Source organism: Fringilla coelebs, assembly GCF_963513975.1.
Source record: "Fringilla coelebs genome assembly, chromosome: 4".
In the NCBI taxonomy this organism is placed as follows: domain Eukaryota; kingdom Metazoa; phylum Chordata; class Aves; order Passeriformes; family Fringillidae; genus Fringilla; species Fringilla coelebs.
Genome location: NC_140032.1, coordinates 18,314,804 through 18,386,892, shown reverse-complemented (window position 1 = coordinate 18,386,892; position 72,089 = coordinate 18,314,804). Strand labels below are relative to the sequence as shown.

At 39.4% G+C, this 72,089-nt stretch overlaps 1 protein-coding gene across 1 annotated transcript; it reads left to right on the top strand.

Moving 5' to 3' along the window:
- Positions 1-13,550: 13,550 nt before the first annotated feature.
- DHX15 (DEAH-box helicase 15) lies at positions 13,551-62,567 on the top strand. The gene is made up of 14 exons (XM_084205283.1): positions 13,551-13,717; positions 19,316-19,664; positions 24,123-24,316; positions 25,435-25,594; positions 25,966-26,184; positions 35,926-36,093; positions 39,901-39,987; positions 41,923-42,072; positions 42,234-42,342; positions 43,445-43,636; positions 46,695-46,817; positions 48,944-49,134; positions 55,518-55,687; positions 56,937-62,567. The coding sequence occupies exons 1-14, from the start codon at positions 13,650-13,652 to the stop codon at positions 57,052-57,054; spliced, it is 2,298 nt and encodes a 765-aa protein (XP_084061409.1). The 5' UTR covers positions 13,551-13,649; the 3' UTR covers positions 57,055-62,567.
- Positions 62,568-72,089: the final 9,522 nt, after the last annotated feature.

Sequence of the window (72,089 nt, the reverse complement as noted above, 5' to 3'; positions counted from 1 at the left end):
AGAGGTGATGTTTAGGCTCATGGACACAGCCCTATCCTGTTCAAACCATCAGGAGCTACTGCTCCATGTCCTCCATCTGCCTTTTAGTCCTTCACCCCAAGTGTCCAGCTAGCCACACCTTGTGGCACTGCAGAATCAGTTTCTTCCCAGTCCCATTTTCCCTTCTTGTTTGCCACCTTTGGAGACAATAGTGCTTCTGCTGGCCAAATGCACAAACCTGTATCAGTACCCTATTGACACATGCCAGTAAAATGCTATAAAAAGGGCATGAACTCTTTCTTTTACTTGATAAAGTGATAAAAGTCAAAGCATTGTTATGTGCATTACTAGTTTCCTGCATGACTGTCTTGATCTAGCTTTTAAAGGGGAGTTTACTGAGCACTGAAATGTCATCTTTCTCTACACAAAAAACTTAAGCCAGCTTTCCAATAAGAGCAAACAGGCTGACCCTGCAAAGATATTGACATCCTTCCCCACTCTAAGCTGAAGTGAATGCTATTCACTGTAAGAATGCTATTTGGCCACCACTTGCTTTGTCATAGCACTAGCAAGAGTAGGTTGCAGACACTAACTTGAGACAGTAAGAGCAAACGTGGAAATTACCGTCAGAGACTGTTTGAGAGAAAACTGACTGCAAGCGATTCGGGGAAATCTGAAAAAGGGTTGCATGAAATGAGATTACCCTTCAGCATGTGGCATGCCTAAAGTGAAAAAAAAAAATATTATTTTTGTACAATTTCCCCCTGCATTTGAAGAATTATTTTAGCAATTAAAAAATACTCCTTTACCATGTAGATACTTAACATTTGGTAAACAGGTTTTCTTCTAAACTGCCTAATTAAATTTGTCTTGGGTATAATGCAAGCATAATAAATTTCAGCTCTAAAGGTCACGTTTTGGAAACTTTATAAGCCACTTAACATCAGACGCTTGGAAGGAGAATGCTTTCTCAGCCTTTATGACTGCCTTGCAGTGCTGTAATAGCACTGGGACAGCAGTATTGCTGTAATTAAACACCCCTGGCAGCAGCCTGGGGAAGCAGAAACACTCTGGTCACCTGAGATGTGGAGCTGAGCAGCACCCTTGGGACACAGATGTTTATACGGGTTAACTGTTGCTTTTTGTAATGTGACAGCATCAGCTCCCACACACAGCTCAGCCAATAAGCTTGTATTGATATAATGCCTGAATTTATACATTTTATTGGTCCAAATTTTTGATTTGTGGAGGATGGAATTCTTAAAGCTGTCTGCTAAGGGATTTAGGAGACCTAGTCATCTGAGACTTCCCCTCCTTAAGCTGCTGTAGTTACACTCCAAGGGCAGAGGCAGCAGGGCGGGAGGTGCCATGGTCAGAACAGGAGCTGCAATACACCTGGGGCAGATGGGTGACAGAGGCATACAGGGGGTTCCCATGGGATATAAGCAGCCTCCTAGACAGGATGGAAGAGTTGGCAGACCAGGAACATCCAAAATTGTCCCAAATGAATCCTCTTGAGCCCGTCTGTCAGGATGTCACCATCACAGGCACTTTGCGTTAGAGAAATCTGCTACTCAGCTGCTCCTCTCTGTCTTATTAGCTACAGGTTTTTAAGCACAAATTTGAGAACAGGTACATATCCATATGCAGTATGAGCTTCTGTGCTCTCTAAGAATTCCTTAGTGACTAAAGGACGGGACAAACTTTGGGAACTGCTCACTCTGATAACTGACATTCTATTCTATGGCAATAAACTTGCACACGGTCACAAAATCATTATAATTAAAAATATAGCAACAACATTGTTTCTACAGTGTAAAAAAATAGTTGATGGATAAATTGCATACCTTTGTCAAACAGCCATAATTTTGGCTGAAAGCAGTTTCGTCTTTATGCAAAACTAGAAAAAACTACCCAGCCTGCACAGCAAATTATGAAAGTAAAATGTACGAGAATAGTATGCTCTCTGGAGTGACAATGTAGAAACACATTTAGGAAAGTGGCTTTCATATTTTCTTCCTGCATGTTCATTCTACATATCTCTATCCCACAGCAGCTTCAATCTACTAGTAGTATTTTCTTCTGTGGTGTCTCCTTGACCCACACAGAAGGTTTTCGCTGTTGCAAGCAGAAGTTTTTAAAATCTGAGCTTAAAAGTGAAGCTAAGAGGTTTAGCTGAGAGCTACAACAGTCATACTCTCTGGATTGGGCATAGATGACATTTTACAATTCATACTGACCACTGAGTAATACTTGTACTGACTTGCTTCATTGCATTTCATGGTTTGTGTTATATTCTGAGTCTAAATAGCTACAAAGAGTGCTACTATACTATTGTACTAAGTCTGTTTCTAAGTGTTTTAAAAATTAGGGTTTGTTGGATTGTTTACAGTTTACCTGTGCATGTAATGTATTGAACATAAGTTGCAAACTTCAATACAGTATTTCTACATGCTACTGAAATGCAGAAAATTTCCTCATGCCCTCCCCTCACTATATATTCACACTTCTTATGTCTGCCAGATGGTGTGGAGCAAATTATTCTAGAACTCAGACCATGTGAATTTTAAGCAGCTGAATATAGCAGTCTGCACAGCACTTTGCCTTCTTTTATCACTGACTAGTGCTGGCCTGTTTGATCATACCCTAGAACAAGCAAATATCATTAATCAGCTTTCTTTTTTTTTTCCCTTGGCTATTTTTTCCTTTCTGTTCACTTATAGAGAATTTCTTTGTAAAGCCTTGTTTTTAGAAGGACAGAAATTTTTCAGTCTGCTCAGTGCTTTTTTTTTTAAAATAAATTTAGCTCTAAGGAACCACGCTGGCATGATAAAACTGATCAAGAATGCATTTCCTGTAAAAGTGAAACTTGGCCTGATGTAAGTTATCCACTAGTACTCCTCAGCAATTTACATCTCTAGAGTTGAAAGGGTAATGTGATTTAAAATCCATGTACTTTACATTACTAGAACTCTTACTGAAACTGCCATTGAAGATTCTGAATTATGCAATTCAAATATAGTTACTTCACCACAAATGTCAGTGACACCAGCCAAGCAATAATTCGATGATGCTGCTTAATTTACTTTGCTGTGACTGAACCGATCTTGAAGCACTCCTGACTTTTTGTTTTATTTTTAGCTCACAGAGTCATAAAAATATTGGTCAGAAGGGACCTTTGGAGATCATCTGGTTTAACCTCCTTTGTGACTTGGGACTCTTGCCAGTGCTAGATTAGGTTAGCTGTGGCTTTATCCATGTAAGTCTTGAAAAGCCCCGAGGATGGATTTTGCTGTCTCCCTGGGGAAATAATGGTATGAACCTGCTCCAGTGCTGTAGTGTCCTCATAGCCAAGTCCAGTCCTCCCTAGCTGAGATCCTTATTACACTGTCTGTTAATATAGAGGAGAGTTTTGCTTCATCACCTTTGTGACTTCCCTTCAAGTGTTGTAGGCTGCTAATAGATTACTGCTTAGCTCACCCTTGGCAGAGTGAACAAGCCCACCTCCCTCATTCCTGACGGCTGACCCCTCCTTCTTGATGCCACAGCTGTCTTGTGACCCTCAGTTGATTCCTCTCTACTTTTGTCCACTTGCCCTTCAGAGTTGGACACAGACTGCAGATATGCCCTGGCCAGTGTTCCTCACTGACAGTGTCTGAATGAATCACACTTTTCACTTTTCACAGCTGGCTTAGGAAAACTGGTACTATTTAATAGTGTTACCTAAGGAGTTCCTGCAGTAGTTTCCCTGTATTAGGACTTTGAAACATAAAAACTTTTAGTTCTTAGAGAACTATTGTGGAATGCATAACTTTTAGTACTGTGATGGTTTTGCTTCTTGACTGTACTTGGGCTGCTTACACTTTCAGGAAGACCATTCCTGTAAGAAGTTTATCTCGTAACATGAATATATTGTCCACAGTTCTCCTCCAAGCTAAGAAAATAAGGTAACAAAGTCAATTTGCAGGCCAAGGCCCTACCAGTTGAGCATTTTTAAAATAACTATTGAGCAAATATAAAGTCCGGTTTTTGTTTTCCTTAATAACTTCTTTGATGGGGATGGGAAAGAGCTGAAGGTTTCGGTAGTTTGGGTGGTTTTTTTTTGTAAGAAGGGCAGTTTGTAATGTTGGTTGCAAGACCTAAATTTAATTATGTGGCAATTTTTAAAATATATTTCTCTCACTGAAGGCATATCCAGAAATACAGAATGCATGCTGGGAGGGAGCCTTAATCTCAAACGTACAAAACCAGTGTAATAAGTGATAAAGAAACCCCTACTTATCTCCTTTTCATAATTAGAAGTGCTTGTAATATTCCAGCACAGACCTGGTTTATGGAGCTGCTGACAACAGCAGTAGATCTATTAGAATTGAGATGAAAGGTGATGGAAGAAATAAAAAATACAGTGCAGCAGCTCAGTGTGACACACCACACTGAGAAATGGGCAGGAAGGAAGAAGCACCAAGAGCAGCATTACTGCTAGACTGGGATCTATTGCATCACAGGCATCTCAAAAGAAAATATGATGAAACTCAGAAAGCTGCATTCACTGAACAGCAAGGTCAGAGCTTAGGCTAATACTTTCTGATCTTGCTTCAGTTTAGGGTAATTAAATTTAGGTGGCATTTAAGACTAGGAGTTTTTCTTTTCCTGTTTCTTCTTTCTTTCCTATTCTCATTTGCCTCAATGACAAAGTCAGAGCTGCATTCCACATAGCATCTGGGTTCATCTCCTGGGAGATCTGTGGCACTGTACCTAGAACATATGGCCACTTTGCTCTTTCCCTGACCAAAGTTTCATTTGCAAACTTCTTTCTAAATTTGTTCTATATTCTTCTTTTCCCTCCAATGAAATATTAACTCTGCTCCTCCCTCCTATGTAATTTAGAGCTGGTAGCCTGGTCAAGCCTATGCATTCAGCAGTCAGGAGGACTGCTGAGGACAGGCAAAGCCACCAGCCATATGCATTTTAGAACACTAGGATAACAGAGGAACAATGGGAAAGAAATGGGTCTGAGGTTTGCATTTACACACCAGCTTGCTGGTGAAGACACACAAGCTTCCACATTAAATGCTTAATAGGGGGCCTTAAGCAAAAAAAAGGTGATAGTTTTCCTTTTCCTTAAGTGGTTTGTCTTTCAGTATTCCTTCCTGTGACTCTTTCTCTTTAAATCTTTATCCTGTAGAAAGTCTGAGAAGAGGCTGAAAGGTTGCATTTTTCTTCTTTCTCCTGTTTCTGCTGCTCTTTCTCTTGTCCCTGTCAGCTCTTATGTTCTTCTCTCTCTTTTCCACTACTGTTTTTTCCCTTGGCATTCTCATCTTTTATACACTCTGCTCTTTTTCCTTCCCTGTGGGAGAACACAATGTTGGAACTAAGATAGACCTAGAGAAGTAGTGTTCCTCCAGGGAGCATCCACATGATAGTCATGAGCAGAACTGGATGATTTTGTGAAAGCAAGTGTGCATAGGACAAACTACAACGTCCTGCTGAAATAAATTAGGATTTCGCATTATTGACCCTATGAAATAGCACAATTTTTGGATCAAGTCAGCAGAAGTTTTTGAAAGCAGTGACACCAATCGCAGCCTTAACTATTGTGGAATTAGCACAGGAATGTGATTTATTTTTAAGATATGACAAAGCAGATTATGGACATGTCTCTTAGCTATTTCTTTGTTTTAGCTACTGAGAACATTTTAATTCAAAAGTATTAATCACCATGGCATTAAACCAGGTTGACATTTACTCTCAATCACAATAGAGACAGTAGATGCTGTGGTTACAAATAAAGCTACAGCAGACCACCTGCAGAATCCATACTGGTTGTTGTGCAGTGGTATTCATAAATCACAAAGCAGCAAACCTCTCCTAGGTCCATCCTGGGGATTAGAAGACATTATTACCATCAGCTTCCTAGCAATGTCCCTCTGCTGGACTGTTAATACTTTCCTGCTACCATAATCTTCCAAGAAAGCAATTTATGTAAGTATTCCCCAAGTAATTTCTGTCCAGATTAGAAAGGTTAACTTAAACCAATGCAAAAAGCAGGTCTTTGTTAATGCAGTTTATTTGACAAAAGTAGATCAGAAAGCTTATAAAAACTACACCTATGGGAGAACTTTAGAGATAAAGGATGTGTAGGAGGGATATTAGAGCTTTCTTCTGTATAAATATCTATCAATGGACAGTCTTGTTCTTGTTCTGTTTATTTTAGGGGGTTTTTTGAGTGTCCAAATAGATACATTGTTAAAAGGATGAGTACATACAGTTAAAATTCTCTACAAAGTCCACAGTGTTTTTGCTATGTCTTGGAAGATTTTAAATGTTTTTTTTTTTCTACTTTGCTGTTCCCAGATCAACATGTTTCACTGCATGCTTTTCATAGAATATGAACACTTTTCAGAGGGCATTTGTACTGAAGATTCAGTCCTTACCCCATCACTCTCCCACACAAGGTGCTAAGCAGCACTGCCTTCTTTTAAAGGAAATTAAATTCTCTAGGATTCTCCAGCATAAATTTCCTTCCATTTATTAATTAGTTTCCACTGGCATCTATAAAAAATTAAGCTAATGTCAAATATATGAATATTTCTGCAAAAAATGCTGAATGAGAGGAGCTAATCTGATTCATGTAAATGTATCCAAATCAATGAAGCTGTCACTTTAATGTAGGATCAGTCAACTGGTATGTAAAAATGCATATTAAAAAATTGCTTCTACAAAAAAATTGTAAATACTATTCTTTGGTCCTGATTTTCCAAAGACAAATTCAAGTGAACTTTATTCACTATGAGCACTGTCAGACTGTTATGTCATGGACTTTTTTAGGTGTTCTGGCAGTTGACAGTGTCCTGTGTCCAGTTGCTTGTCTGTGTCCCCATGCTCCTCCATCTGTTGTCCTTGTTGGGAAACCAAACAGGCTAAGAAACTTATGTTGTTGTTGCTAGGTTGTTTTTTTAGCCATATCAGGTTTCACAGCCTGATGCACTGCATGATTACCCAAACAACTATGCCATAGTGAGGGAGAGGGTACTGCAGAGCAGTCAGCATCAGGAAGGTCAGGGACTGCTTAGGTCATGCTGCAGCACAATCTTGAAAAGCCTCATTTACTCAGGAAGCTACCTGCTGCATGATAAATCTAACACAAGAATGGTCTGTGTGTTAGATATTGCATGTACAGTTGCATAGACAAAAGGTACTTTAAAGAAAATGTTTAAGTTGCAGAAGAAATCACTTCTATACCTGTGATGCCCTTAATTCTACCTCTCTTCTGATTACAGTAGGATTACAGTAATAGTAAAGTGCTGCTATCATAGTGGAATTTCACATTCATATTGTACATGAAAATACTACACATGATGCTATATGCAACTATACACACAGTGATATTTTACATTCATGGAATGCAAAACCAAGTTTGAGTCTGCATTGCTTTATTTTGGCCATGTAGTCTGAATAGCATCCAAGAAGCATAGATAAGTTCCAGCCATTCTATTTTCTGGAGAATCTCCTACAATACGGAAATGTTCACTGATGATCAAGATGGGACCCAAGAAAATGAAGTCTGGAAGCAAGGTGCTGCATTCAGAACAAATTATCTGCTTTGCAATTCAGGCCCAAAGAGTCTGAGCAAAACTTTGGCAACAGCATGTTCCCCACCATCCTCTTTCCTGGTACTTTCCAGATCTGGGCAGGAAGCAGCACTTACATAATAAATCCAACCTGCATATGTATAGATCAGCTGTCCTGTGTGCCTGTGGCAGGCCCAGTTACAAGACAAGAAAGAGGCCAAACACATAGCTCACCTTTGCAAAGGCAGAATATGTAGAAGACAAGGTCACCACTACTCTAATTACAAAAATAAGCCTAAGGGCATATAAGGCAGTTCTTGTTTCAACCTAGATATGACTGTCATAATTTTAATGAATGCTGCAGGTATAGCATTCTCTGTTTTTTCAGCTGAGAGACCAAGTTGCTCTGTCTACAAAGATCACTCACCAGGGCATTGTGTTGGTTCTTTCATGTTTACAAGAAGCAGCTCTAGCAGCACCTTCTCCTTTGCCTTTGGGAACAGTCTTGCTCATTAGAGACTACATCATTACATTCACAGGGCGAGAGTTTATTAATCCCCACGTTCCTACCAAAATCTCAGTGTCTCCTTTCAGCTTCTTTAGGAGACTTACACTGGCTTGCAGATGATACTAAGGCTGTTACTCCCAGATGGGAGCTGGCAGTAGAGAAATGATGCACAGTAATAAAATAACCTCGCTTCTGCAAGGCTGGGGGTTTATGATAAGAAGCTGTAAAGAGGAAGGTTACACAGCTGCAGAAGTTTAAGTGCACTTTTAGTGTTTTTATCTGCCGCTAAGGATTTTTCTGCAAGTGGACTTTTAATACAGTTGGAAGAAAAAGACTTCATCATATGGGGAAAGAATAAGTAAGGCCATTTGTTAAAAATTGCACCCAGCTGGGTTAAGGTATGACTGTTAATGTTTAGGGTTTGTTACAGACCAGTTCCAGGATATGATGGATTTTTAGTGTGATTAATTTTTTATGGCTATTATTTTGCAATTTAGTCTGGAACTAATTTTGAAAATAAGGAATAGTATTTACCACTTTAGATGTTAGTAGCCATGAGGTACAGGTTGTTAGATCACCTGTCTCGCTGCTCACTAGTTTTTTTGTAATCTTAGCTTGTTGAAACTATGAAAGCTCTATACAGATAGTAGGAACTAAGGATATAAATTTCCTAATAACTTAGCACATGCTCAGAGTGAACAGGTACCACTGGTAGTTCCAGCATGGCTAATCTTCGGCATGAATATGACTGTTTTACATATTGTATTAAAGAGAGAACTGTTTTAAAAATAGTCTTCAGGAGCTAATGCAATAGTGAATAAGAAAGAGATCATTGTACTCAACACAAATGGAATGAAAAATGTGAACTAATGTAGACATTTTCCCTTCTGCTGATGTGAAAAATTTGTAAAGAAAATACAGGAAAGAAGCAGATCTTTGCAAAAGAAGTGCCAACTGAAAAACTTGCATTGGTGTTTCTTTTAATATTCTAGCACAAGATTAAACAACATGCTTGAAATTGTGATCTTTGGCTTTAAACAGTTCTTTTGTTTTGTTTGTCTTGTGAAATAGCTACTACTTCCTAAAAACAACTTATATTTAGGGATCTCACAATATTTCGGACTTGGCATAGATTTTAAGGAATTTAAAAGATAAACTGCCTTCACATGCAAGATATTATCATTTAGTTTCAGATGTTTCCGAATGGAGAAGGCATTAAACAATGCCACTTTAACCATGAAGACCTGGAAGTTATGAGAACAATGTGTGAATTCTGTGTAACTCACATAAATTAGACATATAATTTAATTTACTTGAGGGTGATGGTTTGCTTTTACACTATTTCTTTGATTTCTATTCAAAGCACATAATGAATACCTGCTCTTGCAGGGTTTCTCTGAGGGGATTAAAGGCCTTAACAGGTGACTGAGGGGCTCAGAATAGCAGCTGGCTGTCTACAATATGTTTCCTTCTACAGAATGGGGTTTGTTTTAGAAAGTGATTTTTCACTCTGGTTAATGTTTTAGTAGATACAAAAGCTGCAATCTTTCTCTTCCTCTCTCTCTTTTTCTTCTTCTTTATGAAACTTTACTGAAGTTATTCAGACCTTTCTGACCTGCAGATTCAGTCACAGTGGTGTGTTCTATATGGGATAATATTTAATAACCACTCACAAAATTCAGAAGTGTGTCTGTATGGCTGATAAAGTTTGCTGTCACGGCAATAGTGCTGTTGCCATGCTGTCTTCCTACAGCATACTTCCCAGAGCAATTCAAAGTCCTGATTTATATATACTTGAAGTGTTGCAAAGTTTAGCTTCTGTAATTACAGAGAAGCTGCCTCTTTTCTTCACTGCAGAAATTGAGATCAGTTGATGTATTCATCTTCATATTTTTAATTTGAACGATGTGGAAGTCTGACTTTTTAAACATGCTCTGATTGTGGGTTCTTGTCTCAAGGATTCTTTCCCTGATGATATGACAGAACATGAGGATAATATCCATTTATTCACATGGGCTTGGTGGGGGAGGATAGAATGAGAGCTTGCCACATTTGCATTTAAGACTCCTGGATAATTTTCTCAGGGTATTACCCATTTTTATATACATACATAAAATTTTTAGACAGCGATTGCAATTATAATAAGAATTTAATTTTAATATTTTAATTTATTTGCAGGAAATTTTTTGTATAATGTTTTGTATATCTATTAAAAAATAGGAGTTAAATGTGTTTTTAGAAAGGAAATTATTAAAAAAAAAAAAAAAAGTGGCAGCACAAGTGTGTCCATGGCATTCTAGTTTAGGGTCCTCTACTAGCCATATCATAAAAGAAATAAATACTACACAGGTTTTAGGGCTCTAACTCACAACTTTTAGAAGATTTAACCTTTCTTAGCTGTTTGCCTTAACACTCTGCTCAGTGTGGCTTCCATTGCAACAGAGGCTTGTGGTTTCTCTTCACCATCCCCTGTTAGAGCTTAAGCCAGTGAAGAAGGTGAGTTTTGCCTAAGAAGCTAAACTGGGTAGATCTCATGTGCTTTACAGACTCGGTAATCTCTAGAAGGGGGTGAAGCAATTAGCCTCAGGCAATAATAACCTAAACTGTAACAATGTGACACTAGACTTTTTTGTCAGAAGCCTCACACCACCCAGGTGAGGGTTCCAGGGTCTCTGAATCCCAGCGTGTCTGAGACCCATGCTTATTCTTTAAGAGAGAAGGCAATGCACAATCAGGAAAAAAAATAAGACATGATGTTATTGCCCTAAGCCATTGTTTCAGTTTTAAGTGTTAATGCTCCTTTCAACCCCAATAGCATAATAAATATGCCCGTGCCAAATGTAAAGAAATATTCACTGAAAGTTGGCTAAGAGGATTTTTATACCAGCGATTTTAAAACTAGGGTAAGATGTAGCATTACAGTCCCTAGGTGGGCAAGTTTATATTGGATCCAAATCTACACAGGGACCCTCAGCCAGTGTCATTCAGCCCTAAATGCAGATGTATCATTGGTCAGAGAGCTGGATGGTGCCAAGACCTCGTGGAATGACATGTGTAAGCCAGGCAAATTGGAGCTCCTATGAAGGAGCTGTGGGAATAAACTCGAGGCTGTTTGTCACAAGGACCATATGAGTGTGTGTGTCTCCAACCTGCACCTCCCATCATGCTGCAGTAAGAAACAGAGGGTAGAAGACTGGATAGTCAAATGGAGGTTCATACAAATGTGTTTTGTTTCAGTAACCCAAGATTTTTACTTCTATCGATGGATATAAAAGGCCTTTGGGGGGGGGGTGGGGAATAAAAACCTCTTTCTTAACAAATACCTTTGAAAAGGCAGAAAATATGCTTAAATGTGCCCTATTTTACATTTTCCTTTCATCCTTTAGGCTTTTGACGTAATGCTTATCACTTTGCCATTATGTCAATTTGTGCTTACCAGTCTTATTTTCTCTTGTCTCATATTTAGGCAATGATCCTGCAAACACTTACCTACATGCTTAGTTTTGCTACTCCTTCCTTGTTAATCCCTTTGAAGTTAAAAGGATTATTTGCATTAGCAAAATAAGGCATGTGTGTGCTTTCAGGAGGAAGTTCTTACTTTGTAAACCCTTTGGGGTGGGACCAGATCAGTTATTATGCAGTCAGATAGCTCAAAGCACAGTTGCATGGAGGATGAGTTCAGAGGTTTGTGAAGTTAACAATTGTTAACAGAGTGAACTGGTTTGTGGGATATGCCTGGGGCATAGCACACAAGTAGTTGTTCACCCCAACTAGCACACAATCTTCTTCCCCTCTTTTCTGCTGAGCTGTAGCCTCAGATTTCATACTAGCTGAGACACCTGTTTTTTTCTTACCTCCTAAAGCAGAAAATTCCCTGGTATCGGCCATAGGTAATCTAGAGCACGACCGTAAGTAGATTTATGCTGGTGTGCACAGGAAGGAGAAATAAAGATCTGAAACAGAGCTGCAGCGTTCTCCACGCTCCCACTGTTGCACCCTTGCAGCCTTCTCAGAACCTCCCAGCACTAGCTTCTCATCCCAACTAATGCATGTAATGCTTTTATATTCTTCCCATTCTTCCCATTTTCCAGGCAGGCCTAACCACAATATTTTTTTCCCCTCTTAAATGTGTCCTATTCAAGTACTCTATTTCAATGTACACTTGCTTTTGTTTAAGATAGACATAATTTAAAACTCACTTGGAAAGATATGTAGAAAGTCTTCCCCTAGCTGTATTCAGCCAATGCAGCTCTGTGTAGACTACCACAGCATAACAAGTAAGCTTGGTATTTGGGATAGAGAATTACTCTGTAGTGTTTATCCTCTGGAAACCTCTGGCATAGATATTCTAATGTTTTTTGTAGTATAATTTAAAAAATTGCTTCCAGCTTCACAGGAAAAGTTCAAACTCCAGTTCCAGGAATATTTATTTTGGTTGACAACTCTAGGCAGAAAAATCTTATTTTTATTACACTAACATCTAGAACTCCAGTAGAGCTGTTTGTGCCATATTTCTATGTTATCTAAAACTAGGGAGAGAAATGTTCTTCTATTAAAGAAAATAACCTATGGATTTGTCTACATTAAATACTTTAATAACTATATTAAAATAATTCCAACAAATCTTTGGAACTTGATTCTATGGACAAAGCCCCACTTGCTGAGCTGGCTGTACTTGTGGAACAGGTCACTGCTGCTAGGTGATATCTCCTGGCTATTTTCATGTGTTAGCTGAGCCGTTTGTGTGAATGCACCCTTGCTCCAGGCAGCAGGAGCCAGGGCTCATTCCAGTAGCTGAGCAAAGGCTGTAACCTCGAGCGGAAGGACTGAAGAGGGACAGGGAACGAGCATTTGAGGCTGCACCTCCAGCACTGTGTGAGGTGCTGGAGTGTGATCAGAGAAGGGCAGAGAGCTTGTGAAAGGTCTGGAAACCATGTCTGATGAGGAAGGGCCCAGGGAGCTGGGGCTCTTCTGCCTGGAGGGGCCTCAGGGGGAACCTCATGGCTCCCTGCAGGAGGTTGTAGCCAGGGGGGATCTGGTCCCTTCTGCAGCGCCTGCAGCGAGACGGTCGGAGGAAATCGACTCAAGCTGAGACGAGGGACATTCAGATTAGATATTAGAAAGAAATCTTTCAGTGTGAGGGTGCTCAGGCACTGGGATGAGCTGCGCAGGGAGGTGTTGGAGTCACCATCCCCCGAGGCATTCGAGGTGTTTGGAATTGGCACCGGGTGATGTGACTTAGTGGTTATAGTGGTAGTGCTGGGTGGACGCTTGCACTGGATGATCGCAGGGGTCATTTACACCCCGGTGCTCCGTTGATCCCGTCACGGGGGCTTGCCCGGCACCGCCTCAGCCGCTCCCCTCGCGCTGCCGCGGGAGCGCGCGCAGCGGGCGGGGCCGCCGGGCTCGCGCCCAGGGGAGGCTTCGGCCAACGGGCCCGCGCGCCAGCGCCTCGCGCGGTCCCGGCGCTTCCTTCCGGCCGCCATTTTGTCGGCCGTGCCTCGCCGTGCCGCCGCTCGGGGAGGGAGCGCAGCGCACCCGCCCGCCGCACCCGGACGGTCCGACCGCCAGCCAGACCGACCGCCATCGCCATGTCCAAGCGCCACCGCCTCGATCTGGGCGACGATTACAGCTCCAGCAAGAAACGCACTACCGACGGGTGAGGGGTGGCGCGGGCGGCGCGGCCCGCGGCGGGGCGGATGGGGGGGTCGCGGCGGCTCCCGCGCCATCCGCGCCCCATCCCCGGCTCCGGCTGCACCTCCGGGCCTGGAGCTCGCCGAGGCGCGGGGCGGCCGCCGTGCGAGGCAGGGAGAGGCTGCAGCGACTCCGCCTCGGTCGAGCAGGCCCCGAAGCGTCGCCGCTCCCCGGAGCGCTGGGCCTGGCTCGGAATCGGGCGCCCCGCCGGGAGGACCTCTCGGGGCGGCGGATGGCGGCGGGGCGGGCGGGACGGCCTCCTGCGGCGGCGCCGGGAGGGGGAAGGGAGGAAGGCGCCGGCCCGGCCGCCTGGGCAAAGGGGCTGGGCTGGGCGGCCGTGGCGGGGGTGGCGCGCTGCTGGGCCCGCGCCCCCGCGCCACGCTTTGTTTGCGGTTCTTCGCCTTCATATTTACGTTCACCCTTCCCACTCCTTGTCCTCACTTCCTTTGTATTTGTTTACTTATTCTTTGGCTTGAAAGGTCTGGCAAATGTGGGCCTAGAGGTGAGCACGAGGTTTGTGCAGCCCGTGTTATTAGTGCCTGCACCGGTGGGAGCGTTGTTCCTTTGTTAACGTCTTTCACCCAGTCACCCTCGGTGATGTGCTTGGCTTGAAGTAAGAGTCGATGGTGAGGTGGGTTTTGAGGTAGGGGGCAAGGGAGTGTTTATTTTTTTCTTAGTTTTGCAAAGGTTGGAGTTTTAGGACTGTACTGCACACGCTTCAGCGTATTTTTGTTCAGGTTAATGAAATTGCAGGAGCACAGACAATGCACTGGTGCTGTCCTTAAATTCAGCGCTGTTTTAGCGATTTCTTTACGCACAGTCTTTTCTTCTCTAGTTGCGCAGGAGAGAGAGGAAAGGCAGGCAGCTCTTGAAAGGAAATTTCTGAAGTTTCCAGGAGTACAAAGAAGTGCAGTGTTTATCTGGCCTTCTTTATGGAGCACAGGAGACTTCCGTGAATTAAACGATTGCTTAAGTCCATCAGCGTTGTTTTAGACTATTTATCGAAAAAATATCCTTCCGTTCTCAAAGGTTATGATAACTCTTAAGTCTAATGCAGCAGTTAGTATTCACTGACAAACAGCCTTTGCAAAACTTGCCTTTTTAAGGTAAGCTTATACAGCTTCAGTTTTTAGCCCCTAGAGTTTGAGTCATTTTTCTCAGCTAAACAAAACAAGCGTTTATTATTCAACTCTTACTTCCTGTCTGTAGGATCACCATAATCAGGTTTTCTAAAATATATGCAGCTATTTGTGTTAGTTAATGCATTTTTGTAGGATTTCCCAGAGGTTGAGATAGTTCCTCTGAGTCTGCAGAAATGTTGTACATACACAATTTTTCTGTACGTAGAGGCTTTTGTAAAATTATCAAGTGGTTATGTCAAAACGGGGCGTTAAATAAAAGTGGTACAACTGTTCCAGCTGGTTGTAAAGATAATCACAGGTCAGTATTTCCTTGTTTGTATGTTGGTGGATTTTATAGTTTTGGTGTGGCTTTATTTGTCATTGTTTTTACTTATCATGAAAGTTATTCTGCACTTAGTCCTACCATTTTGTACGTACTGCAGTGAGTTCCCACCGGTGTTAAACTAGAAGACATTGACCTTTATGGCACCTAACAACTGTGGAAATGTTGGTCTTGTGCCCCTTTTTTGTTCCCTCTCCTGCTGGTAAAAGCATTAAATGGTATAGGACTGAGAAAAACTCACTATAAGCATAATTACTAAGCATGACTTTTTCTTAGATGACCTCCAATCTTAATTCATGTAGTGCGAGTCATACTAATGGTTTATTTTAGAGTAGTTTGGTTTGCAGCGAATGCAAGGCCATAAGGAGGATGTGTGGAGTCTTGTTAAAAGCGTGTGTGTACCTGTCTTCCTGTGTGCTGAGAGTGCCTTTCTGCAGTTTAGGTGATTGTGGAACTGGATTAAGCCGGATGAGCTCTTTGCGTGGTTACCACTTCACATTCAGAACTTGCATCCGAGCTGGACTACCTGACAAAATATGAAAGTTACTTCAAGTGAACCTGTATTTTTCAGTTCCTCTTTAATGGAGGCCTTTGTTAGTAGCTCTACTTGGCAGCAGTGCCACACATGAGCTCTACTTGGCCAACATGTTCGTAATTGTTGGTGTAACCTTAAACATCTGCATGACATGTTTTCTTCCAGACTTGAAGTATTGTCTGTGAAGTAAAAAACATTTTGGAAAAAGAGAAATTGCATGGAAGGTTTTTGGTTACAGTGTTTCTGTGAATTCCATACATACTATTTTAAAATATGTTAATTTCTTTTCAAATATATTTGAGTTGTGTAACATCAGAGTTAGTGATCTAGTGGGATGTATAAATCAGACTAATTGAATTTGGTTGACTTCTATATATAACAGAAATTCCTTTAGATGTATTGCCTTTTTTGCATCAAATATTGCTATGTTTAGTAATGGGGAAGAATACTAATGATCTCCTAGATGACCTTAAACTGTGATGATCAGTGGTTTACCTTGAGTCCTTTGTTTCCTTTTTTATATTATTTCAGATCAAAAAAAGCATGCTTATTTAGTGATTGCTATAGTGCTTCTTTTGTGTTCATCTGTGTATGTTCATATTATGTGTGTGAACATAAGGAAGTGAAAGCAAATAGCAGACCAGACTTTTGCACTTAAAAGCAGAGCAAAAAAGTGCAACCCCCTTCTGATAATGAAGGTTGTTATAGGTTTTAGGCGTAAGACAAATGTGATTAAATTATTACTTTAGTGTAAATTTTTGTGTTTAAGTTCTGTTTTCTCTGTGCAATAATGAAAAAGCAGCTAAAATGTGACAGTTTATAAGTAAAGAACTGCCAAGCCACATTTTTAGAAAGTTAAGGAAATAATATGGCAGCATAACTGTTGTTGCTCTTTTTGCGTGTTGACAAAGGGAGTGTGTGTCTGCAAAGCTTCAGTAATAATGGAAGACTGGTAAACAGTTTCAGGGAAAGAAAGTGCTGCTGTATAATTGTGTTAGAGAGCAAGTTTGAAGGCATGTTGTATGTTGTGTTTCTGTGGTAGGATCTGGTTGCCCCACTTCTCTTCTGTTTTTTGAAAAAAGAAATAGACTCAAGTCCTTTTATTAACACACAAATAGTTTTTACTTCTGAAAGGAACATAGAGCTTGATAGGTTTCCCTTCTGTTTGTACAGTATAAAAGCTGTAAGAGTTCAGTGAAGAAACTGAGAAATGGAGGATTAATGGCACTTTCCACGATAAATTGTAATTGTAGTCCATTTAATTTGCTTGTTGTTCATGAGGTATTCTTGTTTGTTTTAAGCCCACACAAGTAGTTACCAACACAGAAAATAAGTGCTACAAGGGAGTGTTTAGGAGGCCAGATCAGAGGTACTGATCCAAGTTAAAATTAATGCAGGTGGGAAGGTTGGTTCTTCACAAGGCTGGTGAAGTGCTTGCTCTGACACGTGGGAAGGGTAGGCAGCAGTGAGGATCTATCTATTCATTTTAGCACCAGGGCTGCTTCATGGGGGCTGAAGTGTATGGGTAGGTACACTTGATGGTCTGTATTACAGAAGCTGCTGACATGATACTGTTTAGGTAAATGGTTGTGGAATAGATTTTGTTGGTGTGGTTTATTTGCACTTTAACTGGATACCAGTGAAGGATACAAATCCTTCAGAAACATACATATACAAAAGAATACTGCAAAAAACCAAACCAAACCTGCACGGTAGTAGTATAACTTATTCTACCGTTAGTGAAGTGTGTTGTTGCATTTTACCCTGGCTTTACCATTCTTGAATTGCTTTTATACCTTTATTTCTTTTTCCTGCTGGTGATGTTACTGTCTGACCATGCACTTGTATGCCTGGTACCTCTAGCTGTGTAGAAGGTGAATAGCTAGCTCATCAGCCAAGCCCAGAGCTTTGTTGCTGTCTGATAAATGCTATTAGACTCTTAGACCTTTCTGAGCGGCATAATGGAGCCTAGTTCCTAGGGTAACTTCCATATGGAGAATATGAACCTGTTGGGTTCTGCAGTACCTGCCTGGCATTTTACAGTAGGAATAGATTTCTAGCTTGTACAATATTTGATTCTTCTAGAAGTAATGCTAAAGCTAGAGTACTGAGGAGAAAAAAAAAAAAGCTGCATACATTACATTCATTTATACAAGAAGAGTAGTGGTGGTTGTTTCCAAAGCACAGCATGTTTTGAATTAGAATTTATAGAATCAGTGCTAATATAATCTTGATTACTGCATCTTTTCTATAGGTCAGAATTTGGTATTATTTCAGTAGTTACATTTCAGTGCCAAATGCATGTTTAAAACAAAAAAGCTGTGGAGAGAAGTGTTGGCAAGAGTTTTATTTGGTCATGGTCTCTAGACATGCCTGAGTGTTGGTGAAGAAGGAGGGGAGGTTTTGTTTTTTGCTTAATATATCCTAGAAATGTCTTTGTGTGCACTTACTATAAAGCTGATGTTGACTTAGTTCGTTGTTTTGCCTTTTTGATGGGATTTCAGTTAATGTACAAAAAGAGACAAAGCTGAGGATGTCTTCAGTTTTGCAGGCAAAGATGCCACTAATCTTTTTAACTTGATCTAGTTTAAAATTAGATTATTATTGTAAAGCAGGGCTTGTTTCAAAGTCCTGAATTGATAATTTTTAATAAAAAGCTCGGAGCTGTAGTTTTTGGGTCGAACTAAGAATTCTTCTGTAAGTGTGTTTGTAGGAAGAGTGGGATTATGTGCAGAAACAAGTATATGGACTTGCAGAATCAAAAACTCTCAAAAAGATTGAGGTCAGAGTTTGAGAATATTTTCTTTTGCACATGCAGTGAATTTTTCTACTTAATATTTGGAACAAATGCAAATACATAAATGCTGTTCAAGTGTGTGGTAGGAGGTGATACTGGAGAAGATACTGTACAGCTTGATAGTGTTGGGTTAACAGTTGAACTCCATGATCTTAAGGGTCTTTTCCAACCTAGATTGTTCTGATTCTGTGAACTGTAGTAGCTGGTTTTAAGTCTTAAGTTCCAAACTCAACAGCCAAAGTTGATGCAGTCAGAATAAAGCTACAGAGTAATTGTGGAATAATGAAATCAAACTTTGCTTCCATGGCTTGCTTATTATCTTGAATTAGTTTTTTCTGGATGGGTATAATTCCTTTGGTAGGTAGGCAACAACACTAGTGTCCTCTTATTTTTCTGCAGCAGCAAGTAGGGATGGGGAGTGGTGAGACCATCTACACTGCACAGCTGATGCTTTATAATCATTAAATGAAGGGAGTTAAAACATGCTTCTCTCCATGTGATAGCTTTATTCAGTCTTGCCTGTAATGAGAGGAACCAAACCACACTGTTGTGTTTAGGTACAGTAAGTGTAGCTGTGTTTATCTAATGTTGAGTATGCATCATATGTACTGTTGTCACTCCTTGGTGCTTATCCTTGCAAGTCGCTGCCTACAAGACTTTAAAGATTTGGGTTGGGCACCTTTACAGCTACGTTGTATTAAAATTCCTCCTCTGCATTTAAATATTCAAGTGTCTCATTTTCTCCTGTGTCTCTTAACCCATTTTAGGAAAGATCGGGACCGGGACAGGGACCGAGATGACCGTTCCAAAGATCGGGACAGGGATCGTGACAGAGATAGAGATCGTGACAGAGAGAGGGACAAGGAGAAAGATCTGCGACCTACATCCAACTCCACTTACTATGCGTCTGCTGGGTTACCAGCTATAAAACCAGCAATGATTCCACACAGTATTAACCCTTTCACAAATCTGCCACATACCCCACGATATTATGATATCCTGAAGAAAAGGCTACAACTTCCTGTCTGGGAATATAAGGAAAGATTTACAGATATTTTGGTTAGGCATCAGTCATTTGTGCTGGTTGGAGAGACTGGGTCTGGTAAAACAACACAGGTGAGTTCATATCTATATGATACTGCATTTTTTTAAAGATCATGGTTGTGTGTGAGAAATGAATTGTGTAAGAATACTTCAAAAACTGTGAGCAAAACTAATTTGATGAATGTTACATTTGCTTCATGAGTGCAAAAGGTGAGGAGAATTTTACAGCTTCTTCCGCTTCAAAAACCCAGTACTGCTTCCAGGCCCATGCTTCCATTGAGCTTTATAATTGGTAGGTTTCTGTTAGAGGAAGATAGGGCTTTAATGGTGGGACAGAAATGTACTAATTCTGAAATGTACTAAAACTGAAGTGGTGGTTCCAAATAATTTATTTAGCTGTCTGTGTAGATGGCAGCTACAAAGTATGAACTTGTTCATGTTTTATGAAACTTACTGCTACAGATAAAAGGAATTGAAATGTCAGATACAGTTCTGACATCTGATTAGCTTTTAGTGATACTCAAACTTGAAAGGTAGAGTCTTGTGTTTCTTTGGTGCTGAAACGTCTCAGAGGTTGTAGAGCTTTTTGGTGCTGCAGTTATTTTTAAAGCTTTTTTTTTTTTTTGGTAGTCTTTAAAAGTCGTCTTCAGCACCAAAAACAGGGGTAACAGATGTGCAGAGCCTCCTTAAGCCTTAAGAAAAATTTTGAGGACCAGTAAACAGGGAATATCTAATATACAAGGAACACCTGGGTATTTATAGCGGGGCAAACTTGTTCAAAACTTCATCCTCTAGTTTGCTGTTTAAAGTCTCTGTTGAAAACAAATGTAAAAGAGTTTTTTGTTCTGTAATCTGATAAAATTCTTTTATCCAGGCAGAAAATAAAAACAGAAGAATATTTTAGTCTTTTTAAAATTGATTGTAGCTAGCTTTAAGTCATACAGGCAGTAAATTTTTGGTCATACAATTTTGGATGTTGAGAAAATGTGAAGGACATAGTATATTTAATGTCTTTTATAGCTGTACCTGAAAAATCTAAAGTTACAGGACCTTGCTGCACATTCTAGGAACCAGTGTTGTGTTAGCAGGTAGTGTTATGACATTATCTGTATTTTTTTTAATTGTATAAGCCAAGACCAGGGCTATATAGAATTCTTCAGCAAGGTTTGATTATGTGGTTATTTGGAAGATGCAGTAGCCTGAATATTATGTTAAAAAATGGTACTTTCATATATGAAAACAAGATTACTTGTTGTGTGGTCTGAAAATCTGAAGATCAAAAGGTTGTATCAGTGTCATTCCTCAGGCATAAAGCTTTTCCTGAGTTATCTTACTGCTTTAACCCTTAGTGTCTAAAAGGGTTTAAGTAATGTTACACATCTTTCCTAAAAATGGGATTGAAGCTACCAGAAGCATGTAAGCTTGGAAGCTTCCCTGCTTCCTCTGAATTTGCTCTGTGAAGTTGCAGATACATTTTTAAGCAATTGACAGTGTCTCTGTAGGGACATACCACCAAAATTTGTCCGGCTGCCGCCTAATGAAAACTTCATTTTGCATATGGTAGTGTCACATCATTTTTGTGGTCAATTGCTGTCTTAAAACCTGTTTGGGGATGATTGTTTTTCTTAAATTCATAAATCAGAGCAAGATTAATACTTTCTGCAATATGCTCAAACTACAGGTGTACATAAGCTATTAATGTCAACTTTATACAAATAAAAGCAAGCAATATTTGAAAAATATTATTTCCAAAATGAATGTCATCTTTCATTGTGATAATAGAAGGCTATACAGTAGTAGATATGTTTTTGATAGTGAGCTGCTGCCTTTCAAGTCCCTTCCCTGATTATCTGCACCTCTCTTATTTAGACAAATTGAGAGAGTTGGGATTGTTCAGCCTGGAGAAGAGAAGGCTCCAGGAAGGCCTCATTGTGGCCTTTCAGTACCTAAGGAGGACTTAGAAAAACATGGAGAGTGACTTTTTGCATGGGCAGATAGTGATAGGTCAAAGAGAAATTACTTTTAAACTGGGAGAGGGGAGATTTAGAATAAGTGTTAAGAAATTTTTCACTGTCAGAGTGGTAGAATGCTAGGACAGGTTCCTGGAGAACTTGGGCAGTGCCTCATCCCTGCAAGTGTTTAAAGCCAGGTTGGATGGGGCTTGTAGCAGTCTGGTCTGGTGCGTGGCATCCCTGGCCATTGCAGGATGGTTGAAACCAGATGATCTTTAAGATCCCTTCCACCTGAAACCATTTTGTGATTCTATGATTATGTGCATGTTTTCCCATTAGTATTGTAGAGCACCCAGGCTTGGAAATGCCTGGCTCAGACAATGGAAAAAAAAAAAGATTACACTTTTCTTACTTATTTTACATAGACTTAAACCCTAAAGTGCTGAAGAAGTATATTGGAAGTCAAGGCATTAATTTTCAGTTCTTTAGTGTTTGCAGGGCTTTGATTTGTAATTTAACTTAAAAGCAAGGTGATGTGGAATATAGCTTAATCCTTGTCCTTTTGTGTGCAAGAGAACTGATACAGGTTCTCAAATAATGAAAATTCAGAGAATTCTACCATGTAACTTTTAACCAAGGAAGTTTTCAAGATATTGGAGAGGCTCACAGAAGCCTGAAAGGACAGTGCTCTTCTGTCCCTTGCTATGCATTCCTTTAATGATGAGGTTCCATTGACTTTGAAGTAGTGTTTAACAATCCTTAGGCCATTTATCCTTGATCTTAGAGGCCACTGTATGTATAGTCACTACCTCCTCATGTTTATGGAAGTCATATTTGAAAATCTCTCTTACTTGAGAAAGTCCTTGAAATGAAATGGACTAACTAATGCTAACTAAAGCCATTCCTTCTGCTTTTGATACTGATAAAAGGACCTTTTTTATAAGGAGTCAGGGATTTTAATGATGGTATTTCTGTCAGTGAGATTAACTTTAGGCTAGGTTTCATAATAACCAAATGAGAGTATATTCCCAGACATGACTGAAGTAAAAAAATGAAGTATGGCACAGTCCTTTTTTCCAGTATTTGTATATCTTTGAAAGCTGGACAGGAAAAGTCTTTGGGTGCTTGTCTGTATGAGCTTAGCACAGGGAAGTCTGTGGAGCCCTTTTCTTTCATTTGACACTGGTGCTGAAGGTTTTGTTGTTTACTGGAAAATCAGTTTTAAATTGGTTTTATTTCATGCTGCAGTGGCCTGGCAGACCTGCTGGTTCAAAATTTATTTCAGGACTTGCTCTGTTTTAAGTCAAAAAGCTTCACCTAATATACTTACATATACTAATATACTTAGTTGAGCTGTTACTAGTGACTTGGGACGCAGGGGAGGCGTGTATATGTTACAGGATAGGTTTCATGTTGCTGCTGTTAGTGTTCAAGAACTGCTATTAGTTCTAGTTTTGAACAGGATTTTCAGAAATTTGAGTTCTTCACAGCAGTCTAGTAGGCTCCTGTCATATATTGATTCTGTTTGCTTTATTGTTCCTGTACTTAGAGTGGAGGTATTTTCTTCACTAAAAAATGCTTTAGACTACACTGATCTGCTTCTGGTTATGTCTTACTGTTTACTTATGTCCATTTTGCTATGAAAATATAATAATGAAGAACTTACATCTTCCTGTTTAAATTATATTGCTTTCTCTATTATTCCTCACTGGAATTCCATGTGTAAAGGGTGTGTTTTCTTTTCTTCTGTGCTTTTAAGAATACTTGGAAAGTAATAACTAAGAACAAGCGGATTTTTTTGGCCTGTGGGCTTGGAACTAGTTCGGCCTGGAGATGTCTCCTCATAAAGTGTCACACTGAGAACATGTTGAGAATAATCTCCATCAAACTGTTACTGACTATAGGAATTCTGAATAAAACTTATTTTGGATGATTCTTACTGTTTCCAGATTGCTGATAGGAGCAGAAAACTACTGACTGGCAAATAAAACGAGTGCTAACACAGGAAGGAAAGCATAGGGGTTTTATATCTGGTTGATGAAATTTCCAAAGAACAGTAATAAACCTAATGAACATAATTATCTGTTCATTTTATTTGTTGCACTTCTTGGCTAAGACAATTCTTTATTACTAAAATGATTATTTTTGCTTAAACATATTAATAAGCATTACTTTTTCAAGACACAAATATATTTTGCTTACTGTGGAACTTCAATTGTGCTACTGATCTCAAATTTTGTGTGTGTTAGGGCTAATTTTGGTTGCTCTGGAGCATGTTGGCTGCTGATAAGTACCTGTAAAAGATATTGATCTAGCATGGGTAAAACATACCTTGAACCTCTATATTTCCTTGGTAGCTTCAAAGATAGTTATGTACATAGTTAACAAGAGTGTGCTTTATTTAGTGGCACTAAATCCGACTAACTAGTCAATCTCTAGTCTAGTCTCTCCTGCTTTGGATGTTTTTGTGTGTGCAGTTGACATCTCTGGAATTTTGACTGACTTTGGATTCAATATAAAGGTTCCAGATTCTGTGTGACCATTTGAAGTGTTTATCACTGAATTTTGTCCTTGACAGATCCCTCAATGGTGTGTTGACTATATGCGCTCCTTACCTGGCCCAAAGAGGGGAGTTGCGTGTACCCAGCCCCGGCGAGTGGCTGCAATGAGCGTGGCACAGCGCGTTGCTGATGAGATGGATGTCATGCTGGGCCAGGAGGTTGGGTACTCCATCCGGTTTGAAGATTGCAGTAGCGCAAAAACCATTCTGAAGTAAGTATGACAGGTGTCAGGTAAAGGTATAACAGCATTCTTGGAGGTGGGCAACCACAGGGTAATGAAGGGTGAGAGCAAAGTCATGAAAGGAGTAGTAAGGGAGTGACTCTGTGGATTGGTGCTTTTTGTCTGAGTGGGGAAGAGGCACGGGAGCTGTAGCATGAACTGAGAGAAATGAGAGGTATGAGGCATGAATAGAGTTGGAAATTATTCATTCCTCCTAAAGAAGGCACTGTACCCTATAGAAATTAATTTTAAATGATCCATAAAGGAGGAGGTGATCTGAATAAATATTTTATTATTAAGGTGCTGTTCATAATAAAGCCCTTCAACATGCAGTTTCTCTTTCTTGTACATTCAGCTGATGGTTTATGTGTGGTGTCTTCTACTCTACTTCTGGTGAAGTTCAGTAGCTTATTTCAGTAAAGAGAACTTCCTGAAGATTCAAAACTGGCCTATACCTGGCTCTGAGACACGTAGTCAGGAGTGTTTTACTTGTCAGCTGCTATAGATTCCTGTGCTGCCAGGAAACAGGTGCATTTAATACATCATTTGCAAATTACATTCAAAATGCTTCATTAAAAGCACAGTGTGGTTCAAGGATCAATGCTTTTCTATCAAGAGATGGCTTCTCTTTGGTTGTACAAGTAGTTGAAGGGCTGGGCATAAAGATAATATGGAAAAAAAAATGTAACTAGCAGAAAAGCAAGAAGTGAACAGATAATCTGCAGACAGCAAAGGAGAACAATTGCAGAAACAGTACATCTTGGATTTTAGAGAGTGTTTTCCCTTTCTTTTCTGGTCTCGCGAGCTCGGTGGGGAAGTCTGCTAGTAATACTCTACAAACAAATGTAAATGTTACTTAATCTTGTTTCCCCTTGCCCCCTCCTCCCCTTTTTTTTTAAGCTTTCCCTCCATAATCCCAGATTCCACTTACACTCTATTTTTATTTGAAACCTTAAAATGGGCATGTTACAGTGTTGGAAGTAGTTTGCTGTAGTACATTAATAAAGTTGATTAAAAGCTTAGTTCAAGCAGCCTAGTGAGTATGGAAGAGGATTCTGCACCAAACCTAATAAACAGAGCGTAAGTTGGAATTGTTTCTGTTTGTTCAGGTATATGACTGATGGTATGTTGCTTCGTGAAGCAATGAATGATCCTTTGCTGGAGCGCTATGGTGTTATAATTCTTGATGAGGCCCATGAGAGAACACTGGCTACGGATATCTTGATGGGAGTTTTGAAGGAAGTTGTAAGACAAAGATCTGATCTGAAGGTCAGTAATGACGAAGTCCAACAGCATCTCTCTTCTAGTTGCAGTCGTACTGGATAAAGTATCTGTGTGCTTACCATTAGCTGATTTTATAATTGTTTTTTGATCTATGATAATGTATATTGGAAGGCTAACCCTAGGAAATTCTGAATGTTTTGTATTGAGAAAGCTCCTAGAAATAGTACAATTGTAGCTTAATCTTATGTATTTGACTTGGAATTTTTTTGAACCTTTATAACAAGGGTGCTGTATTCAGGTAATAAGCGCATTCTTATATCACAATCAGCAATTTACTTTCTTAAAATTACATGTTGCATGCATAACATGTCACAAGTTCTAAATGTTGAGTAACTTTTTGTCCTCCAACTCTGCAGGTTATAGTTATGAGTGCTACTTTAGATGCGGGCAAGTTTCAGATCTATTTTGATAACTGTCCTCTTCTAACTATCCCGGGTCGCACCCATCCTGTGGAGATATTCTATACTCCAGAACCTGAAAGGGACTACCTTGAAGCTGCCATTCGAACAGTGATACAAATTCACATGTGTGAAGAAGAAGAAGGAGATCTCTTACTCTTTCTTACTGGACAAGAGGTATTTTCTTCTGTTTACTATTCATTGTTCCATACAGAAATGGCTTCAAGTGACTTGTATAGGCTAAAACAGTTTCCGTTTCTAGTTTATTATTTGGATAACGAGGTTTACCTGCCATATATTTTAGGTCCTTCGACATTGTACATATCTGTAATGTAAATGGTGGGCAAGGCATTTCTAAAATGAAAATGCCCATCAACTCAAGTACTTCAAAAGCAAACCCAGAGAATGACCCCTAGGTTTGTCTGGTGGGAACTCCAAAGATTGGAGTACCTGAGAGCGTCCTTGGTTTTTATTGAAAAGATAATTCTGTTCACATCCGTACATGTATTGTACAACTTATCTGAAGAATAACCGTTTGGTTCTGCTACTTAGCTATCAGTAGTAGCTTTTATAAGAATGTTCAGGTTTTGGTTTTTTATCAATGAGTTGGAGTGTTAGGCTTGGAGACTTTATGTACCATAAGTTCAGGGAGTTAGGTCTTAGAAATAGACTCCGTGCCCTGCAAAGGAGGATTGTATACAAGCGATTAAGCTAAACTACATCAGGAAATGAGGATTTTCTGGAAATTTTAAATACTTTACTTGAAATAACCTGGGCTGGTTTTTTAGTCCTGGTTTTTCTTTGAAGCTCTTTTTAGAGTCCATATTGGTACACTGAGATGGAGAAGAGGTTAAAAACCTGTAGGCATTTTAAAAGTTTTCTGCACTCTGTCAACCTAAATGTGTTTTTAGTAGGGGAAGTGCAGATAGCAAAAACATTTTCCAACTCTTTTTTCTTTGAGTTAGTACTCTTGAAGAAATACTTTTCAAGGGATGTGGAGCAACTCATTGTCTTTCTTATAAGCAAACACAACCTTAACTATGCCAAGGCAGGATGTGGTACAAGTAACTTGTGATGCTAAAGGTACCTCTTGAGTAGACTTTCCAGCCATAAAGATGTGTTGCCTCTTGCTTGTGTTGTAAGACATTTAATTAAAGTATCTTCTGACAGGTCAGCTCCCTTAAAAAACCAAAGCAATGACCATCACTATAAAAGCAAATACTCTTTTACATTTGTCCTTCTTTGATTGGAGTATTGCTGTAAGTAAAGTACAGGTAGGAGGAAATACTTTCAGTGATAGTGGCTTTGAAACCTACCTGCTTGGTTTTAGTTTGAAGTTGTAGTTCAGACTAGCTGGGTACTTAAATGTGTGAATTAGTGAAACAGCTGTTGCAGAAGGGTGAAAATTGGTGGCAGGAGAAAGGAACACTGCTGTCCCACTGTTTCAGCAGATTTTATTTTTCTAGCAAGATGCTAGATAAGGCTGGTCTTCAGCCTTTCACAAAGCACAAATACATGGCCTTCTGATTTATGAATTATGTGCTTGCTACATCACGTGCTATGTATTACTCTAAATAACCTGTTAAAACAATCACTGCAGGATGGGATGAGTGTCTTCCTTTGGCAAATGGCTCTAGACTCTGTTCCTGTCAGTGCTACAGATACAGTCTGTTCTTTTGTATGAATAGGTTATTTGATTTTCATGGGGTTGATTTGCAGGACATAATGTATTATAAGCAAATTCTGAATAAAATGCTGCACACAGTACATGCTCATAAGTGTATTTATATAATTAAGCATAAAGGCATCTAACAGTGTATTACTGAATTACTTTAAAAACTGGCATTCTCTGCTCTGGAGTCTAGAGTTCTCCAGTCCATGTGTCAGTTGATGGTACTACCCAGGGGCACTGGAGTTGACTCTGCCTGCACCTAGTCGTAGTTTGGGTGGTTAGCCTGAAATTCAAGTCGGGTTTAGCTTCTGTAGTGAAGCCTAGAAATATTTTGAATAATGACATTTTGGGGCCTCTGTTGAGCATCATAATAGAGTCTCTGTGTGTATCACTGTTGAATCTAAAGTGGTATGACCTGCTGTGCTCTCACGAATAGGAAAGTGTGCTCTAGGTACCATTACCACTATGTGCTTCAGGTTCATTAGGCTTAGTAGCTAGGCTAAAATTGATGTATGCTAGGCAAAAATGCTATGTAGTTCTTTTAGATTCTTCAAAACATTATGAATAGAGTGCAAGATTATTTGTTTTTCTTGCCAGAAAGGTGCATATGCACAGCTAAATTAAATTACAGAAAAGGAACATGCTTTAGCTGAAATAGTGCAAATGTGACTTGTTGAGAGTTTAAGAGGCTGAAATTGTGGTGTAATTGGAGTGGCCTGTGGTAGAATGGGGTTCCTTATTGGCCGTCTTCTCATCCAAATGATTTTGAAGTAATTTTGTTTGGGAATTAAGATGGATAGCAGTTAATTAGCACAGATTAGTTAAGACATAGAGAAGATTATGAAACTTGGAGATAGCAAGGAAGATTCTGTTTTGTCATGCCCAGAAAATTAAAACACGGTGCAATATGTTTGGAAACGAAAGGAATCTTAATTGTATTAGCTTGCTACTGGATGATGAAATTGTTGTTAATGGTATAGAAATGTGTGTCCGGTAAAAATTTCTTTCTTGAATCCTGAAAGGAGCAAAAGTATATGATTGCATTGTATGAAGTGCTTTTAAGTCCATTAATAACAAAAGAGAATGTTTAAAAGCAAAATTTACTAGGAACGAACATTTTGAAACAGGACTTGTCCTACAAGCATTGTAAGGAGGAAAGCTCATTTGTTGATTTTTAAAACAAACAGCCTCCCTGGTATATCAAGAACATTTCAGAACATAGTGTTCATGTTTAATGCCAGTGTTCAAAAAAGCTATAACCTGGTATATAGGGTTTGCATGGCCAAGCTTTGGTAGCAGGGTGGCTTCTTTGAGGAGCTGCTAGAAGCTTCTTCCATGTCCAGCAGAGTCAATCCCTGGCAGCTCCAAAGATGGATGTGCCACTGGTCAAGGCTGAGCCAGTGGTGGTAATGTCTCTGTGATAACATTTAAGAAGGAAAAAAACCCCAATCTGTATTGAGCAGTTGTAATTGCAGCCAGAGGAGAGTAGGTTGAGAACATGTGAGAGGAACAACTCTGCGGACACTAAGGTCAGTGCAGAAGGAGGGGCGGGGAGGAGGTGCTCTGGGCACCAGAGCTGGGATTCTTCTGGAGCCCTTGGTGCAGCCTGTGTCCTGTGGTGAAGCAGCTGGGCCCCTGCAGCACATGGAGATCTAGGAGGATGCAGAATCCACCTGCAGCTCATGGAAGACACCCATGCCAGGAGCAGGTGCATGCCTGACAGGAGGCTGTGGCCATGTCAAGGGCCTGTGGAGAGCAGAGCCCCCTCTGGAGCTATCTGTCCTTGGTCACTCACTCCATGGGAGAGTGACCCATGCTGCAGCAGCTTGCAGAGATCCATTGCTCATGAGATGGGCTCTTGTCAAAGAAGTTAATGGAGAACTGTCTCCCGTGGGGTGGATCTCATGCCGGAGCAGGAGAAGGGCTCCCCTTCCTGAGAAGCAAGAGAGATGTCTTGTGATGAACTGACCATAACCCCACTTTCCTGTCTCCTTGTGCTGCTGGGTAGGAGGTAGAGGTGGAGGAGAGGGAGGTGGGGAAGGTGTTTTGAGGGTTTTATTTTACTTCTCATCATCATGCTCTGATTTTGTTAGTAATAAATTCAGTTAATATCTCTAACCCGAGCCTGTTCTGCCCGTTGTGGTATTTGATGAGTGACCTTCCTCTGTTTTTATCTCAGCTCATGAACCCTTATATTTTCTCTCCCCTGTCCAGCTGCAGAGGGGAGTGATAGAAAGGCTTGGGTGGGTGTCGGATGTCCAGCCAGCATCAACCCACTACACCTGGATAGCTCTAAGCTAGGTTGCCTGTCATCAGTCACAGGCAAAATTGGAAGCTGAGGGGATTTTGTTTCACAAGAGAAAAGCATAATTGCATTTCAGTCAACATGTCTTTTTTAGACAATAGGTGTTGTCAAACTTGTTCTCAGTCATTGGGATTACAAGGTTCGTAGTCTACTTGTGTAGATACACATTTGTTAAGCTTACAGATCTGAGAGGCAACTGGTTTATTTTCTACTGGAGTTGTCCTAAACCAGAATTAGATTTTACACTCCATTAAGATCAGAAATTCGAGAGTAGGTGTAACATACTTGAAGATGAAACTTATGGGGTGGGAAAGACAGAAATAATGACACAGCAACTGCATAGATCTGTCTTACATGTTCTGGTTACATTGGCATTCACAAATGCCAGTCGTATTCTCTGTCACCCTTTTTTTTAATAAAGCCAAATGCATTGTTACACATTTATGAGGGAGTATCTAAGCTGCATCTGAAGATGTGAAGTACAGATCAGGAGTGTTCTTGATTGTTGATAAATATTCTTCAAATTGTTGTTGTGAAGTTCAATATTCCAGAAAAGCTTAAAATTATATTGGTAAAAGTGATGGCCTAGAAAAGAGTTACCGAACGTTTTTGATGTTTTGATAGAAAGTTTGATAAATGAGGATTTATTTTTAAGGCACAATATTTTCACCACCAGTTGAACTTTGGAATTGAAAGAAAACAGACTTTCTTATGTGCTAATTGAAGTAAAAATTGATAACTCTTTTGGTATCAGTGGTAGTGGTTGGGTGAGCTTAAGAGGAAGTCTGTGTACTAAGAGTAAGCACATGTTGTCCTGTTTAGATTCAGATAGGAAGTATTTGGGGAGTTGGGCAGCATGAACTGAAAGAAGAGCAGTAATACTAATTTTGTTCAAATGCTAAAAGAAGGGAAGGTGTTTTGCTCATCCTGTGAGATTCTTCAGGTGTACCAAATACAGGATCAGCTGAAGAAAAGGATTCTGCAATAATGTTCCCAAGGACCATGTTTACAAAATCACTGAACTCTATTTTGCATGCCAAGTGCTGAAATTGTCCTCTTGAAAGTGCTTAAATAACATCACTAGTCACCATCTTTTTGTAGAAAGGGTTTTTGTTAAGATGCGATACAGCTTTGATCTTATGATTGAATGGCACCTGGTCAGCAGGTTCAGTGGCTGTTTGCATAGACCACTCTGGCCTGTGAGTTAGAGGGCATGCTGGTAGTGGAATCACTTTGGCTTAGGGTAACTCATGGTCCCTCATTCAGTAACTGCTGTTTAGTATCAGTGTAATGTCACTGTACCTTCTCCTTGGCAGCACAGATGAGTCTAGCACACAAACAGAAGGCAAGGATGGCTAGATTTGCAAAGCCATGTAACTCAGTAACTTGAGGCCACAGATACTTTCAAAGGAGTGGGAAATGCTGAGGGGGCTGGGTTTGTTCGGCCTTGGGAAAAGAAGGCTCAGGGCATATCTAATTATCATGAGCCGATATTTAAAGTGTGGCTACAACACACATGGATACTCCCTTTTTACAAGGACCCCCATGAGAAGATAAGGGGTAATGGATAAAAGTTAATCCTGATGAGATTGTGGTTAGACTCAAGAGGAAAAATTTTCACAATGGGACTATCAACCATTGGAATAAACTCCCAGGGAAAAGTGGTGGGTTCCACAGCGTTGGACATGTAGGATTCAGCTGGATGGGGTGTTGGGCTGTCTTTTCTAGACTGTTTTTGACAAGGCAGATTGGATTAGATGATCCTTGAGGTTCCTTCCAGCCTCTTGTTCTATGATTCTGTGAGCTGCATTGCTACTTGTCATTCTGGGTTTCTTTTGATATTTTGATACCATTGAATGGAGCTTGTAATGGAGCTAGTAAGAATAATGTATTTTTTTCAGCACAGACTTGCTTCTTTAAGACATGGTGCACTAACTCAATGTGCAACTGCTCCTGTAATATTTTTCTGTTGTTCATGGTCTCCAGTATGAACACCTTACTTGTGACTGCAAAAATGCCATCAGGAAAAGTAATGGAAGGGAATTTCTACTGAGCATTCAGCTTGAACATGTAATAAAGACTTCATTTTCAACAGCAGAAAAAAAGTAATGTGCATAATAGGCAAAATCAGTCTCTTGTGTGATTAATTTTATACCGCTCCTTTTAGATGAACTGCTAATAATACATTCAGATCCTTAGTTTTTGATGCAGAGCTACTAGGGTGTGTTAGGTATTGCAGTAGTGAGATGATACAGAGCAGTGGCAGTGTGTTATTGGAGGCAGGTGATAAGGTATTGGCTTGTGGTTCAATTACTTCCAAGTTTGTCTTTGCTTTGTTTTTTTGACACAGAGCCTGAAAAGCCAGGAACTAGCACAGGCAGTCTTTAAAAGTCATACCTGGAAGATTTTTAGTAATAAGGCTTTTGTAAATTATATTTTCTTTAGAGAAAATGTGAGTATTGCTGAATATTACTTAGTAATATTTTGTTCAGGATATAAACAAAGTCCTGTTCATGCTTTCAGTCTGGTAAGTATTTACTAGTATGCATCAAAGGTGGTGTGGTAAGCATTAGTCCTATAAGTGGTACTCTTGAAGTTGAACCACAGGAAAACTTATGGTCCTCTTGGTTTCAGTCCTGGCATTTTGAGAGTTCAGGACTCATTTGTTTTTTTAACAGGCTTCATATGCAGAAGTTTGCTTCTGGGCTGTTGGACCTTTGTCTTTTTGGTGGACCTTTTCTAGCTGCTCAGAAAAAACACAGCTTCAGTGAGAGGAGTAAAAGTTGGTGAATCCAGGTGGTTTTGGGGTTTTTTTAGGCACTAGCCATTAACCTGGCTTGTCTTTGGAAAAGTGATTCAAGATGGAGTAAAATTCCTATCAGATTCAGGAGACATGAAGTAACCTACTTACTCTTATGTAAAAATATCAATGGCTACACTACTGTTACTAATAAATTGAAGGGAAACTGTGCACCCTGGTCTTGCTTTGTGTTCTGAACAATACAATGCTAAGTATTGATTCCCGTACAGACTAAGGTCTTGCACAAATGGAAGTTGACATTAAAATCCTGAAGCTTTTTGGGATCTTAGAATTGCTTACTGATACTTAAACTCCTGGATTAAATTCACCTAATTCAACAGATATTCTAAATATTGCCTGTTGCCCACCAGCTATTTGAAAACAAAGCAGTTTTGTTTGCTCAGGTTTTTGTCTAGAATCAGTCTTATTCACACAGATTTGTTGGAAGGAACACCATTTCAATTAGCTTAAATTTGATTTAATAATAATCTTGATAAAATTATTTTCCAGGTTGCAGGGTTTTTTTTCTTTTTTAATCTATTTTTACATAGATGTAAGTTCAAAATAAAAATTGTTTACTGTTGCTTGGATGTTGAGGTAACTTTGTTTTTCCTGGCTGAAAAATATTCACCACCCCATTACCTCATTGATCACTAGTACATATTAAAAAAATAGATTCTCTTTACTGATTGTAGTTGTTTTGGAAGCTTTTCCAAGGAAAATCACTTAAGGAGCTGATGGTGTGGAAGAATGTTGAGGAGTCCATGTTAATGTTCAGAGTGTAGTACTGACGGGTTCTTAAAGACTGCTTGATTCTGGTTTCCATAGTGTTGCAGCTTCACTGTAGCTATTGCCTGTGTATTGTAAATTTATTTTGATGGGATCAAGAAGAAGTTTCTGGAAGCTTTTAAGTACTTGAGATGACTGTCTGGGACAAATCTAATTACTGGGTTTTGTGAAGTACAGATGTGTTGTGACATAGCTTGAGAAAAATGACCAAATGCTAGTGTTAATCTTTCCTCTTTTTGTGGCCTGCTTGTTTTTTACCTTTTGGTAGTCACCATTTTTTTTAAGCGTGAGTGCATCAATGGACAGATTCACTGAATATTATTTCACTGTGAAGTATTTCTCAAGTTCTAGTCCTAAGAAGTCTTGTTTGTGAAGAACTAGGGTCAATCAAAACTTCAGCATTGCTGGAAGTCTCATGCTTTTTGTATGTTAGGCCTGTTCTCTTCTTTAACTCTGAAGTGGGCGTCATGGGTTTATGTGTGGGTCCTTTTATCCTGTGTCTTTCCTACTTCCTGTACCCCCTTGCCCACTATCTCAGGTACTCAGTGTGGTAGTTCAGGGCTTTGAGGAGTTTTTCAGACATAATCCAAATACAATCCAAGTTCACTCTACCTTCTTGTAGTTCTGCCTGGGAAGAAGTGTCTTCTTCTGTGCAGATTGTTGCAATAATCTTCATTCCAGGAAGGGGTTTTATAATGAATTTGTTTGGAGTAGATGGTGTGCAAATATATAAAGGTGTATGGTTTGTTTGTTTTTAAGAAGACTTTTCATACTTGAATAAAGTGACACAATTGAATTAGACTTCATGAATCTGTAAAGGATTAAAGATAGTATTGTGCCTTCAACTATATGTGTCGTATTTCTGGATTTAGATATCTTCATGTGATGCAAACAAATCTTGAACACTCAAAGGTATCCTTAATACTTTGAAACTATTATTGCTACACATAATTCTTCTGTCTTGTGTACTCGGGGATACCAGTTTTTGTCATAATCTCTGTGTGGTTCTGTGTATAGTTAGAATAGGAAGTCCTGTATTGGATATGCCAGTGCTTATCCAATGCTGAATTGGCTTTTGCCATGCTTACATTAATTCTATACACTGATCAATACAGAACAAGTATTGTCTGTGTTTCTTTAAAACATATTCAATGCATTTGTGCTGAGAATTTAAATGTCCCTTTAAAAACAAGTGAACAACCCAGATTTGGTGTAGCTCTACCTGAATTTATGATTTCTGAAAGGGAGATTGCTTTTGTTTTTCAAATCACAGTTTAAAGCAGTCATTTTACAGAGCCTTTAGATTACCAGTTGTGTATATTTCTTTAGGATCTGAAGTATCACTTCAGCTTCAGGCTAGTGACTGTGGTAAGGGATGTCTCCCCTCTTTTCTCAGAGAATTATGTAGTAAATTTTTTTGCTTTTGTCTACTGTTGCTTTTTGTCATGACTTTATTCTCCCCTCAATGGTTCAGATGGAAGATCGATAGTTGGTCAGTGTGCTCTTAGTTACACTAAGAGAAGGCCCTGTTGGGATTTTTAAGTTAGAGAGAATGAATGGTGTTGCTCATTAACCTAAATTTCTGTGCAATCCAATTTTCCTTAGATCTTGTCATAACGATTGGTTACCTAGCTGGCTTAAATGCAGTAGTTTGAAAATTAAATGAACTTAGAACAATTGGGCTGTGGTGAGCTGTTTTGTATGGTAAGCAGGAAATAGGCTAGAATATACTATGGTAGAAAAAAGCGTAAAACATCTTTCATCTTAAGAGTGTTTCACTTTTCTTAAGTTTAAATGGGATTTCAGTTAATTTTCAAGGAAGATCTGAAGCCTGGGATTGAGAGGTTTGGTTTTGAGTATCCATGTTTATACTGTAAAGGTGTTTGTTCTCATTAGGTACAATGAAGCAAATCTTCCATATAATTGCATTAGTGATACGTGACATCAAAGCTTAATTGGCTTATTTTAAATATCTTGCACATCAATTTCCTTCAGATTGTGAAAATTGAAAAGGTCATGAGTGCAGTTTAATATTCCAGGGTGAGAGATTTCAATTTTAGTACAATTTGTAGAGATTTAATTAGGAAACATGACTAAAAGAAAAAGGATGTTGCATGCAAATTATGCTGTTCATTAGAGTATAGAAGCTGAAACATCTTGAAGCATTGTGGAAATTTGATTGCAGATTCAGTAAGCGCCTTGATTGATTTTTTTTTTTTTTTTATTATTTTTTAAAGTAGAAGTTATTGTGATTGTTCTTCAGGCTGTATACTTAATCTAATTGTCATAAGCGCTCTAAATATGCTTCCTTTTTCATGGAGTTCTCTTCTAACCAGTATTTTTGTTTTGCAGGAGATTGATGAAGCCTGCAAGAGGATAAAACGTGAAATTGATGACTTAGGTCCTGAAGTTGGTGACATAAAAATCATTCCATTGTATTCCACCCTTCCTCCACAGCAACAGCAAAGAATATTCGAACCTCCCCCACCGAAAAAACAAAATGGAGCAATAGGAAGAAAGGTAAATACTGTGTTAGTATTCCGTTCTGTAAGTAGCTACTCATAGTTGCATGGGCCATGAAATATGACTTTCAGTTACTTTAAATATATTTTTGCAGCATCAAGTACAAGGGTTTTTTTTATGAAGACTAAAAATGCAGTATTTTATCACATTAGAATTTTTAGATAACTTGGAATTTGTCTCTCTGTACAAATCACAGTTCTGTCATCCATCTATATAGGGCCAGGATGTTGTGGTAACAGTTTGATTTGACTGAATGGAAATGGCATTCATTTTAAGTTTCTTATGTGAAGTATTATTTATGTGGAGGATGCGATTTTTTCCATAAGTAATTATTTTGAGATGTGCCTTTTTTTTTTTTTTTTTTTTTTTTTTTTTTTTTTTTTTTGAGACAATTTGGTCTGTCTCTTAGGGGTAGATTGCCAGGCAGGTTTTACCTGTTTCTTAAGGTTTATGAGAAGGTGAAAGTTAAAACTAGTATGTTGAAGTTCAAGGTCTGTGTTTTTGTAGTAATGAGGAATTGAGGTTCTTTCCTTAGACAAAATTGATTGAGAAACTGAAAAACTTGAAATGGCACAGTGAATGTTCTTCATTAAATTATTGTGTCAATGCTTCAATAACCCATAGTAGAAGCTGTATTTTTTTAGAAAGGAGTCATATTGAAGCTTCCTAAAACTAAACTGCTCTGCAGAACTGGCAGTCACAAAGCTAAGATTTTGAAGGTCAAAGCTGAATCATACTATGTGCTCTAGGCAGGGTGTGTTCCTTGATTATTTTTGTTTTTCTGCAGTACAATGCATGTATAATACTAGTGACAACTTTCTAGTGTTCTGGAAGAATAAGTCACTTATTTAATTTAGTGAAATTATCTTCCTCTTCCTGCAGAAGTTGATGGCAGAAAGTATTCAGTCTCAAATCATGAAACTAATGCTGCAACAAAATTGTATTTACAAATTATTTAAATGAATGAAATTGCTTTTAATTAATAAGTGGTAGCTATGTATTTAATTAAATTTTCACTCATGTTTAAAACTATGTCCTTCAGAATAGGCAGGTTTTGGCTTTCTGAATAAGAGGATAACAAGTGCAGAGTGTAGTTTTTGTTACGTTGAAATGGCAGAGCCAGTAGCTTCTGAGAGGAAGACACTCTTGGTGTAGCAGCTGTTTTACTGCAAGAAAATTTGTTATGCCCAAAAGATGCCTGCTATAGGGAAGAGCAGGCGCAGCATGTAGGCAACAGACCTATGAAGTTACTTTTCCTGTTTGGCTGAAATATTTTGGCTTCCACGTTTTACTTTTTATCTCCATAACGGATGTAACTGTGGGTGAAAGTGCATTGGTGTTATTTTTTTAAATGTTGGTTTAGTTTTAGTTATTCTTAGTGATTAAGGTATGTAGAGTAAAACTGTGGTGCTGTGCCTGTCTATTTAAGAAAATGCCTGTTTTCATCCAGTCCTTTGTGGGAGTTGAACCTAGATTTTAGCACTGCTGGGGAGGAAGCTAGTAGGTGATCTGAATCCTTTCAAAGGCTCTAAGGGTCATACAAGTGTAAGTGAAGTGCTTGCAGTAACTGATATCTCCTGAGCTTTTAATTCATGGAATGAGAGATGCTGGAAGTAGTGTAGCATTTTGCCGTAGTAGTGACAGTAACAGCTAGTAGTGATGCACCTTGACAACTTGGCATTTTGTCCTCTTTGAGCTAAGAAAGCAGCTATTATTGTGAGAAGGCTTAAGATTACAGACAAATGTTCTGATTAACTAGTAAGAATGTTTTTTTAATTGAGGAAGACAAAGATGACTTTGTCTTCCTATTGTCCTATGTTAAAGGCTCCTTGTCATCTTATCCCTTCTTTTCAAACTGTATTCTAGGTTCTGTTTCAGCAATCTCAAGCATTGCTAGTTAATACATATGCGGTACAGATATGTTTATAGATGTAGATACTATGTATGTGTTAATATTCAGAACAAAGTTTTTCAATTAAAATCTCAGAAACTGCAGAACTATAGCTAAGGTTAATTATAATTTATTATTTTACATAGTTAAATGCTAATTTCAATTGTTTGATGTTCAAGTAACTTTGTACTTTGATTTAAACTTGAAAGTTAATTTCTTAAGCCTTTTAAAAAGTTTCTTTTTTTTTTTTTAGAGTCATTGCAATTTTTCAAGCAATGTGACATTAACAAATGATATCTGTATGTGCAACAGAATCCACTGTATAAATAACTTATTTCCTTTTACCTTAGGAAAGTTCTGTATAGATTAAGTGAATTCAGATGCACATTTAATTGTTGTACCGCTGTGGACTAAGCACACTAACTGTATTGAATTCCTGATATTGAAGTGTCCTAATAGAAATCAGTGGTTAAAAGCAGGATAAAAACTTTTTGTCTCTGCTCTGTAATTAGTATATGAAGCATCTGGGTATGGATGGTTCAGTACGTTAGCAGAAACAGAAAGGCACAAAACTTAAATGAGATATACTCTATAGCAGCAAGCTAAATGTGGATTGGCTAGACTTCTAATGTGAGAGTATGAGTTTAATTTGTGTATTTAATGCCTTACAAATTTTTAATGAAGATGTATCAGGATTTTGCACTGACTTGCGCTGATATTTGTAGCTGTTATCTCTTGACTAATTCGTGCAAGTCACCTATGAATGGTGTGTAGAGTATTTTCTGTTTGTTAGAGGAATTATAAGTAGCATGCCATTTTAGGGTGAAACACTGTAATTCCAAAATAATTGTCAGTGCTTTTCCTAAAGTACTGCTTTCAATATATTGTAGTATTTGGGCAAGCTTAGACCTTAAGAAGGGACAAGCTGAGTGTGATAAGTAGCTGACTGGCAAAGGGATTAGCAAGCAGGAAGGGAAATCAGCAGTCACTGGCCTCATTGCAATTCTGAACTAAGTATTAGGGGTCTCTCCAGTTCTAATTGATAAACTGAAAGCAGTAATGACAGAATGCTCTGAAGTTAAGAATTGAAGGGTAGGTACTTTCAATAAAGTGTTGAACAGGTTTTGGATATTTTCTGAGATAATAACGTGTAATAACCTGATTCAGTGTGGTCATTGTTGGGATGAGAGCTAATGGTATCTATAGCTTGTTACAATGCGGCTCTGGACATAAAAATTTAAATGGTGGCAAATCAGGCCTTGGAACTCTGAGAGTCACCTTTGCTTTAATTTTTGCATATGACTTAGCCTTCTGAAAGTCTAAGAATGTAACATTAAAGATTCATAAAGGTGTTTGAATATCTGGTGATAGAAAAAGACAGTAGACATTAAATACATATTTTCACAATTGTAGCTGGAATGTGTTGGTAGCTTTATTTCAAACCAAATTTTAAAAATTCTGTGCTGGTAATGTATATAACTTTCAATTTAATATTATTTAACCAGTTTACCATGTTCAGGCTTTCAGAAAAAGGTTAAAAAGCTAGAATTAATACATGATGTTAAAGGGTTCTAGTATAGCTTGTCATTTTGTACCAGAGATGTGAGAAAAAAAAAATGGTTTCATAAGTTAGATTTTTGCTCTTTTTTTTCTCAACTAACATTTGTTATGTTAGATAGACCCGTAGGGGAGCAAAAAATACTGGATGAAAACTGCTTTCTTTTCACTAGAAGTTCCTCTGGTTGATTTCAGAACATCCTGTGAAAGTGTTGGAGAGCAGCTCTGGTAGTGATTAAGTGATGGAAAGTTTGCTGAAAGTTATTTGTGCAGAGACAGAATTGGAGCCCTTCATCTTTAGGATGAAGTAGTTTCATTTAGTTGTTTGGGGGTTTTTGGGGTTTTTTTTTTGACAGGTTGTGGTGTCCACTAACATTGCTGAGACGTCATTGACAATAGATGGCGTAGTGTTCGTGATTGATCCTGGCTTTGCAAAACAGAAGGTAAGTACTATTTTTTTCTCTTTATAGTAGGAAAGGTGATGGAATCTTGTTTGCTCAGGCTTCTCTTCCCTTTGCAAACACTGACAGGTGTTTTTACAGTTGAAATCTTGAACTTCGTTGGTTTGGACTTGTTTTGTTTTTAACTTATGATTTTTACAGTTTGCACTTAATCTGCAAACGTTAGATAGAATATTTTTTTTTAAAAAAAGAAATGTGAGAATTTGGTGTTTGACTTGGAATATAGTTTTTTTCTAGATACTTTAGGAAGGGCAGTTTTGTACTGTTAGTCTATGCTTGAGGATGCTCAAGTAAAACAGATTGTATGAGAGTAAATAAAAGTGGTTCTAGAAGACTTCTTTTAAGTCACTGTAGAAAACTCCAGCACTAAAATGAGAAGAAATGATCCCTGCTGTTTCATGTCAGTATTTATCATGTACTGTTGCAGCCCTGAAGATTGTAATCAAGCTCGTATTGTGGTTCTTGGAACATCATAGGGTGTTCAGAGGAACTGAAGTAGCTTTCCTACAGTCAACCCAGTAACTACATAAAATAAAATATGAATGTCACTGGCTTCATTTGTTTTTTTCATAAAATGTAGCTTTCTTTATAACTTGGTTTCTTAGTATTTTCCTTTAATAGCGGTACACATTTTTTTAGCCTTTTTTACTTTTGCAAATTGAGACAGACACTCAGCAGAGTGTGAGTACAGCCAGTGTATTTTTATGCGCAAATTTCAATCACCATTAAGGCTGAACTTTTTTCACAAATAGTTCTTTTTACAGAAGGTGTTCTTCCAGTATAAGAACTAAGGTTTCTGTATATATTTTATACTGAATCATACCAGAAAGGTCTTAAAACATGGACTGAAAATGTCTTCAGCTGAAACTACTGTTTGACTACTGCCTTTGTTTTCAGTGTATTCCTTTCCATGACCCCTTTTGAGTTGGCAGAGCTGCTGTTTAGCTACAACTGCAGTCGAAGTTTTACAGTAAATACCATCAGATATTTTGTACTGTGATAGTCTGCATGTACCCTTGAAATACAGTTTTGTCATCAGCCTAATCTTTACAGTTGCATGATGTTAGATTAATGTTAGATTTTTCTGATCTTGAATATGATTATTCAACCTCGTAGTGTTGCCTAGAGAGGCTACCCGGAACAGAGGCGAGACAGAGTTAAAGGAATAAAGTAGGTATTTATTAAAAGGCCTTCAAAGGATACACCTTGGGCAGTACAAGAGCCTGGCCGTGGCTCCACCCAAGGTGGATGCCTGGTCTGAGTTTTCATACTTTCTAAGTTTTGGTCTATTTACATATTGGGGTTAATTGTCCATTTACAGCTTTGGGTTATGAAGTCCCATCCCCCAAATTGCTTTCTTCACTTCACCATTGTTTACACTTTCTGGGCCCAAAGCTATAACGCTGTAAAGGTGTCCTTGGTTTTCAGGCTGGAAAAGGATTGTTTTGTCTAACTGAACTGTGAGGAGAACTTGCTAACACTTTATATGAAGTTCAGAGTTACACTCTAAAGCAGTACAGAATCTGAAAAATACGAAAGCTAAAACTTAAGACATCAGTAGTTATATCAAGACAACATTTTTATGGGATTTTTAAAGCACCATGAGTGTTTAGCACTCTGTAGAACAAATTGGACACATTCCATTTGCCATGAAAATCTTATCTAAAAATACATTTAAGAACAGGGAGCCTGGCAGGAGTTGTTGTTAACAGATTAATAAAAAAATGCTGTTCTCTAGGCAGTTGTATTTGAAGCTCTCCAGAGTCTTTTGTAGCCAGTTTTTTTTTCCTTTTCAGATAAAACTTGTGCAGAAGCTGTGTTTAAAAAAAAGTTCAAAGCAGTTTGGGTGGTTGTCCTATCCGTGAACATTGTTTGTGCTTTTACCTTCTGTTCTGCTCTGCCTCCACTTTGAAATAGGTGTACAACCCTCGTATCAGAGTGGAGTCTCTGTTGGTGACTGCGATCAGTAAAGCGTCTGCCCAGCAACGAGCTGGCCGTGCCGGTCGTACTCGACCAGGCAAGTGCTTCAGGCTTTATACAGAGAAAGCCTACAAAACTGAAATGCAGGTAAGATTGTGGTTTTTACACTCTGTTTATAAAAATGTCTGTTTCACGTTGTTGAGTTCTGTGGTATTAAATGAAACGAGAATTTGAATACTTCTGTAGTATAAAGTGTCTGAAGAAGTGTTACAAATTTTCTTTTTTTTTTCCCCCCTTCATCCCCCCAGGACAACACATACCCTGAAATTTTGAGGTCTAACTTAGGATCTGTAGTATTACAGCTCAAGAAGCTTGGTATAGATGATTTGGTGCACTTTGATTTTATGGATCCTCCAGGTATCTCTTTCCATCTTTACAATCTTTATTTTTATGACTACTTTATATAATGACAACATGGAATAAATTCTCTCATTGTTTTATTCTGTTTTTTTCTAATCGTAATCTGTAAGGAATTGTCTTTTGTTTATCCTGAAATTTAGTGCTCTGTGTCATATCCAAGCAAGCGTTTTGTTTCTGTGTAAGAGCTTTTAGTGGAACCAAGGAAGCTAGTGAAAGCCCTTTGCCTTCAGAGAAAAAGAGAAAATTCTTGGCATTACAAAGTCTGTTATTTGAGGTTTTTATTTATCACCTTGATTTCACATTCTAACTTTGCAATCAGTTAACAGCCCTTTGTAAATAAAATGGGCTGGTGTTTTTAAAGCTGAATACATGGTTTGGTTCTAACTGTAGTTTTTATGCATCTTTCCTCAAGTGTTAAATGTTCTTATACACTTCAGAAATAAGTGGGTGATATTGCTAATCAGAAAAGTAAATCAGTGATATATAAATAGGTGAATTAGTTGTTTTTTCACCTAAAATAAAAAGCTGACCTACTCTGTAAGTTTTAAAATACTTCTGCAGAACAGTTTAAGTCTTTGTTCTGTGTAACATGTATACAGCTTAGCAGAAAGACTTTTGGATTTAATTTTATTTTTCTTTGTGTTTTACTACTGACTGAGGAATATAAGATAAAGAGGACATTCTTACTGGCTTTTTGAAAGACTGTAGGTATCTAGGGTTGACATGGCTGAAATTTTGGGACTATTGATTTATTTAGTATGGAACAAGGGAAAAAGTCTCTGCAGGGAGAAGTGATATTACTGGTACTGAATATTTCACAGTGCCATTGCTGTCTTGAATTTTGAAAAGCAGTAATCTTCAAATATTCAAAGCTTATGATTAATTTTAAAACTTTTCTGAGTAAGTGTTCCCTCCCTGCCATCTCCATTCATTCATGCTTGGATGTGTATTGCTGGATTTGGCAACAGTTTTGCCTTTGGATGCTAGTGAATGGAGAACCAAAAAAGAAAAAAGATACCTAGTAACAGTCTGTGCTTCCTTGGTTTTTGCTGATTTAGAGCCGTTTGGGTAATGTGCAAATTTACTTTTTTTCTTTCAGCTCCTGAAACTCTGATGAGAGCCTTAGAGCTTTTAAATTATCTGGCTGCTTTAAATGATGATGGAGACTTGACTGAGTTGGGATCCATGATGGCTGAATTTCCATTGGATCCACAGCTGGCTAAAATGGTTATTGCAAGCTGTGACTACAACTGTTCTAATGAGGTCCTATCTATTACTGCCATGTTGTCAGGTAATAGCAGGAAAAGAGAAACTAAACAAATTGCAGATCTTCAGTTTGGGGAAAAACTAATTTTCCCACATCAGAAAAATAACATAAATATATTTTTAATAAAATTAGATTTGCATTTTAAAACTTCATATATGGGTTCAGTTATTATGGATTTATGTAGAGACCTTGAAGCTAGTGAGTAGTAATGTTGAAAACTAGTGCATAAAATGATCTAAGAGTTTGCTCCTAACACCAGTTAAAATATATATATATGAATTGTTGGGGGTGGAGAACCAGGCTAGTGGAAAAGAAATTTCCATTTAGGTTCATAGTCAGGCCCAGAAATGTCATCTCGACCACTAATTTTTAAGGCAATAAAATCTGTTTCGTATTGTGCATTCTTCTGCACTTTGATAAGTCACAGTCCCCAAAGGGATTTGAGTATAATTTCTATTAAATCGTAAGCTTGTACATGATATATTTTTCAGTTACTAAATGGCAAAACTGGAGAACACTCAGTACTTTCAAAGGGAAAAAAGAAGCTTGGAAGAAAGCTGTGTCTTTATAAGAATTAACTGAAGTGTATAGTTGTACTTTGCTGCTGTTACATGAATAGCTCTGTGTCAGAGGAGAGCTGCTTGCTGAGGGAGCTTAATGAGAGGAAAATGTTACCAAGCAAACCTTGTATTTAATTTCCCTATTGTGTAGAAGTGACTTTGTTTTATGACTAGAGGTCATAGGACGAGCAGCAGGTTTTAATCTGTTATGGAAGTGGGGGTGCTCATACTCATAAGAACACGTTTGTCTTTGGGATGTGATAATTTACCAGGCTTTCCACAGCGCAGATGTATTGCTGACATGCTTGACTTGGTTGGGTAGAGAAAAAAAAAAGTTTTGACTAAGTGTAAAATTTGTTGCTTCAGTTTAGTTTTACAGTATATTTATATGAACGTTTTTAAGAACAAGTTAAAATGTTTGTTTCAGAGTTATGATTGTTCAGACTCAGAGCAGATGGGCAGGGCAGAATCACAATATTTTTCTTTAATTAAATGGTAGCCTTAATTGCGGAGGTGGTGGTAGGTTGGTGCCTGTCTTTCTCTTCTCTTCCCCCTTCTCCCCCCGGTATGTACTATAGAACAAGTCAGTTTAGTATTTTTGTCCTTGGCCTTTAATTGATTTGCCTTACTCCTTTTCCAATTTACCTTTCCCAGGCCATGATATCTTCTTTGTTTTAAACCACAATTAACATAATGATAAATAAGTTTTGGGGGAAAAATAAAAAAATGGATTGAAGCTGATTAATGTATGGGTCATAACTAAAACACTACTGTTAAAAAACCCATAGTCTTGGTCTTTGTGAGGGCTGTTTCCCAAATAAGCACTTAAAACCAGCATCATAATAGTGTATTTTGGTGCATTAAGTGCACATGAAGATTTTCAGGTTGTTGGTAGCAATCCATGTATTTAGTTTGGACTGAATGGGAAACTAGGTGACAGAAAACAGCAAAAATAGCATTAAAAATGAGCAGATTAAATGAGCAAGTTAAATGATTATATTACATTTTATAAGAGCCATGGTGTCATGCTGTGGTACGGAAAGTACTATTACTTTTCGAAACACTGAGTTAAGACAGTGATAGAATAATCTGGAATTTGCTTTTATTAGTATGAGTTACAAATTAAGATATACTTGATATATCTCTTTTTTCAAATGCAGGACCCATTATACAGGGTGGTTATTTCATGCCTGCATTTCCATTTTCTTTAATGCATTGGTCTTTGTTGATTTGTTACCATGATTCACTGATACAGTGTGAATTCTTTTTCCTCAAGTTGCATCTCTGGTATTCGGCTCACAAAATCTAGTGCTTTGGGGCTTCTATGCATATTCAAGACTAAAGAAAAACTACATAACACTGCATTAGAAAGCCCTCATTTGCTAGGGATACATCATATGCAAAGAGGTGTTCTCATGTGATTGCAGGGCTTCAGTTAATGAGAAAATTAATGTAGTTCCAAGCAGCTGGAAAAAGATAAAGGATTTTTAGTATTTAATCATTAATTTTATGAAAATTTAACCTCTTAAAAATTACACTTAAAACCAAACTGATTTATTTTCTGGTGTAGAGCTCTATAAAGTAAATCACAAAATAGGTAAGGTTGGAAGGAATCACAGTGGGTGACCTGGTGCAACCTCCGTGCTCCAGCAGATCTCTTATAACTACTTTCAAGATCTTGTGGATTGATATCAATCTTAACAACATACTAGAATGTTGACAGACCATGAATTAAGTTGGCTGCAATATTTTTTATGGTCTTTGCTACTTTGGAAAAGAGATGGTAAAATATGATTTTTGGATGGAAGTGAGACGAGTCAGATGCATGTAAGAGAATATAATGATAAAGCTCATCGTGTTGCATTTTTTGATCTATATTTTTTATTTGAAGTAGTGCCAAAGGACAGTTGAACCTCCCACCACTACCGCTACCATCACAGCCTTTAGACTTATTAATACCTTCATTCACATGTTTCTGTATACCAGTGCTGATAGCAATACCATGTGGGAAGAGACTCGACTGTTGTGTTCTGTCTAGTAACAGACTTGTGATAATCAAACCTCAAGTTGGTTTAGACTGTGCTAGTATGCTTCAGTTTCAGAAATATTTACATTGTCTGTAGGGGCTTCCTGAAAAGGCAGATTTGTAATTAAAGTGTTTCATTCCATGGGGTACTAGCTCGTGGTAGAGCTATCAGCACTGGATTTGAACTAAGATTTGTTTAGCCTTCCAGTCTGTGTAGGTAACCTTGATGGCCTTCAGACTAGAAATTTTGATGCATACATATAATTCTATTTAAATAATCAGGTACTCTGTAGCTTTGAAACCCTCTTGTCTTACAGATGTGGTTAGGTGTTGATGTACCAAATCAAGGTAGTAAACAGTCCGAGATGCAGTTGGAGGCCATCCTGCCCTGCCCTATGCTCTGTGAACTGACCTAGCTAGGCCTTGTTCCTCTATCTGTGAATGCGTGACTCATCGATATGGGCGTTTGTGTTGGGCCCATACCAACCTTGTTTAGTCCCACAGTGTTTTGTTCGCCCCACGGAAGCAAAGAAAGCAGCAGATGAAGCCAAGATGAGGTTTGCCCACATAGATGGAGATCATTTGACGTTGCTGAATGTCTACCATGCTTTCAAGCAAAGTAAGTCTGTGTTGTTTTAGTAAAATTATTTATGCTTTGTGCTGCCAACTTCCATTTCTGGGTTCCAAGGACACTTGAAGGGCTTGGGTTTTGTTATTTAAGTGCTACTTTCCTTTGGGGGTCAAACAAAACCAAAAAACTACCCAAGCAATCTTGTAATAAACTGATGAGCATGCAAACAAGCTGGGCTTTTAAATCAATGCTGGGTAGCCTTGGACAGAAGGAAGGAAGTGTTCCTGTAATTAAGAAATATTGGAAGTTTATCTAACATTAATTTAAAAAAATAGGCATAATTGCTTAGTGATTTTTTTCAGGGAGAACAGTGGAGAAAAAACTGTGAATTTGGAGAAGGATATGGTCTTAGAACCTTTTTAATTCTAATTTCTTAATGTAGTTAGGAATTCTGTAATAAGGCTTTGGAATAGATTGAGAGGTGAAGGGATGATGCAGAGGTGAATGGATGATGCATCAACGAGAAGTAACATAGAACTGTATGATACATATGTTTAAATTATGTAATTTCTGTGGATGGAATTTAGAGAAAATGTATGATCCTCTTCAGCATAGCCGAAGTGTATTTTAGCAGCTTAAAGAAGATAAGGATGAAGAGGTGAAGCTAGGAGTTCTCTTCAGCAATGAGAAAGTCACCCTCTTTTTTAGCTGACTTATATTGGTGGCAAATAAAAAGATTGTTGTGAACTGCCAGCCATGTGAACTTGGGTGTTCCAGTTATACTTTCCTGTTAGCAAACAAAAAACAAGCAGTCTTTTTACCCTGAATAAAAAGAAATGTAGCTTAATGCCCCTTTCTGTTACAGCTTTAATTTAGAAATTCTGTATTGAAACCTTGTAACACTATCATTATATGACAATCCAAAATAAGTGCAAAAGTCAACAAATACAGTCAGTTTACAATACAAACAATAGCTGAGAAACTTTTATGAAACATCTGTAAATAAAAACGTGTGTTGCTTTTTTTTTTCCTGTTTGCTTTTTCATTAATAGGATCCAGAATATCTGGCAGACAATTTGTGCATGTTTCTGGAAACCATGCTTTAGTACTGAAGTTACTGAGGGATAGAGCTATTTCAGGAATCATCTTGTGAAATTGTGAATTGTCTTCTGGAATCAGAAGACAAAATGCTACTACTGTTTGTATATAGAACAATATAAAACATTTACGGGTTATCCATGATGCATAGTTCAGTTGGCTCAGAAAGTAGTATGCTATGGTGCTGTACAGTAGAATCATAACTGTACAACAGCTTCATTCATACTTCATTTAAAATATATTCTGTAAGGTAAAGTGCAAGAAAGAACTTGGGCTTACCTCAGCTTCCATAACCTTCATTCTTTTCAGCGTAAATTAAGAAGTCTCTTCTTTCTGAGAGTTACGTTAAGTTTTAATTCTTAAGACTGGCTTTGTTGGGTTATTAAACTGACAAAGATTAGAAGGGTATTACTTGTAAAGTCAGAGAATAGCTAGGGAGAACTAGGTTTCTTGATGTGAAACATGCAGGTATTTATACTGACAGAATGGCTGAGGCTTGCTGTTTCATCAGATTTCTCAGAGCTACCAGCAGTAGGAACAGTTGGAGTTCTGTTACAGTGGCTGTATTTTACCAGTCACATTTACTTTAACTACTGTGAGGTGTGTCACACTTTGAGAACAGACTGTATAGCTTTTAACTTTTACTTGAATGTTTAATTTAAGCAGGGTTTCATTTCTCAAATACAGCACAGTTACGTACAGTTATCTTCTGTGTTCATTGCATGCTTCAGTTAAAGGCTGTGCAGAGTTCCTGGTTTTCCTAGTTGCAGGGTGGGATTTTTGAAGTGTCCAATATTTAGTGGTATGGTATTTCAGTAAAACAGCAGTGATTGTGTTTATGTTATATTGGTGAGGGGGGAAAACCCCCTGCTTTTCTTCTGTCCTGACCACGTGCTTCCTGGGTAGAAAAGTTTTGGTAAGTTACCTAGTGCAGGAAGTCAGCTGAATAAACCAAGAGCTGTTAAAATTTCTAAAAGTTTATGGTTATTTTTTTCTGGTTCATCTGCCTGATGAATTGGTTAGTTGCTATTTCATTTACTTGTTCTAATTGTGATTCATGTTTTCTAATGTTGCAGATCATGAGTCGGTTCAGTGGTGTTACGACAACTTCATTAACTACAGGTCCCTGATGTCTGCAGACAATGTACGCCAGCAGCTGTCACGAATCATGGATAGATTTAATTTGCCTCGTAGAAGCACAGATTTTACCAGTCGAGACTATTACATCAACATAAGAAAGGCATTAGTTACTGGGTATTTCATGCAGGTATGTGTGTATTCTCATAGGGAAAGTAGTTCAGTGTTTATGTGGCTCATAATGTTAGTATCATTGTTATAGTTTGCTAAAGCTTAATAAATGTTACTTAAATTACATTTGGCTAACTATATTACCATGTAGTCTTTGTCAGGTTGCTAGGTGATGACTCAAGTTGCACATTCTTTAGTCAAATGGGAAAAAAGTTGAAGGCAGTCTTATCAGTGTATCAAAATCTCCTTTCTGCTATGAGCATTCATGAAGTAACTACATAAAACATTTCAAAGTAACTGCAGAATATGTAGTTCTAAAGTTATTTGTAATCTGATACCAAAAGGGGAAGTATAGTGGTATGTAAATACAAAAAGAATGATACTTACAGAAAGACAGTATTTTCATTTGTATATTTTTCCATATTTATATTTCAATTTTCAATTACATGAGTCGGATACTGGAGCACTTCTGTAATCTCAAGATGTATACTGTTTGAAATGTCAGTTGAGCCAGGGTGCTGTGGAAGCCAGTCTCCACTGCTAGAATGCAGGCTGCTTGGGGTTTTGTGGGTGGTTTTTTTTTTTTTTTTTGGGCTTGAGGGTTTGTTTGTTTTGTTTGTTTGTTGTTTTTTGTTGGTTGGTTGGTTTTGGGTTTTGTTTTTTTGTTTTGTTTTGTTTTCCCCTTAGTCCCATCATGCTGTGTTTTTTCTCTTCAACATTCATCCTTAAGACTGCTAGAGTCTCTTTGCTGGCTCTTGCAGATACATACTATGAATCTTCATCCTCATTGATTTTGGACTGTTGTGATAACGCTTTTCATAGCAAAAAAGCATTTGACACATCTCTACAACATCTCTCCTAGAGCCTAAAACCTCACTTCTGGAGAGTACAATCTTGTTATCTTTAGGAGGCTGACCAGTGCCCATTGCATTTCCTGATTTTTCCCTTGGACTGCACTCTTGTAATGTTCAAACACAAACACTTGCCAGTTGGTCAGTGCTGTGCAGGTGAAGATGGCATGGGCCTGACAAGCACTGCCCTTACGTACCTGAACTGGGGCACGCACTGGGGGCACCCTGTCCTTAAGCCACCCCTGCCAAGTGTTGTCTCCAGAGCTCAGGCAGCCAGTCTGCAGCAAAAACATGTTCCTGGGTTTTCAGAATACAGAAATATCCATGTCAGCAACTGCATTTCACTGTAATGCAAATGCAAGATTATTAAGGCTGTTGGCTGCTTTTAAATAATTAAATGGTTCTAAAGCCTTACTTGCTGTAACCTTTCAGACCAGTAGGCTGTAACTGTGTTCAGTCCTTGAATTTGGGACATGTTTTCTGCATGTTTCTTGGCAAATGCTTCAGAACACATTCCCACCTACACCATTAATTCTCTAAATGTTTTGAAAGACTAGGAACAGTTCTGCCCAGCATTCCATTTTGGGCCCCAGGAAGGTCTGAGTGCCACAGCTGCGCTTTTGTTTGGCACTGTACCCCATGCCTTCTTTCACTTAATTGGACCTGTGGGGAGGCCATGTACTTGAAAGTTGGTGTGCTCTTCATTTGTTTTATGTTACTCGGAGCAAAACTCTTCCTCTAATTGGTGTTTTCCTATTAGAAAGCACCTATTCCCTTGCATGGGGAACTGCACCATTGTTGGTGCAAGTAGATTTTTTTGGCCTTTGTGTTGTAGGAGTTAAAAGATCTGGCTTAGTATTTTTGCTGTGAATACAGTAGTAAGTAGGCTCATGCAGATGAAAATTAAAGCTTGTCTGGAAGTCTCCTTGGGCTTCCATGGTCAGTAGGTTCTTTACTGCCTCCCTCACACAAAATGCCTAGTAGAATTTTTGGGGTGTATCAGGATATAGCTATAGCTGACCTGTTGGAACTGTTTGGAGTGGAAGCCATTTCAGCTGTTATTCTTCTGTTTCAAAGTGTTTGTCTCTTTTAGTTTGAGTTTCTTCAACTCTTTAAATCTCTATGATACTGTGATATGTATTTGACCTTGACTCTGAACCTTTTATGATGAATTCCATGTTGCTTTAAGAAACCTTCAATAGAAAAGTTTCAAATACTCAGATGTTATTTACCAGCAGCTGAAGTACTTACAGTTGTAGTCTGTATTCACATTATACTCTCTCCAAGCTAATACTCAGGCTGTAGCATTTGGGGGCTCTTGTTCAGAAAACCTTAGTAATGAAATGCATACATCATCCTTTGTCCTCTTAGTACAGAGCATGTGTGGAATATCAAGTGTGGGCACTCGCAAAATGTGTGCCTGTACTCTAGATAGTTTCTCATGTAAAGTACTGAGGTGTGTAGACAACACATGGCAGAAGTTGATTCTTCAAACTTTCTAAATTTAAAAAGGCAGTGTGAAGTGGAAAAAGCAGTAGTAGCCATTGTCTTGAAATACTTCTCATTGCTGCATGGTTTAGACTTTGGTAATTGCTTACTGTTCTAAAACAGTCATAATAATTCACTGTAGAATTTTCTGTATGAATCAAGATATGTGATTTAGGTCAGACAGTATAGGCTTGTACTGACTATTGTAATAGTATTGGTTATGTAATCAGTACTAAGTACTGTATACCTGCCTTCAGTTGTGTGTCAGGGACAGATAAATATGGAATTTCTGCTGGTGATGAATCATCTCTTTACCCTTCATATTTAAATGCAAATTTGAATTCCAGTAAATCTACCATAGACAAGCAAAGTAATAGTAAAATAATTTAAAACTGTCAACAGTTCTGTGTATAGTAAAACTTATGGAAAGATAGATATTGACAAGTTAAATGTCTTTTAAAATTTTTGTGCTGTGTCTCAGATTTCTTCTAGTTTTTATAATACAAAACTTTAAAAAATAACTTTCTGCATCGCACATCAGAATATGCAAAGGATATGTAAAATACAGCAGGGGTGTTTTTTGCAAAAAGAGAAGCAGTGATTTCTCAATTACTTTGCTTCAAACATAGTCTGTCTTAGAAAGGGAGAGGAATTGGCATATTGTACTAGTGTAATATATTTATAATTTAGTAATAGAACTAGGTATAGATTATTTCTCCTACTTCTCTTGAGTAACTAAGCATACTTTATAGAAAAATCTAAATAGGATAAATACTGTAGCTTAGTGTTAGGTGGGGATCAAAGTAAGTCACAAGAATAGGTAACCCCTTAATGGAGGCTTATCCCTGATACCTATTCAAAACTAAGCTTAGAATCTTTAAAGTGTTAATAGTAACTAAAGTAACTGTGGTTAAAACTAAGCCAAAAATAGTTACACCACAGAAAGTAAGATAAGGAAACTAATTGGAAAAGGCAAGCAAATTACTTCAAGATGGATCATCTTCCACTTAGTGATTTATTTTTTATCAGTTGTCAAAAGGAACCTAGGTTTTTATCATTGTATTTTCAATCTAGTATTGAAGACAGAACAAGAACTGATAGTTGATAGTTTAAATCAGAATTCAAAGGTGGAAGCAAGTCCTGTGCTCTCAAATCAAGGAATGGGTTGGGTTGGAAGGGACTAGATGTTGGATCATCTGGTCTAGCCTCCCTGCTCAAACAGTCTCATCCTAGAGAGCATGGCACAGGATTGTGTTCAGACACTTCTGGAATATCTCCCGTGATAGAAACCACAAACTCTGGGCAGTCTCTTCCAGTGCTCTGCTAGTAAAGAAGTTCTTCCTCATGTTCAAATGGAACTTCAGTCCATTTCTGTCTGCTCCTTCTTGTCCTGTTGCTTGGCACCACAGAAGAGAGTCTGGCTCCTTCCTCCTGCCGCTCTCTCTTCAGATAGCGATGGGGCATTTTTTCCTCTTATGGTACGTGCCACTGTTTCCATTTGGGTTTGTCACGTTCATAGAAATACTATAATTGTCTCTAAATCATCAGCCATGTGAGCTTTTCAGCGGCTGCAGAGTAATCTGTTGCAGATACATGGGCTGGCTTGGCACTTGCCCATTCTTTTAGAGTCATGTTCAAATAGCCTAATTCTTTGGGGATCTCAGGGTTCAGGTATGTTCTGTAGGATCATGCTTGCTACCACTACTCATCAAAAATGCACCCATTTTCTCAACATACTCTGTATGGTCCTGTGGTTTCTGTGGAAGCTCATGCTCTTTATACTCAGAAAACATCACAGAATGGTTGAGGTGAAAAGACCCTCTGGAGGACACCTGGTCCAACCATCCCTGTTCTTACAGGCACTGGTTTTGCTTGCAAGCCAGGCTTTCAGAAGAGCGATATAAGCTGCCTCCCATTTGTCCTTGTTTGCTTTCTTATGTCAACCTTGGTGCCTGCTTGAGCCCATTCTAAATTCTTTCAGCTCAGTGACCTGGCAGGCCACTTACAAAGTGGAAGCTAGAATGGGCTCGGTCATCTGCGCTGGAACAGTGCAGGCCAGGAATGAGCAGGAAAATGCAGCGGCTGGCAGATCACTGTGGCTTGCTCTAGAGCCATAGCTTCACTGTGTATTTCCCCACAGAGTTGCCATCACTGACCCTGAAATCTTTACCAAGGTGTGTGCCAGCAAACACACTCTGTAGAAACAGCTAAATAAGATAAATACTGCAGCTCACTGTTACCTCAGGATTGATGCCAGTCACAATTGTATATAACCACCATAGTTATATGGTAGTGTATAAAGGTGGCTTGTCCCTGATATCAATGGTCTAAGGAAACATTTTCTTTGTAATTGGGGTTATTTTAATTCTTGTCCTTCCCTGGAAATTAAGAGCTAATTAAGAGATAGATTTCTGTAGCATTTATTTTTCTTTGAGTATGCTTCAGAATTATGCAAAGTCAATAAGAAACATAACTCTACCATTACAAATTACATGCAAAAGAAAATTGTATTTGGGAAAGGTAGAGTATAAGAGTTTACTGTTTTAATACATATGAGTGAGACTGAGGTGCTAAAGATAAATAGTATTGAATTTAACAGCACACTTTTCTAGAATAAAACCTAAATAATGCATTGTTCTGTCCTTTTCTAGGAAGAAATAGAATAGGTAAAATAGATACTTCTGTATGCATGTGTCCTTCTGATTGAAAAATGAAATTGATTTTTAAACAAAACTTCCTTTGAAAAAAATTGTAATCCTACAGCAAGGTGTGCTGTTTTTTGCTAGGCCTGTGACAGATGAGTGTCTGGTCTAGTCTGGTTTGCACCTATACTGCTATTTAATGTTACAGATGTTATATTGAGTTAAATAAAATTAGGCCTAAATCATTAGAGACAGTGTGCTGTTAATCTCCATTTAAAGGAATGTCTTCTGGTTTCCTAGACTTCAAATAAACTTATCTCTCAAATCTTATGTGACAAAATTTGTAAACTATTGAAATATCTTGTTCTACTCCTAAAACATGTTCTGGATATTGATGTCATAACATTTTAAAGAGAAGTACACTCAAAGTAATATCTTAGTAAAGAGATATTCTGGCTTAAAACTAGAGGTAGCTATTGTTTTAGAAGGCCTGAGGTTTTAATCTAATAGGTAGAATTTGCTCTTGACTAGACAAAAAATGAAAAGGTGAAATATACCTAGGAATTCAAGAAAACAAGGAAGTATATAGTCTGTATTAAAGGGAAACAGCTAATGATCTTATTATAAATATGTCTTTTGGTGTCTTTCAGCCATTGCCCAACCTGTTTAGTCTTTTTACTCTGTGTGTGTTTGTGTGTATACATAATGAGAGGAGGTTATTTTCAACTACTGGTATCAAACGGTTAATTTTAGTTACTTGTTCTGTTAGATTAGCTGTTTGTACAGAGGATATCATTCGAAGGTTAACTGTCTGCTTTACCAAATCTTAATGAGCTAGGTATCGGAGCATCTTGGCAAGGCAGGCATTATTCCCTTTCATAGAGCAAGAAGCTTAGTCAGAGGGAGGTTAATTGATTTTCACCAAGGTCACAGCACAAGTGTGTCGCTGAACCTACATTTTCCAGCTCTGAAGCTCATGCTGTAGTGAGACCTCTCTCATAAAAGGATAATGTTGTGGCTTACTGGCCCCACAGTGGCTACTGCAAATGAAATGCTTGAAGGAGATGTCTGTAGTAGACCACAGTTGACTTTGTGTGATGTTGCAAACCTGTCCAGTATATATTCCCTTCCTTTGTGTTTGCATTGCTGCTGTTGCAATAATGATTATTCTGTTTAGGTGATAATTATTTTTGTATGTTGCTTGAATTGTGTATTAGAATATACACATACCATGGTAGTTAGCAAAAACATCTGGCATCTTGATTGTGTCTGTAAACAACCATGAATACTTGAAGTGGTCAAGTAACTGATGAGGTTTGAAAGTTGGGTTAGTTTGTTTTGTATAAAACAGTTAACAATCAGCTTGAAATTGCTTCATTTAAAAATTGCCTGTGTTAATGGAAAAATGTCTTTTTATTTAGGTGGCACATTTGGAGCGAACAGGGCATTACTTAACAGTGAAAGATAACCAGGTGGTGCAGTTGCATCCCTCCACTGTTCTTGATCACAAACCAGAATGGGTGCTGTATAATGAATTTGTCCTTACAACGAAGAATTACATCCGGACATGTACAGACATCAAGCCAGAATGGTAAGCCCAAGTATTGCAAGAGTCATGATCTACTGTAGAGTTCTTGGGGTTTTCTTTTCCTCTTTTTAAGTTGAGGTAATTTTTTTCACTTTTCCTGAAGCTACTTTTAGAGAAATGGTTTTGAGGAATGGCAGTGGTATGGACTGAGATCTTGTAGATGACTAAAGATTTTCTTTGTGGGTACTTATGCCTTTTCTTGGGTCTTGTGTTTAGACCTCTGATGCCTGGACTCTGTGTACAGTGTACAGTTTGACTTAGAACTAGTTACTTCAGTAAGCCTGGAGCTGCTTGGAGTTGTGAGGTTTGGGGGTATGTCCTAGCACCCACTTGCATGCTTGAGTTAGGAAATACCAGTACGCTAACTGATATCAGTATCACACTGATAGCAGTATCAGTGCTTCTCTTCTCCAGATCTAGGACTTCTTCTGTCCGATTTTTTCAGAAGGCTCTGAACAGCATTTCATGCTTTCTTAAAATTCTGAGGAAAGAGATTGATAATAGTGGTACAGCTTCCCGTGTTATGATACTTATTCATCAATTAAGTATATCAAGGAAATCAGAGGTCTGAATCTCTGCAGACAAGCAGAGATCTAAAGCATCTTGCCTGTCTTTAAGGTTGTGCTTGTAATCACCAGGTTGTAGTAAGCTTTGGGGACACAGGAAGCTCTTCAGTTGCTGTAATTTTACTGTTGTGCAGGAAGAGTTTAAAGAGGCATAAGCTGGAAAACACAATATACATATTTATATTGTCTGTAGTATCTTAATGGAAAATGTGTTTGAATCCCTGCTTGGAAATCTTTGTTCAACAAACACTGTCTAACCTAAAGCAGGATCCTGTGGCCTTGGTTGTACTTCTAAGTTTAAAACAGCTAAGGCTGAGCTGTACTCTGACAGAAGTGGTTTGTTTGTATAGACTTCTGTGGCTGATGGACTCTGACATTTAAGCAGAGGCTCTGGCTGTGTGGGTTGCCATGGCAGGTACTGAAGCAGCAGCAGGAGTCTGTAAGGGCACGTGGCCAGACAGGAGCATCTCGTGAGATTCATGTGCGTGCTTTTTGCTTTGAGCTTGAACATTTGCTCTGGATGGCACTGCCATTTTAAATGTGTGCATATGTGTAAATTTCAGGTAGTCTTAGAATTGCAGAATGAGCTGAAAATAATGGATAACTTGTTTCCTTCAGTTGTAGAATTTCTGTAAAATGCATTTTAAAGTTTGAGTATCAGTAACAAGCTCTTCCTCTTTTGACAGGCTGGTGAAAATTGCCCCTCAGTATTATGACATGAGCAATTTTCCGCAGTGCGAAGCAAAGAGACAGTTGGATCGCATCATTGCCAAACTTCAGTCCAAGGAATACTCACAGTACTGAATTTATGCTTTGAACTGAAGTTATTCAGAGGACAGCTTTAAGAGATGAAAGGATTCAAAGTTCAAGTTGTGCTCTTCACTTTGGTTCAATAATGGCCTTTATTTGAAAGCTTTTTAATTTTTCTTTACAGTAAATATTCCATTCTGATTTCATAAATTAAACATCTATGCCTCCCTTTTGTGTTGACACTGTAGCTCATACTGGAAAAGCTAATCAATGTTTTGCAGTTTATTGAAAGTAGTTCTATATATAACAATGTTATAAGCATTTCTTTAGAAATGGTTGAAAATGCTTCTAAAAATGTGATTATCGACCATGGTATGCATGATCGTTGTAATTGTTGACATTCCTTTTAGAAGTTGTGAAATGTTACAACTTGTGCTTCTGTAGACACAATCTTCGGCTTCAGTACAAGGGTACTGACTTCAATAAAGTCTATTTATACTAATTTTGTGCCACAGTATGTCAGTATTTCTATTGTTTTGATTGTAATATGAGAAGCCCATTTAGTCTCCCATTAAACTGCTGTTTGACATGGCAGTAGTTTAATATTTTAATACTAAAAGTACAGATGTTTAAGCAGCACAATGATGATATAATATGATGCATACAATGTTGATCCCTTGCAAACTTGTTAAAATGATTTAGCAAAACTCAAAATGCATGCAGTGTTAGGAGAATGCTTTCTTCCAACATAGCCCTAAATATTTCTCAGACAGAACTGTAGTAGCGTGTCCTATAAAGTGAAGTGTGTGTGGCCAGGTAGAAATTGCTCTGCTGGGCAGTGTTCAGGTACTGTTTAGGATCAACACAAGCAATAGCATAAGTGACACTGTAGATCAAATCACATTACACCGTTGTAATTTTGTAGTGATTTTTCATGAAATATGATTTGACAGCATAATCCCATGAGGAATTTATAGTAAAATTTGATCACAGGGCTGGAGCACCTCTCTTAGGAGGACAAGCTGATAAAGTTGGTATTGTTCAGCATGGAGAAAAGAAGGAGGGGACCTTATTGTGGCCTTAAAATACCTCCAGAGATTTTAGAAGAATGAGGATTTTTACCAGGGCCTGTGGTAAACTTTTACCAGTGACAGGACAAGGGCAAGGGGTTTACTCTGGTGGAGGGTAGATTGAGATTGGACACAAGGAAGAAATTTGTCACTGTGAAGGTGGTGAGGCACTGCAACAGATTGTCCAGGGAAGTTGTGGGTGCTCAGTCCCTAGAGTTTTCCAGGTCAAGTGGGATGGGGCTTTGAGCAGCCTGGTCTAGTGGAAGGTGTCCTTGCCCGTTGTAGGGGGGTTGGAACTAGGTGGTCTTTAGGGTCTGGTTGAACCCAAGCCATTCTGTGGTTTAATGTATTTGATTAGATTTCTGGTTTTCCCTCCCCCTGGAATAAAAAAGGAGCTTTGGTCCTTCTGGCAAAGAGCAGCTGGATCAGCTCTTGCTGAAACTGGTTCCCTTAGGAAGAGAGCTGTGCTGCTGGAAGGCTGAAGCAAAAATAGGTTTGCAGAGCTGATAACTAACCTCAGACTAATTTTAAGCACTGATGTTTGGGGCATCCTGTCCTATTTAAATCAGCAGTGGGCTATAAAATTACTTTGAATACTTGGAGGATTTTCTTCCAATTCCAACTTTTTTTTTTTTTAATTGCCATTTATATGATGGGGAGAAGTTTTGAAAACTTTGTTAGGACCTAGAATAGTAATAGTGAAGATAAAAATGTCAGAAGATGAAAATCTGAGTGGATTTATAATAAGCATTGGGACTTGGGAGTCTGTCTTGGGTTTGCTAAGTGAGAGGAAGTGTTAGGTGAGTCTGGACTTTGTTACCCTACGAAACCATTTTCAGTAGGAAGGAAAGAGCTTCACTGCATAAAATGACAAATTGGATTGTATTTTCTGACTGCAGTTAGAAGAGGTTTTATTTAAAGCAGGGATTCTGAACTCCTTAAGCAGCTTTTCAAACTAGCATTCCTGAATTTGCAAATGTTGGTTTTACAAATTGCTGCTCCAGTAGGATGACTTGAGCTGGATATGTGGGGTTTCCTGATGACTTGCTTATCCTCAATGTGGTGAGCAGAGGGGGCTGCTTTGTGCAGTGCTGAAAACTGGCTGCTCCCCAGGTAAGAATTGCTCTAGAGTTTGTGTGCAGCCTTCAGCTGAACGGTGTAGAACCACCTTCTGCATGACTTTGCCTAGGTCTGGCAAGGGCCACAGACAGTTCTCTGCTTGAAACGCCTCAGGGACCCCAGAACCAGCTGGCATCAGCTGCTGTAGCTTAGGTCCTTGGGGATGGGGGAGCAGATGGCTATGGCTGTGAGTGGAACTTGACACAGGAAAGACTTTGGCTTGTTTTTGGTGGTTTTCTTTTTCCTTAAATTGTCATACCCACAAGCTTAGCTGACAGCTGACCTGGGCTCTTTCACTGTGCTACCAGGAATGCAAATGCTACTGACCAAACTCATGTCCTCTGACAGCTGTGCAACCCTGCCACCTTCCAATTAAGCTGGTGACACCTGGGCTTAATTGGAAGGCTGGTGGTGTCCCAGCTGTCACTAGGGACAGAGAAGCCGGGTGCCCCCACCCCTTCTGCAAGCAACGGGAAACAGCTTTCCTGCTGGGTTGCTGATGGAATCTGGGGGATAGTGCTTCAGGAAGGCATGGAAGCCTTGACACCTGGGGAGCCTGTTGCATTTGATACTTGTGTATTCCTGAAAAACACACCCCTATACTGAAGAACTCACAAAGCACTTGGATTACTTGAGTTTAGGACTAAAGCATTTTCTTTCAGGGGACTGTGTGTGCTGTGTATGGAGTCTTTTGCTAAGAATTGAGTAGTGGAGAATGGCCCCAGGGTTGGAGTGGCTTTGTGCAGTCTGTTCTCTGCCCAGTACTGATCTCAGCTGAGGCCATTCAGGGGTTCAGAGCAGAAACATAGACTCACTTAAATCACTGTGGATATCTTAAAGTTACTGTAGATCTCACTTTTGATGTAATTTTAGAGCCATGTAGCAGTGGGAGGGGAGCCTGGTATCTAAGGAGTCACTACCTATCTCTGAAGGAGTAATGACAGGGACAGCAGGGCTTCTTGAAGTAAGATGTTTCCTGACTCCTACAGGAAAACTATCAGGAGCAACCTCCTTAGCTACTGCTGTCTCAGGGGTACAGCAGATGCATGCAGAGGAACTTCGGTTTGAGAGTAGCTCTGGGTTTTTTTAAAGTTCAATGTTGAAAGACAAAACCTTGTTCCCTTTTTTCTGATGGGAAAAATGTCAAAAAAGGTTGCCCACAGAAAAAAAAGGAGACCAAGAAGGAGTGATAGAAATTAGACTGCTTTATCTATGAGCGTAGGGAGGTGACTGCCTCCCTCTTAAACGTTAAAAATACTCAGAGCTCTGCCCATTGTCAGAGCTCTGGCTGCTTATACTTACATACTTACACAGCATGCAGTCAGTAAATAAGGGGACAAGTTGGAAATCAAGAGTTTGCTGGTGTCAAATAGAAATTCAGCTTCTGTTTTGTTCTATGAAAAGCCTCAACTGCACGACACTGGGCTCTTTTTGCTGGTTTGTGGAGCGAGGGTTCCCAAATAAACTACAGAGGTGCCCCCAGCAGTTGCAACATTTGCTGTTCTGCTGTGTTCCCTGCCTTACTGACACCACTCTAGAGTGTTCAGACTGCTAGTCAAGGGTGTACATGTGTTTTGGAGTAGAGATGAACTGCTCCTTACGATTAACTGGTTATCTGCTTTGGAACAATCTAAAAGGAAAAGTGATGTGTTGTTTACTTAGGGTGATCTTTTTATCAGAGACGTTTTGATGTTTTTTGAAAATATTTGGTTTGTATATAATAAACTGTTTATAATGTGGGACTTTTGGAAATGCAGAATACGGATTAGATGACAGGAAAACAGTACTAAGTGAAAGGAGTATATTTTTTGAAAAGAGGAAGTCTTCAGTCTTAATTGTGCTGCTGTGTAATACCTCAGAGCAGTAAAGGGCTAGTGTCAGTGTGAGATAATAACTGTGTTTAGGTTTGTTAGACACAGAGGTAGTTACTAATGGCTAAGTACACGTGGTTAAGTACATACCTTCATTATGGAGATAGAAAGAAGTGACCAGTTAATACTGTGTTTAGATTAGCACTTAGAATTTTTGTCAGGGAATAGAATAAATGGTGAGTCCATGCTGATGCCATAAAAGCCCCTGAGCTCTAGCTTTTGGGAGTTCGGTATGTACTGCAGTACTAAAGACAGATGCTGACGTTCCTTTGGGGTTTATGGGAATGTCTTCATTCTTTGTACCTCTGCCCACTCATGGAAGGTAGGGAGCAGCTGGTGTGGGCCAGCCTGGGTTGGTGTGTTCTGTGTCACTTTGGTCAGTTTTGTCTGATCACCATCTCCCTTTTTGGATCAGGGCTTGTGACACAGCATTGGTTTGTGACATGTAACTTGCATCCTGCACTGCTACATGGTGCATACTGAAAACTGCTTATTATTTGCCATAAGAAATGCAGTTTCAAGCAAAAATGCTGACATTAGCTTTCACTATTGTCATGGTTTCATTTGAAAAGATACCATAGCAGAAGTCAAAAGGAAAAGAGTTTTCCTACCATCCAGTCCAGCTTCAATTATTAATTTGTAATCATCAGATTGTTCTAGTTCATTGCTGATAATGTAAAGCAATAAAAAGCCATAGCACACCATAACAGTAGAAAGCAGAGAGTTCTATTGTAAAGTACACCAATTTATTCACTTACTGTAGTTCGTGAAGATTAGACATTTATCTTGGTTTTAGAACAGCTGAGGGTTTTAATAATAAACATATTTTACTATTAGAAGTATAATCTTACTCTGGTAGTTTGTTGACCTTTCAAAATTATTTAACTTACTCTGGTAGTTTATTGACCTAAATTTATTTAACCTTATGACTATGTATGTGACATTAGATTTATGTGAAGCAGAGGGAAAAATGGTCAGCCTAGTTCATTTTTCTACTAGTACTTCTGACACTGGTAGCTTTGTTTTGGGGTATGTATGCTTCCTGGAACTGTTCTTAGAATTGAGCATTGGTTCCCAGTAATACAAATGTCTCATATTTTTAAGCTTCAAACAGGCAGCTTTAAAAACAGAATGAAACCATTATGAGAGCATTTGCCCCTCGCTTCTCTTTTCCTTTCACAAATGACAAGCTCGGGCTGCCTCTTAATTGGAACTTATGTGTTTGAGATAAGTGGTTGGCATCAAGGAGATCCAAGCTTCCACTATCAAGGGATTAAACTAAATATGGTAACGGCAGTAAAATAACATTCCTGTAGATAACAAGACTAGTTCTGCTGATTGTAGGTGTTTGATCTTGCAGTTTCAACTCAAATATAGTGGTTTCTCAGGAACACTGAATGTATGTTGGACAGACGATAAAATAATTTTCATTTGTGTACATCTCAGCTCTGAGTGGTTCTTCCAGCTGTGAAAGCTATGCAGTAGTTTTGTTGTATAGAAAAATAAAACATAGCACAAATTAATGCTGATAATAAATATTTCTTGTGGCTTTAAACATGTGTTATTTTGGGTTGGTCTTATTCCTTTAGCTAAAGTAGGCCTCTTGCCTTCCATTTGAATTCAGTGTTTATTTTGTGAGCCTGTTCCATTAATGTTCCCAGCCTCATTGCTTCTAGCAGCATAAACAATAAACACTTAGAGCATCAGCTCTTACCAGGCTCCATTGAGTGGAGGGTACTGGTGGTTGTATTTCCTGAATGCTTTGTCTATTTAAATATTCAGCTGTGCAGTCAAATCACTTCTTCTCTTAGTAACCAGCTTTAACCTCAAAAATATCAACCTTTTCAGCTTTATGAAGATGCTAATGTTTGCTATCAAAATTTGTGAACTGCTTTAAAGACTCACAGACTTAATTTGACCTTTCAAACCTTAGGATGGTATCTTAGAGGTTATTTCATTTTGTATGTTGAATAACAAGTAACTGATAAGCCTTTACTGTGACAGGGATAGTATTATTCTTTTAAAGAAATAAATGCCCTTTGAACCCTTCCTGAAAGGCTTACAATTTGTACAGAAAGTCTTACAATTTGTGCAGCAGCAGCAGCAGGTTTGAAGCAGTGTGAATCACGACGTGTTTCTCTAAGCAGCTGTCCAAGAGGGCATTGACAGCTTTGTTCCAATGTTACTGGTTATACAATGGAAGTAAACTCAAATTACTGCTACTTCTACATACTTTAAACACGTGCTTTGATTAAGAGCAGAAGTCAAATACAAGAATTGGCAAGAATTTAAAATTCCAGTCTTGATGTTCACAATATGTACCCTGTTTGTTGGAAACTGACATTTAATATCCTGTAAATTTATGGACAATGAACAGTTTCTCCTTGTAAGCAAGCCAGTGTTGAAGTGTTTTTGCTCTCTTGCTGGACTTGCTGCTGTGTAAATCCAAACACTTATTCAAATGCCTGTTCTCTACATTCTCAAGCATTGTCAAATACAAATGAACAGTAATGTGGTGGTTCTGACTCTTCTGCAGCCTACAGAAATCCTGCTTGTTTCTGGAGGAGACTTATGGAAGGAAAAGTGAATAGGAAAATCTCGCTTTGAGATCTCATTCATAATCACATTTGTTCTTCACAAAATAATTGTCTCTAATAGATATTATTTTGCAAGTAATGTTTAAGCTTCCAAATGTTTGTAGTCCAATGGCTTGATATGAGACTAAAGTTTAGATCTCTCATTAGGTACAGTGAGGTCTCAGAAATTAATTTGCTTTTATTTTTAGCAAACTAATTTGATTATAAAAACAACTCTGTAAATGCTGGGTTTTCTAGATTCAAAGTAGAACTTCCTAAATGAGGAACAAAGTCAACAGCAAATCTTTGTTCTTACTACTTAAAAAACTTCAACATTAAAAAACCTGCTTTAAAAAAACCAGTTTATTCTTTCCCTTGATTTTGGCCAATATGTAAAGAAAAGGACATAGGTTTACAAGCTGCAAAACCATTTCTGTACAAATGTGTTCCTAGGTTTTCTCCTGACAAGGTTTGTTTTTCTTAATTGGCTCAAATATGATGTCACTAAAGAAATCGAAACTTAGTGTTCTGTCAAAACCCTTTGAAACATCTATCAATTATTTCTGAGGCTTTGCTGCCTCTTTGTGGTATTTCTTGTGTAAAAATGGAATTCTTTATTGATCAAAGCTTTTCTTGGGTTTGTGCAAAAGACAGTTAAATGCAATTTCCCCAAGTTCTACTACGTGTGGCTGGGAGTCTGTTTTCCTCCCTCCTCCATGTTCCTTCCCAGGTGATACAGCATGTAGTGCCAAAGGAGTAGCTAAATATTGCTTGAGTCTGTCATACAGTCTGTGCTGGGAAGGTGCTACTGCTGTATCAATGAACTTTGAATAATGTGCTGATAATAATCCTGCCTTTTTCATTACCTGAGCACTGAGGAGAGATCTCACACCTTTCAGTACATCCATCCTTAGACAACATCTTTACCGTGACCAGTAAAATAATGATGAGTCCACTCCTTTTTCATCACTCAGTACTTTGCTAATGAGCCAAATGTACCCAGAAGCTGACAGAATAGCTGGGGGGTGGTTCTCAGATGTAAAGATACTTACACTACAGGCAGGGACTCATGACAAGCTAACCATCTTGATTCCTGCTAATTTGGGTTATTCTAGGGTTCTCCCCCCAGCTCTGATTAGTTACTTCATAACTATAATCACACAAACATAATCACAGGAATGTTATTTTGAGGAAATTATAATCTGATAGGGCTTTAGCAATTTATTTACATTGTTAATTGGTGATGAGGCTATAAAAGTTATGAACTACCTCATAAGTTCATGGCTGCTGACATTTGAATGGCATGTATTCACTGGTTGTTATTTATAATTTTAGGGGTATTGAACTGATGGAGATTACTCATGTTGAAAAGCTGCTGGAAGGCCTGAACTAGGAATTAAATTATCATAGTGGCTTCATTTTGTTAACAGTCTCATTGAAAATATCTTGCTTGCAGGACAATCAAACTCATCAGTGTTCTGCTCTCCCACTTCAGTAGACAAAGTTTTAATCAGTGGCACACTTGATCTTGCAAAATTCAGGGAAAATAATTTCCTGCATTTTTGAGATGAGCAAAATTCATGTAATCTAGTTTTAAAACTCCTGTCACTTTTTTTTTCTTTCTTTTTGAATAATCAGCTTTACTTCATTCAGTTGCCTTTTTCATGTAACTTCAGTTATCATGGTGACCCAATGCTTAGAATTAGCTCATGGATGAAGAGCAAGCAACTGAATCTGAACTCAGGCAAAGCAAATAATAGAGTGATGGTGAGATCAAAACATTTTGAGAAATGCACCATTTTCTTGGCTGTTGAGTATTTTCAATTGGTCTTTGCATTTAGATGGCTTTAGAGAACCTTGTTACTCTTTTCTGATGGTCTTATGTAGCAGCACTGAAAAAAAAGTTTTTTACTGCCTTTTTTTTCCCTTGGAGCTGCTATCCTATCTTAGCAGTCATCTAGCTTCAATTATTTTTGTAGCTTTTGGATGAAGCACAACAGCTTATGCAATCTTCACCATCTAGCAAACTTAAAAAAATGAGTTGCATTCCAGGCCTTGATTTTCTTCTTCAAAAGTTAAGGCCTGAACTCAGCTCTGGGATTGGAGATCAGGAGTACCAAAGTCAGTGCCAGTGACTTCTTTGGTGTAACTGAACTTTCTGAAATAAGGGTATCACTTGTTTTGTGCAATAACCACAAGTATTTTTTTAATGGTATTTGTCTAGCTGAAGTTTGGGAGTGGTGTCCTAGGATACTTTGGAAAAGCTGTATTTTGAATAATCTTGAGCTGTTGTCCTAATATTGGAAACTCTGCACATATAGCTCTGTGGCTGAGACTGCTGAATCCAATGTGCAGAAGCCGTTCTGGGAACTCCAGGTCTCTCAGGTAGCTTGGAACTTGGCTGTGTAGGCCATGTTAAGGTGAAAAAAGCTATTTGGATTTTACCTAAAATACAGTAAAAAGCCAGTGGAAAAAAAGAACACTGAAAAGATGTTTTAGAGGTGACCACGGTTGCTGTGTTCTCATCCACTTGTAGTTTGATTCTCAATTATGTCTAATCTTACATTTTTGTATTACAGACACAAGTTATCTTTAAAGTTAAATAGACACCTAAACACTCTGAAATTTCCACTTATTTCTGCTTTAAGTAGGCTTTTACTCCTCTGAGGCTAATTGCTTGTATAAACATTGTCTAACAATGTTGCTTGACTTTTCCAAGGGTCTGGCACTTACACTGTTGATCTCCTCAAATATTAAAAAGACATAATACCTAGCTCCAGAGGTGTTCATAAAGCCAAATAAAATGATTTGTTGGAAAGTGCTAAGGATGCTTTAAGGTATTAGCCTAATAGAAAACCTATCAGTGAACTTCTAAAGCTTTTCCTCTTCAATTTTTATGGACTGTCTTAATTGACTTTTTATGAACTTATGAATTAGCTACGAAGAAAGTAGTTTCTTTTTTCCCTCTTTCTTTTACCTGCAAATAAGATAGATGGAAAGGTTCTAACTTTATTTCAGAATATCTGATATTATAGACTTCCCTCTGAGAAGAGATTTTCAACTAATGAAGTCAGGTAAAGTTAACACATATGCTAACACAAATGACAACAGTGAATAAAATAATAGTACTCAAAAACATTTTGAGGTGTTTATGATCACCAGCTTTAAAAATATGGGGAACAGAGCGCTCAGCTTAGATACTACACTGACTACTGGAGGGATGCTAAGCTACCTAAACAAAATGTACAGCCATGGAGTTACAGAATCTTCTCTTACAGAATCTTAATTTAGTGGCTACAGCTGAGTTGAACCCCGATTCCTTGGGATTTATCTGATAATCTGTCTTCTTACATGGAACATATAAGTTGCACAGGAATGGCTTTTCTATCTCAAATTCTCCATATGCTTCTCAAACCAAAAGACCTCTAGAAGCCTTCCTTGGCTCTTCAAGAAATTTCTAAAGAGATCACTCCACATAAAGAAAAGGAAGATGCTCTGGCTTTTGCCTGTAAAAACGAGATACTAGTTTCCTCTTTGGGAGGTCTCTGACAATACCTGGCACTCAGTGATACCAAGATAAGATCTATCCATTGTCTCAAACAACAGTCCTTGGCTCAGTCTGGTCTGCATTTCATGGTCTAACCCCAGCCAGCAACAAAGGCCCACACAGCCACTTGCTCCTTCCCCACCTCCAGTGGGATGGGGGAGAGATTCATAAAAGTGAGAAAACTCAAGTGCTAAGATAAAGACAGTTTAACAGATAAAGCAAAACAAGGAATTAATTCACCCCTTCCCATGGGCAGGCAGGTGTCCAGCCATCCCCAGGAGAGCAGGGCTCCATCACACAGAAGGGTGACTTGGGAAGACAAACACCATCACTCGAAATGTCTCCTCTTTTTTCTTCCCTCAGCTGTACATGCTGACCATGCTGCCACAGGGTATGGAATATCCCTTGGGTCAGTTGGGGTCAGCTGTACTGGCTGTGTCCCCTCCCAAGTCACTGTGCACCCCCAGCTTCCTCACTGGTGGGGTGGGATGAGGAGCAGAAGAGAAACCTTGATGCCATGTCAGCCCTGCTCAGCAATAACAAAAATATCCATGTGTTATTAACAGTTTTCAGCCCAATCCAAAATACAGCCCCACACCAACTGCTGCAAAGAAAATGGACTGTATCCCAGCCAAACCCAACACAGTGCATCAGCCTCTTGCTGTCTGTGAGAAGGCAAGACCAGTCTAATTTAATCCTGATTCTCTTTTTTTTACCTGCAAAATCTGTTTTGGGAATAAATTCCACCCCTCTCCTACTCCTCCAAGAAAAGTTTCTTTCTTATTAGACTTTGAAAATCTTTAAGGTGAAAACATGGAAGCAAAGAGCAAAGCAAATTAAATTCTAGATTGTATTTAATAAGATGCTTTTCTAGTGCTTTGACAGTCTTTATCTAGTACCCTGGTACATTGTAACTGCACACTATTATGCATCTCTGAAGATATTTGCGTGATTTTTCTCAATTCCATCTGCACCAGGCCTTTTTTTTCCCCAGCACCAATGGAATATTAATGGTTATCCTGAGATTACTTTTGTTATTCAAACATTTAATGGCTTTTGCTATTGCCTTCACCCCTCATAACTCTATTTTCCCAAATTCTTTACAAGAGTTTATCTCCACTTTACTTCTTCCTGTCTACAGAACTGAATACATTTTTTGCATCTTCTCTATGGAGCTGTGGGTGCACTGGGATGGGATAATAGACAAGAGCTCTGTGTGGATTTTATTAGGTTTGGTTACACACTTCTAGTAATAGAAGTAGCATACAGTTTTTTCACTTCACCACCACCATCACAGTGACAATGATGTTAGAGAGCTAACTCACCACAGACAAAAAGATTATTGGCCATTTCAGTAGTGGCTGGTTGACTGAAAACATTACAAATGGTCTGCAGGAGCAACACATAAGGCTGTCAGTTTTCAGGTCTTGTTTTGCTGCCAGCAGAAGTGCACTCTTCGAGGCCTTGAAAAGGTTGCGGGTAGTTCACAGCTACCAGCAAAGACTACAACCGGATCTTCACCGCAACTGATCACTGTGCAATTAAGCTTAACCTCCTACCAGTGATGGTCCCCCAGAGGAACTCTCTGAAATTCAAATGAAGAGATTTTGAGCTAGACCAAATGGTTATCAGCAGGGTGAGGAACAATGTTTGAAGGAAAAAGATAAGAAAAAATCCCAAACAGTTAAAAACCCATAATCTGTTTTAAGAGTTTTAAAGAACTTGGCATGAGAATGGCTGTGTATCTGTCACTAGAGCAGAGGGAAGTACGGTAAATGCTACCTACTGCAGCGGATAAATACATCAGATATTGAGGGGGAAGTGCAAAATTTGCCTGAATAGAATAAATAGCTCAGAGGTCAGGCTATGCTGGAGTATAGAGTCAGAATAGAATGCACTAAGACTTAATATGAAGATGAAACATGAAAAGTGAAATTGTTTAAAATTTTAGAAGTGAGATGCTTTGAACACTGACCCCTCAGACAAAGGGAAATTCAAGGATGGTGAAGTGACAAGGAATTTTATGCCGTAATTGTTGCTGTCTGAAAAGCTGAAATAAATTCTTAAGCCATGTGAGCTTTGTGGGTGACTGTTGAGCAGCCTAAACAGGATGAAGTCTCTGAAAGCGAATACTGGAGCAATCTGAGAAACATATTGTGAGCATAGTGATCTGCTTTCTACATTTTGTTACTGGGACTCTTCATGCTGTATTTTTAACTGGTTTAGGGCAGGATGAAAGGCTCTTTGATGTCATTAGGGGCAGAGCTGTCTGTCACAAATGTTCCTCTGGATTATGAATTCTTGGCTAGCCTTCTTTTGGACAACTCATGTGAAAAAGGTGAGTTTCTACTACGCTCGAATATGTTTCACAGGATTCCATACTTCCCATACTCATGCCATAGTTGTTTTCTCAACAAATTGAATGACCAAAAGAGTCCATGGGTGTTATTAAATGGTGTTTTCTTCCTAAGAGTGTCAGGTGAGGGGAAATGAGGACTTTCAGTGGACTTTTGATCAGTTGTGCCACAAAAATGTGTCTAGTCTTTTCTACTGATGGCTCTGGGCTGTTATGACTACTGGGTGGTGCTCACCAAACTACCCTCTCTCCCAGCTAAGCTTTGGAAGAAAATACAGTATTTTTTAGAAGTTAAAACCATATATTTTTATATTAAACAGAACAGTTATTCTGAAAAAAAAAAAAGCCATCTGCTTCACATGCTAATTAGCTGAGTTTTGTGATATCAGTGTTAGCTGATGAGGACAATGGTCCCCTTGTCAGAGGTACTTGCTCGAGGTACTGGGTCTGCAAGCATGATAAGGCATACTCAAGGAGCGGAGTCAATGTGATAGAATTAATTTCCGCTAATTTCCCGGAAAACACTCTAAGATCATGATATTTTGCATGATCTCGCCGTGTCCGATGAGCAATTTAGCGACAGCTTACGGGCCATCAGTGTTACCGCTCCTCAGGGCGGGGTCCCCTGTGTCCCGGAGCGCCTGTGCGGGGCTGCGGCGGGCGCTGAGGCAAACATACCCCAAAAGGAGCAATCAGCGGAAATCGCACCTGTCGGGACAGCTCTTGAGAAGTTTCCCGTCGGTTTTCCCGCCCCCTTCTTCTCGGGCCAGCGGCCGGGCTGCGGCGCCGGTGTCGAGCCCGTGCCCACACGGCTGCGAACGGAGCGACAACTTTGGCGGCGCGGGGCGGCGCGGGGCTGCACGGCACGGCACGGCACGGCACGGCACGGCACGGCGGGGCCGGGCGCGGGGCGGGGCGGGGAGGCCGGGCCGCGGCCGGGAGGGCGGGCCCGCCCGCGGCGGCGCTGCCCCGGCGCGGCGGGGGAGGACGCGCGTCGCCACTTGCCCGCTCCTTCCCCGCCGCGGTGCGGCCGCAGGTTCCGCAGGCGCCCCCTCGTTCCCGTGCGCAGGGGCTGCGCTGCCGAACGGGGCCGGGCGGGCAGGCGGGGATGGCGAGGGCGCCCGGCGCTGGTGATCCAGTGCCGGGGTCTGTAGCGCGGCCCGTCCCCGGCGGCGGCGGCGGCGGCGGAGTGAGCGCGCGCACGTGACCGGCCCCGGCCCCTCGGTGCCGCCGCGAACGGCCGCGCTCACACACTCAGACACACGCGGTACCCGCGCCTCCATCCCTCCACCCGGCCATCCAGCTATCCAGCCGGCCGGCCAGCCCCGCTCTCCCGCACGCACCGCACCGCACCGCACCGCGCCGGCCGCCGCCAGCGCGAAGCTGTCGGCACCACTCCGCGGGGGCAGCGCCGGCGGCGGCAGCGACCGCGCAAGAGGCAAGAGTTTGCGAGGGCTGCTCGTGCCTTCCCGAAGAGGTTTTGCGCCCAGAGGATGGCTGGCTGCGGGCTGTCGGAAGACGCTTGCTTCTCCTCCTTCTTTTACAACTACACCTCCTCCTGGGAGACCTCCTACAACCAGGTAAGAGGTGGCCGGTGCTGCGCGCTCGCCGCCGCTGCGCCCGCCCGGCTCCTCGGGGGAAAACGAAGGTGGTGCCAGTGTGTGCAGGAAGGGTCTGGAAGTGTTTCTGTTCAGCATGTGTATGTGTTGCGGGTGGGGAGGTTCAATCAGCCGAAGAAAGAAATGAGAGAAAAGAGCCTCTTCCCCTGTGCCTTTCAGCCCCCCGCCTCTGCCCCCTCCCCTCCCGTGAGGAAGAGGAGCGTGAGGAGGACTAAGGAACGAGAGCCGTAGCCCGCGGAGGGCTGTGTGTCGCCCGGGAGTAACTCGGGGCTCAGCCGGGCAACTCGATCGGAGTGCCCCGAGCCTGCCCTCGGCTGCACTGAGGGACCGCGCTGAGGCAGCCGGGCGAGTTTGCCGGGCGGAGGGAGGAGGGTGCGAGTGACAGGCTGCGTGCGAGAGGGACCCCCCCGCACCCGCTCCTTCCTCCCTCAGAAATGGCTGCATACGCATCCAGATCCGTAATTTCGGATCCTGCCTTGATGGAAATAGTTCGGCTCACCCATCTCTCTCTGTGATTCACCCCCGATCCCCCCTTCACGCACTTAACTTTGATGACTGTGCAATGCGGAGCGCGCAGCCGGGTAACGCCGGCCGGGTCCGTCCCTCCCGCCCGCGCCGGGCTCGGGTAGCGGGGGGCGGCTGGCGAGGCGGTGGGGGAGAGCGGGGGGAAACCAGAAATCGCGCCTCAGAGGTAGAGAGCTATTCTGGGAGCCTCCGAAGCGCCTTTAATTAAATAACTGTTGTAGTCTGCTGCCCCCGCTGCTTGTCTGGTGAAAGTCTACAGGCAACTGTCATTTATAAACTACACCGGTGTGTGTGTGCGTGCGTGCGTGGGGAAGGGGTTTTCTGGCGCTGGCGTGACAGGAAAAGTTGGGCAGCGGCTGGAAGCGGGCCGCGGAACGGGCGAGAGGCGCCCCGGGCTGTGCGGGCG

Excerpts from the sequence above, each read along its gene's own strand:
- DHX15 (XM_084205283.1), top strand. The coding sequence starts at position 13,650 with ATGTCCAAGCGCCACCGCCTCGATCTGGGCGACGATTACAGCTCCAGC. Across the intron at positions 26,185-35,925 it reads TCTTTCTTACTGGACAAGAG|GAGATTGATGAAGCCTGCAA; the intron begins GTATTTTCTTCT and ends TTTGTTTTGCAG. Across the intron at positions 42,073-42,233 it reads CCTACAAAACTGAAATGCAG|GACAACACATACCCTGAAAT; the intron begins GTAAGATTGTGG and ends TCATCCCCCCAG.